The sequence below is a fragment of the Apodemus sylvaticus genome, chromosome 3, assembly GCF_947179515.1.
Source record: "Apodemus sylvaticus chromosome 3, mApoSyl1.1, whole genome shotgun sequence".
In the NCBI taxonomy this organism is placed as follows: Eukaryota; Metazoa; Chordata; class Mammalia; order Rodentia; family Muridae; genus Apodemus; species Apodemus sylvaticus.
Window position 1 is genome coordinate 158,745,306 of NC_067474.1, and position 72,089 is coordinate 158,817,394.

General features: G+C 40.5%; 2 protein-coding genes across 2 annotated transcripts; one reads left to right on the forward strand and one right to left on the reverse strand.

Moving 5' to 3' along the window:
• Window positions 1-3,799: 3,799 nt before the first annotated feature.
• On the forward strand, window positions 3,800-18,511 carry LOC127680177 (arylacetamide deacetylase-like 4 family member 1). The gene is made up of 4 exons (XM_052175741.1): window positions 3,800-3,967; window positions 11,770-11,986; window positions 13,321-13,384; window positions 17,737-18,511. The coding sequence occupies exons 1-4, from the start codon at window positions 3,800-3,802 to the stop codon at window positions 18,509-18,511; spliced, it is 1,224 nt and encodes a 407-aa protein (XP_052031701.1).
• Window positions 18,512-38,537: 20,026 nt separating this feature from the next.
• On the reverse strand, window positions 38,538-54,012 carry LOC127680178 (arylacetamide deacetylase-like 4 family member 1). The gene is made up of 4 exons (XM_052175742.1): window positions 53,848-54,012; window positions 44,741-44,957; window positions 42,258-42,321; window positions 38,538-39,312 (listed from the first exon to the last, which is right to left on the reverse strand). The coding sequence occupies exons 1-4, from the start codon at window positions 54,010-54,012 to the stop codon at window positions 38,538-38,540; spliced, it is 1,221 nt and encodes a 406-aa protein (XP_052031702.1).
• Window positions 54,013-72,089: the final 18,077 nt, after the last annotated feature.

The following is a 72,089-nucleotide window of genomic DNA, read 5'->3' on the forward strand; positions in this document are numbered from 1 at the left end:
AGCCACAAACAATATAAAGTATCTTGGTGTGACTCTAACCAAACAAGTGAAAGATCTACATGACAAGAACTTCAGGTCTCTAAAGAAGGAAATCAAAGAAGACCTCAGAAAATGGAAAAATCTGCAATGCTCGTGGATAGGCAGGATTAATATAGTTAAAATGGCCATCTTGCCAAAAGTGATCTACAGATTCAATGCAATCCCCATCAAAATCCCAACTCAGTTCTTCACAGAGTTAGAAAAAGCAATTCTCAAATTCATGTGGAAAAACAAAAAACCCAGGATGGCTAAAACTATTCTCAACAACAAAAGAAATTCTGGGGGAATCAGTATCCCTGACTTCAAGCAATACTACAGAGCAATAGTGTTAAAAACTGCATGGTATTGGCAAAGTGAGAGACAAGTGGACCAATGGAATAGAATTGAAGATCCAGAAATAAATTCTCACACCTATTGTCACTTGATCTTCGACAAAGGAGCCAAAAACATCCAGTGGAAAAAAGATGGCCTTTTCAACAAATGGTGCTGGTTCAATTGGAGGTCAGCATGCAAAAGAATGAGAATTGATCCATTCTTATCTCCATGTACTAAACTTCACTCCAAGCAGATCAAGGACCTCCATGTAAAACCAGACACACTGAAACTAATAGAAAAGAAACTGGGGAAGACCCTTGAGGACATGGGCACAGGGCAAAAGTTCCTGAACAGATCACCAATAGCTTATGCTCTAAGATCAAGAATTGACAAATGGACCTCATAAAATTACAAAGTTTCTGTAAGGCAAAGGACACTGTTAAAAGGACAAAATGGCAACCATCAAATTGGGAAAGGATATTCACCAACCCTACATCTGATAGAGAGCTAATATCCAATATATACAAAGAACTCAAGAAGTTAGACCCCAGGGAACCAAATAACCCTATTAGAAATGGGGTACAGATGTAAACAAAGAATTTTCACGTGAAGAAATTGGGATGGCTGAGAGGCACCTTAAGAAGTGCTCCACAGAGAGAGCTGTGGAAGGAGAGAAGCCCCGCGGCCATACTCGCTGCCTGCCTGGACAGTAAGGGGGCACTAGGTACTGTATCACCCTGAGCTTTAGATCTCTGGTGGTGCAAACCACCAGGGGTCTGCCTGCACTCAGGAACTGAGCACATAGGAGGTTTGTCTGCCAGCCTGCCGGGAGTGGGGCCTGTGTCCTTCCCAGAGAGCTGTGGAAGGAGAGAAGCCCCGCGGCCTTACTCCCTGCCTGCCTGGACAGAAAAGGGGCACTAGGTACTGTATCACTCTGAGCTTTAGATCTCTGGTGGTGCAAACCTCCAGAGGTCTGCCTTCACTCAGGAACTGAGCACATAGGCGGTTCATCTGCAAGCCAGTCCATCACGGGACCTGTGTCCTATGTGAGAATCAACAGAGGGAGTGACCCCCACCACACCATCTTCGCTCCATAATAGAGTAGACAGAGAACACCTGGTTGACCTTGACAACATAAGTATAACATTGCTTGAGGCAAGACTGAGAAGGGCTCCAAAGGCACAAAAGAGGAAAGCAGCATATCAGTAATCTGTGCCAGAAGAAACCTAGTCATCCAGTGTTGCAGAGATAACCTTAAAGATCCACAGTAGGTTGAAGCACCAGCCAGTGACAATAAGACCATCTAACTCCTGGGAGAACTAGATGGCTAAAGGCAAATGTAGGAACGTTACTAATAGAAACCAAGGCATTATGGCAGCATCTGAACCCAATTCTCCAACAATAGCAAGTCCTGGATACCCCAACACACCAGAAAAACAAGATTTGGATTTAAAATCACTGGTCATGATGCTGGTACAGGAACACATAAAGGACATAATTAAAGAAATTCAGGAGAAAATGGATCAAAAATTAGAAGCCCTTACAAGGGAAACACAAAAATCATTGAAAGAAATTCAGGAGAATATAAAAGCCAATAAGGAGGAAACGCAAAAATCACTTAAAGAAATACAGGAGAACTTTGATGAACAGGCAGAAATCATGAAAGCGGAAACACAAAAATCTTAAACACAAACAAGCAAATGACTGAACTGAGCAAAAACTTCCAGGATCTAAAAACAGAAGTAGCAACAACTAAGAAAGCACAAAGGGAGACAACGTTGGAGATAGAAAACCTTGGGAAGAAATCAGGGACCATAGACACAAATATCAACAACAGAATACAAGAGATAGAAGAAAGAATCTCAGATGCCGAAGATACCATAGAAACCATGGACTCAACAGTTAAAGAAAATGCAAAATGCAAAAAGCTTGTAACCCAAAACATCCAGGAAATACAGGACACAATGAGAAAGCCAAGTCTAAGGATTATAGGCATTGATGAGAGTGAAGATTTACAACTTAAAGGGCCAGCAAACATCTTCAACAAAATTATGGAAGAAAACTTCCCTAACCTAAAGAGAGAGATGCCCATGAATATACAAGAAGCCTACAGAACTCCAAACAGACTGGACCAGAACAGAACTACCTCCTGTCACATAATAATCAAAACCCAAAATGTACTAAACAAAGAAAGAATACTTAGGGCAGTAAGAGAAAAAGGGCAAGTAACATATAAAGGAAGACCTATCAGAATTACACCAGATTTCGCACCAGAGACCATGAAAGCTAGAAGATCCTGGGCGGAGCTCATGCGGACTCTAAGTGAACACAAATGCCAGCCGAGACTACTATACCCAGCGAAACTCTCAATTACTATAGATGGAGAAACCAAGATATTCCATGACAAAACCAAATTTACACAATATCTTTCTACAAACCCAGCCCTACAAAGGATAAGAGGGAGAAAACACCATTACAACGAGGGAACCTATACTCTGGAAAAAGCAGGATATTAAGCTTCTTTCATCAAACCTAAAGAAGATAACCACACATGTATAAAATTAAAATAAAAAATGATAGGAAGCAATAACCACTACTCCTTAATATCTCTTAATGTCAATGGACTCAATTCCCCAATAAAAAGACATAGACTAACAGACTGGTTACGTAAACAGGACCCTACATTTTGCTACAGACAGGAAACACACCTCAGTGTCAAAGACAAAAACAACCTTAGAGTAAAAGGCTGGAAGACAATTCTACAAGCATCTCGCAAAATTAGCTTATCCAGTGTTTAGGATGACATGTTCAGATTAGCATGGGCTTAGACTTCCAAATATGTGAATGTGGGACATAAGGTTGGGGTGAGTCCAAGAAGAAATTGTGAAACTCATTTCTGTTATTAAGCAAATAAAGATACTGAGTAGAGAGGAAAGGTGAGGCTGGGGTAGAATGGGTTATTCTAGATACTGCACAATGCTCTTCCTCATTGTGGTTCACCACCTCTCTAATCTCTGATTTCATACCTGAGAGGAGAGTCTCAGAGTACCTTACACGACTTCTGCAATTTTCCTCCAGATCCAAGGGACTTATTTGACTGTCACTTGGCATCACTTTCCAGGCAACCCCTTCTCCAAAACCAGTCATCTCCTAACCAGGTTGGTGACTCCCTGGGGTGGTGTGATGACAGACTATTCTGCCCTGGGGGACATTGTACGAGGGCTCCACTGCTGCTAGCATGCCACGAGTCTCTCTGAGCTGGGGTTTGCTGCAATCAGTCCACATGGGGATGCTTCCAGTATTTGGATGGGTTTGAAAAGGGGTGTGGTTAGGCCATGTGCTTCTTTGCAGGTTAAAAGGCACCTGGATTTGTGTGAGAGAGGTCCCATGAAGCCATCCCAGCGTACAGGTTTTCCTCACCTCCCTCTGAAGGAATACGAAGGCCATGCTTTACCTGGTGGGGTTTCTCCTCACTATCATATGTCTCTTGGTCCTGGGAGTCAATGTGTGGGTTCTCATAGACCACCTCCTGACTACTGGTGTGCCTCCTTCCATCCAACACCCTGTGAAGTTTCGGATTCTACACTACTGCTTTCATCTGATAACCACATGGGTAAATTTTGTTTCTTAATAATCATGTCCTGCCAGTGTAGACTGAACTTCAGCCCAAGGAAAGCATTTTGCAAAGATTTACATAGACTAAAGGCCCATGTGTGCGGGTCAGTAGTGACATGCCAGGCGAGGTGCTGAGGGCATCTTAAGGACAACATGAGCTGTGTGTACCCTCTCGTTTCCTTTACTTCGTGCAAGAAGCAGTAGCAGGGAAGAAACTGGGAAGTTGGTTTCTAATGAGAAACAGTCGGAGTCCCTTACAAATGCCAGAAATTGGATGGGGAAAGTGAAATCTTTGGTGACTCTGGCTGGATTGAGTAAATCCTTACCAGGTTGGTTAAAATACTTTTGAATCCTCATTAGTAAAATAAGAACCTTCAGTTAGATTATGTGATCTCAGTCTTCTGAGGTGTGTGATAGTATTTGGTTGTTCATCAGTTTGGAATGGTTAGGGATAACCATTGTGAGTTAGAGTCCTGGGATTTTAATATCTCTCAGGCAAAGGTTGCTGCCAGTGAAAAAAGTTATAGAGTTGGACAGAAGAAAAATCTTATCCTGTCTTAAATTAAACTCTGGATTGCAAAAAACTAGACAAAAGAAAAATTAACTTGAAACCAATTTGATATATTAATAGCTTTATATGTACTGAGGTGGGGAGTAGGAGCTATATGCAAACTATTAAGAAGTGATTAACCTAAGTGCTTAGAAGATCTTTAAAATCAAACTATAGATGTGGCTCAGTATGTAATCCTCTTGAAGGAGACCTGAGTTCAGTTCCCAGCACCCACATAATGGCTAATGACAATCTTTAATTCAAATTCTGGGGAGATCTGATGCTCTCTCCTGGACTGCATGGGAACCAGGTACACACCTGGTGCAATAATCTCTGTAGGCAAATCTTCATTCACATAAAATAAAAATAAATATATTTTTAAAAGATTTATTTATTTATTATATGTAAGTACACAGTACCTGTCTCAGACACACCAGAAGAGGGCAGAAGATCTCATTACAGATGGTTGTGAGCCACAACGTGATTGCTGGGATTTGAACTCAGGACCTTTGGAAGAGCAGTCAGTGCTCTTAACCACTGAGCCATCTCTCCAGACCAAATAATTTTTAACTTAAAAAGACAGATGAAGAATGTTAATCTTAAAAAGGCAAAGGAGTTTAGGATTTAACAGTGGCAAAAAAAAAATCAATAGTTTATTGAGGGGTACTCTGGCAGGTTTTTTTTTTATTAGATATTTTCTTTATTTACATTTCAAATGTTATTCTCTTTCCTTGTTTCCCCTCCTGAAAACTTCCTATCCCATCTGCCCTCCTACTGCTCAACAGTCCTCCCACTCCAGCTTCCCTGTCCTGGCTTTCCCCTACACTGGGACATCAAGCATTCACAGGACCAAAGACATCTCCTCTCATTGATGTCCAACAAGGCCATCCTCTGCTACATATATGGCTAGAGCCATGGGTCCCTCCATGTGTACTCCTTGGTTTGTGGTTTACTCCCTGGGAGTTCTGGGTGTACTGGTTGGTTCATATTGCTGTTTCTCCTATGGGGCTGCAAACTTTTTCAGATCCTTGGGTCCCTTCTCTAGCTCCTCCATTGGGGATCCTGTGCTCAGTCCATTGGTTGACTGTGAGCATTCACTTCTGTATTTGTCAGGCACTGGCAAAGCCTCTCAGGAGATAGCTATATCAGGCTCCTGTCAGCAAGTACATGTTGGCATCCACATTAATGCCTGAGTTTGGTAACTGTATATGGGATGGATGCCCAGGGAGGCAGTCTCAAAATGGCCTTTTCTTCAGTCTCTGCTCCACACATTGTCTCTGTATCTCTGCCCATTAGTATTTTGATCCCCCCACTAAGAAGGACCAAAGTATCCACACTTTGGTTTTCCTTCTTCTTGAGCTTCATGTGGTTTGTGAATTATATCTTGTATATTTCGAGTGCATGCCATGTATGTTCTTTTGTGATTGTGTTACCTCACTCAGGATGGTATTTTCTAGTTCAATCCATTTACCAAAGAATTTCATGAATTCATTGCTTTTAATAGCTGAGTAGTGCTCCATTGTGTAAATGTACCACATTATCTGTATCCATTCCTCTGTTGAGGAACAACTGGGTTCTTTCAAGCTTCTATTATAAATAAGGCTGCTAATATGAACACAGTAGAGCATGTGTCCTTATTACATGCTATAGCATCTTCTGGGTATATGCCTAGGAATGGTATAGCTGGGTCCTCAGGTAGTACTATGTCCAAATCTCTAATGAATCACCAAACTGATTTCCAGAGTGTTTGTACCAGCTTGCAATCCCACCATCAATAGAGGAGTGTTGCTTTTTCTTCACATCATCACCAGCATCTGCTGTCTCCTGAGCTTTTGAGCTTAGCCATTCTTACTGGTGTGAGGTAGAATCTCAGGGTTGTTTTGATTTTCATTTACCTGATGATGAATGGTGTTGAACATTTCTTTAGGTGCTTCTCAGCCATTCATTATTTCGCAGTTGAGAATTCTTTCTTTAGATCCATACCCCATTTTTAATAGGGTTAGTTCATTCTCTGGAATCTAACTTTTTGAGTTCTTTGTATATATTGGATATTAGCCATCTATAAGGTATAGGATTGGTAAAGATCTTTTCCCAATTTGTTGGTTGCCATTTTCTCCTATAAACAGTGTCCTTTGCCTTACAGAAGCTTTGCAATTTTATGAGTTCCCATTACTGATCTTAGAGCATAAACTATTGGTTTTCTGTCCAGGAAATTTTCCCCTGTGCCCATGTGCTCATGGCCCTTCCCCCACTTTCTTTTCCACTAGTTTCAGTGTATCTGGTTTTATGTGGAGATCCTTGATTACTTGGATTTGAGCTTTGTACAAGGAGATAAGAATGCATACATTTGCATTATTCTACATCCTGACAGCTAGGTGAACCAGCACCATTTGTTGGCTGAAAATGCTGTCTTTTTTTCCACTGGATGGTTTTAGCTTCTTTGTCAAAGTTTAAGTGCCCATAGGTGTGTGGGTTCATTTCTGGCTTCTATTTCATTGATCTACCTGAATGTCACCATATCAACACCATGCAGTTTTTAGTCACAATTGCTCTGTAGTACATCTTGAGGTCAGGAATGGTGATTTTGCCAGAAGTTCTTTTATTGTTGAGAACAGTTTTCACTATCCTGGGTTTTTTGTTATTCCAAATGAATTTGGAAATTGCTCTTTCTAACTCCATGAAGAATTGAGTTGGAAATTTTATGGTGAATGCATTGAATCTGTAGATTGCTTTTGGCAAGATGGCCATATTTACTATATTAATCCTACCAATCCATAAGCATGGGAGATCTTTCCATCTTCTGAAGTGTTCTTCAATTTCTTTCTTCAGAGACTTGAATTTCTTGTTATACAGATCTTTCACTTGCTTAGTTAGAGACACTCCAATTTTCACTTGCTTACAGTTATAGCAAGGTACTTAATGTTATTTGTGACTACTGTGAAGTGTATTGTTTCCCTAATTTCATTCTCAGTTTGTTTATCTCTTGAATAGAGGAAGGCCACTGGTTTGTTTGAGTTAATTTTATATCCAGCCTCTTTGCTGAAGTTGTTTGTCTGGTTTAGGAGTTCTCTGGTAGAAATTTTGGGGTCACTTAAGTATAGTATCTTATCATCTGCAAATAGTGACATTATGCCTTCTTCCTTTCCAAGTTTTATCCATTTGAACTCCTTTTTGTTTCTAATTACTCTGGCTTGGACTTATAGTACTATATTGAACAGGTAGGAAGAGGGTGGATACCCTTGTCTAGCTCCTGGTTTTAATGGGATTGCTTCAAGTTTCTCTCCATTTAGTTTGATATTGGCTACTGGTTTGCTGTATATTGCTTTTACTATGTTATACTAGGTATGGGCCTTGAATTCCTGATCTTTCCAAGACTTTTATTATGAAGAGGTGTTAGATTTTGTCAAATGCTTTCTCAGTATCTAATGAAATGATCATTTGGGTTTTTTTCTTCGAGTTTTTTTTTTTATTTAGTGAATTACATTGATGGATTTCTGTATATTGAACCATCCCTGCATACCTAGGATGAAGCCTACTTGATCATGATGGATGATCATTTTGATGTGTTCTTGGATTCAGTTTGTGAGAATTTTGTTGAGTGTTTTTGCATTGATATTTATAAGGGAAATGGGTCTGAAGTTCTTTTTCTTTGTTGAGTCTTTGTGTGGTTTAGGTATGAGAGTAATTGTGGATTCATAGGATGAATTGGGTAGTGTTCCTTCCATTTTTAATTTGTGGAATAGTATTGGTATTAGGTCTTTGAAGGTCTGATAGAACTCTGTACTAAATCATCTGGTGTTGGGCATTTTTTGGTTGGAAGACTATTAATGACTGCTTCTATTTCTTTAGGGGTTATAGGACTGTCTAAATCATTTATCTAATCCTGATTTAACTTTGGTCCCTGGTATCTGTCTAGAAACTTATCCATTTCACCCATATTTTCCAGTTTTGTTGAGTGTAGAATATTGTAATTGGATCTGATATTTTTTGTATTTCCTCAGTTTCTGTTGTTATGTCTCTCTTTTCATTTCTGATTTTGTTGGTTTGAATACTGTCTCTGTGACCTCTCGTTAGTCTGGCTAAGGATTTATCAATCTTGTTGATTTTCTCAAAGAACCAGCTGCTGTTTTGGTTCATTCTTTGTGTAGTTCTTTTTGTTTCTGCTTGGTTGATTTCAGCCCCGAGTTTGATTATTTCCTGCTATCTACTCGTCTTGGGTGTATTTGCTTCTTTTTGTTCTAGAGCCTTCAGTTGTGCTGTCAAGCTGCTAGTGTATTCTCTTTCCAGTTTCTTTTTGGAGGTACTCAGAGCTATGAGTTGTGTGGTTTTGGTATCAGTGTAACTGTGGCTTCTTAGAACGAGGTGGGTAATGTTCCTTCCGTTTCTATTTGGTGGAATAGTTTGAAGAGTATGGGTGTTAAGTTTTCTTTGAAGGTCTAATAGAATTCCACACTAAAACCATCTGGTCCTGTGCTTTTTTTTTTTTTTTTTTTGGTTGGAAGGCTTTCTATGACCCTTTCTATTTCTTTAGGGGTTATGGGTCTGTTTAGATGATCTATTTGATCCTGATTTAATTTTGGTGTTTGGTATATGTCTAAGAAATTGTCCATTTCCTCCAGATTCTCCAGTTGTGTTGAGTACAGGCTTTTGTAGTAGGATCTGATGATTTTTTTTGAATTTCCTCAGTTTCTGTTGTTATATGTCCTTTTTCATTTCTAATTTTGTCAATTTGGATACTGTCTCGGTGCCCTTTGGTTAGTCTGGCTAAGGGTTTATCTATCTTGTTGATTTTTTCAAAGAACCAGCTCCTGGTTTTGTTGCTTTTTTGTATGGTTCTCTTAGTTTCTACTTGATTGATTTCAGACGAGTTTGATGATTTCCTGTCTTCTCCTCCTCCTGGGTGAATTAGCTTCTTTTTGTTCCAGGGCTTTCAGTTGTGCTGTTAAGCTTCTAGTGTATGCTCTCTCCAATTTCTTTTTGGAGGCACTCAAAGCTCTGAGTTTTCCTTTTAGTGCTTTCATTGTGTCCCATAAATTTGGGTATGTTGTATCTTTATTTTCCTTAAATTCTAAAACGTCTTTGATTTCTTTCTTTATTTCTTCCTTGACCAAGGTATCATTGAGTAGAGTATTGTTCAGTTTCCATTTGTATGTGAGCTTTCTGTTGTTTTTGTTGTTTTGAAGACCACTTTTACTCCATAGTGATCTGACAGGAGGCATGGGATTATTTCAATCTTCTTATATTTGTTGAGGTCTGTCATGTGGTCGATTTAGGAGAAGGTACTATGAGGTGCTGAGAAAAAGGTATATTCTTTTGCTTTAGGATAGAATGTTCTATATATATCTGTTAAATCTAATTGGTCCAAAGCTTCAATTAGTTTCATTGTGTCCCTGTTTAGTTTCTGTTTTCCTGATCGGTCCATTGAGGAGAGTGGGGTGTTGAAGTCACCCAAAATTATTGTGTTAGGTGCAATGTGTGCTTTGAGCTTTAGTAAAGTTTCTTTTATGAATGAGGGTGCCCTTGCATTTGGCGCATAGATGTTCAGAATTGAAAGTTCTTCTTGGTGGATTTTTCCTTTGACCAGCAAGAAGTGTCATTCCGTGTCTCTTTTGATGACTTTAGGTTGAAAGTCAATTTTATCTGATATTAGAATGGCTACTCCAGCTTGTTTCCTGAGACCATTGACTTGTAAAATTGTCTTCCAGACTTTTACTCTAAGGTAGTTTTTGTCTTTGACACTGATGTATGTTTCCTGTATGTAGCAAAATCTAGGGTCCTGTTTTCTTATCCAGTCTGGTTTGCCCCTTCAGGGAGTGATGAGGGTGGGTTCTGCCAGGACCTTTTCCAAGTACTGAACACTCTGCTGGGCAGGCGATCCCCCAACTGGGTTGGTGCACACATGGCCAGCTTAGACCCAAGTGATGTTTGCCTCAGGCTAAGTCTGCTAGCTGGCTTTGTCTGTTAGAGCACTCTGGAGTCCTGTAGCCAAGATGGTGGCACATGTGCCCTCTGCAAGTGTCGGGACAGTCTGCTGGGTAAACAACATCCTGACTGGGTTGGCACACAGATGGCCCATGGAGCAGCCCAGGGCCTGGGTGCAGGCCAATGCCTGTCAGGCTTAGACCCCTGCAATGTTAGCCTCGGGCTATGTCTTTTAACTGGCTTTGTCTGTTAGAGCTCTCTGGCATCCTGTAGTCAAAATGGCGGTGCACGCCCCCTGCCAGTGCCAGACAGTCTGCTGGATAAACAATGTCCTGGCTGGGTTGGCACACAGATGGCCCACCGAGCTGCCCAGGGCCTGGGTACAGGTCAACTACTGTCAGTCTTAGACCCAAGCGATGTTAACTTTGGACTATGTCTGCATACCTGGTGCTGTCAGATCTCTCTGGCATCCGGGAGCCAAGATGGTGGAGAGCCTCTCCAAACTGGCTGGCAGGAGGCAGAGGTTTAATGTAACCTCAGGTTTATTGATGACATCTTCCCCATTAGCTGCCTTCTTCACATTTGGAGAGTATCATGTTGTCACTCTCCAAGGACATGGTTGATGCTCAAGAAACAAATGAAAGTCAGCCAGCTTTTGAAGAGTTTATTTTGTGCTTATTTCTAAAATGTACTCCTTTAATTCCATTTAGGCAAGCCTGAAACAGGTGACAGTGGCTCCCTGTTTCATGGTTGAGGGAACTGCAAGAAAGGGTATAACCAATTTCCCTTAAGTGCAAAGTTTGGGTAAGTGGTGTGGGCTGGAAGTAAATATTATAACTGAAAGTCTGTGCAGAGAGAGCTCAAGTCCATGGCATGTTCTACAATAAGCTTTAACTTTGCTGTCAACTCTGAAGAGGAGACTATTCAGAGTCTTGTGGACCTAGGGCCAGAAAGATTGGCTTCCCTCACATTCTTTGAAGGAATGGGTAAAGGATAAATAAAGGCTCCACTGTTCTTTGCAAATTGGATACAGCATGGTGAAGATGAGCTAAGACTGACATATAACCAAGTTCTTGGGCAATAGGTCTTTTCTACAAAGACTGCCAGAAAATGGCTCTTCTTTCTTTACTGTTCAAAGCTCCCATGCCCTAGATCTTCATGAACAGATCTGGATATCCAAGCACCTTGGAAGCAACCAGTTGTACTGCATTCAAGTGAAAGCTTTGTGCAGAGCCCACAGTTCAGAAGGGCAGCTACAAGGGCAGCATGTGAAGAGTAAAAAGGATAGAGGCATCTTGAAATTCTCCAATGTTCTCTCTTTTCTACAGGGAAATATACTTGAGAAGATGAACATTTGCTCCATGCCCCAATTTTTCCGCTTTGTACAAGACAGCTTTGTGTCAAAGGAGAACCTCGGTGTGTTTGTGAAGGACATGCATTTTGGCACAATCCCTGTAAGGCTCTTTCATCCCAAGGCACCCTCCTCCAAACCCCGAAAAGGCATCATCTTCCTCCATGGAGGAGGAGCAGTGATTGGTAGCTTGGGTAAGAAACATCCCTGTACAGAGGAGGACCTTACAACCTCCACAACTCAACCCACTTTCCATGATGGTATCTTGGGAGGGAGTCAAAGCAAGCAACCATTGGAGTCATAGGCAGGTGTATCACTGTGAGTTTGAAGCCAGCCAGGTCTACAAAGGCAGTGCAGACATGACTCTGTTACACAGAGGAACACTATCAAAAAAAATGTATCCACAAACAAACAAACAGAACAGATAAAAGAGTGCAGGAGAAACCTGTGTGCTGTATTTATCTATCTGTGGATTCCTAGAGTCCAGATAACTAGACTCAGTTCCTGTCCTCATTGGCCTGCCAGTGAAAGTAGGAGGCTGGACCTTACAGAACACAAATGGGAGGGTATATGGTTTCAGATTAGACAATGTGGGCATAGAATAGGGAGTGACTCAGAGTCACAGCACCTCAGTGTTTCTAATCAGTTAGTCTCTTCAATTAAATGAGATTTGAGGACCAAGGAATGGGAGGAGTCAATGCTACATAGCTGGAGATCTGGGTGAAGTCAGTAAGGCCTGGACTACAAAACAAGGGACTCGAGAAAGTCAGCCTCTAGGATAAAGAATATTATACTTCAAAACAAGACTAAGGAAGAGAGGGTTCACAGCTCAGGAGTGTTCACTTCTCTTACAGAGGACCATAGTTTAGTTCCCAGTGAGTACATCCAGAACCTCACAGCTGCTTGTAACTCCAGCTTCAGGAGACCTGAAATCCTCTACTGACCTCCACACTCCTGAGGTCCACATATACTCTGTATACACACATACACATAATTAAAAAATAAACTCCTTAAAATAGACTAGGGCAAAAATTCCACAAGGAACAAAGAATTCATATGAAAACAGGAAATAACTGGGCTGAGTCCCTTGTACAAACACAATGTAGGAGCTTATCTAAATATTTTTAGTGTTTATATAATTATAATGGTTTGCATATGGTAATTTTTACACAACTATATGATGTACTTTGAGCATACCCCCTCTGTATACCACTATATTCTGTCTTCTCGCCTCCCGTTAGGCAATTTTTCTTCTAATTTTATATATACATATATGATTTTACAAATCTGTATAAAACCTGGCTCCACAAAAGGGAGAAAATGGATAACATCTACTTTTCTGAGACTGACTTAATGGAGGTAGATATCTGACTTTCCCCTGGTGTGATTACCTGGGTGTTGTCAGGAAAGGTAAGATGAGGAACAGAGACATCAGTCCATGTTCACCTTATCAGCTACTTTCCTGATACTGGCTGGGGATTTCTAGGCCCTCCTCATGCAGAACACTAAGCCTGGCCTTCTCTTTCAGACTGTTACCACAACGTGTGTACCTTCCTGGCTCGAGAGACAGACTCAGTGTTGGTGTCAGTGGGGTGAGTAGTTTCAGATGGTGGGTGGCTTATCCACAGATCAGGGGAAAATACAAGACCTATTTTCTTACTAGAAATACGTCCTAGATGTCTTTGTCCCTAGAGGAACTCTCACATATGGACTTATCAACATGCAAATGAAAAAAGGGCTTCATCATTCGGTGAGTGAGTGGCCTATCCATGGTGAAAATTAGTTACCCTCATTCACTGTTTAAAATGCTATTACAAATACCAAAGAAGTAGCCTAAAGGAGGAAAAAGTTACTTTGATTCCAAGTTCCAGAATCTTCATTCAGTCTATGGTCAATTTGCTCCACTGCTATTGTATAGGGTGGAATGTTCTCAAAGTAAAGGGGCTTTAATACATCAAATGTGGCTATCATTGTAGCCAGAAAGCAATGAGAAAAGGGGCCAGAGACAAGGTGCCATTCAAAGACACACCCTGAGATGTCTATATCTTACAATGAGTCCCACATTCTAATAATGCTATCAAATTATAAATCAATGAATGAATTATCCCACCAGTGATGTCGGACTTCTACATTCCAGTTATATCTTAATTATTTGGACCATATCCAGGGAACAAGTTACTAACATAGACCTTTTGAGAGAGACTTTATATCTACACAACATCCCATCCCTGTATATCCAAGACTGATGGTCAACTCAAAATGTAAAATACATCTATTGCAAACGTCTCCAAGTTCAATAGTCCCAGTCTTTTTTTTTTCTTTTTATTAGATAAATTCTTTATTTACAATTCAAATGTTGTCCCCTTTCCTGGTCCGCCCCCCTCCTCCCTTAAATCCCCTAATCCATCCCCGTTCCTCCTGCTCACCAATCCACCCACTCCCACTTCCCTGTCCTGGCATTCCCCTATACTGAGACATTTAGCTTTCTCATGTCCATGGGCTCCTCCTCCCTTTGATGTCTCAGTCTTGTTCAGAGATTCAATTCCAGTCTTCTTCAACTTCGCCAATTCTCAGCTGTGAATTGCCGCATAAATTAAAACAGCAAATTCCATTCTTCCAGTATACAATGGCACAGGGCAAACAGCCTCACTTACAGAAAAAGACTTGGTGTTATAGAGGGAAAAGCTAGGTTCAAGAAAGACAAACACATACAAGGGCAAATTGTGTCTTATAGTTCCCTGCCCTTATCAGGGTACATGGTAGAATGGTTTAACTTTCAAAAAATTGGGCTGTCATACTTCTATATCTCTGATCACTAAAGTCTGCTTGGCCCCCATTTTAGCCTTCCTCAGATCTTTGCCTGTGCTGTTCTTCATTATATTATTCAAATTCTCAGCATCTTCTGTTTCCTCAGGTCTCTATTGGAGCATAGCCTTTACCTCACAGGTTTACACATTCCTTCTCATGGGCATGGTGCATGACCCCAACTGTCTTATACTTTACTTGGTCTTCAATGCTCACCTTTGGGCCTGGATGGAAGTTTCCACAACTAAGTGACTTCATTTCACATGCTTACATGTTCAGCATCATGTGGATAATGCCTACCTTGCCACCAGCTGTAATGCGAGCTGGGCTCCATTATACCATGTCCATGTTGGACTTTGAGTCTGGGCAACTACCCATGGAAATAAGTCCCAAGAAGGCAATTTTCTAGGTAGACTATTGCAAATCGAGTACCCTGGGAGTACTATATTTCAAGCAAAAGTTCTACCAAGTTTGCAGTTTTATCCTGGAGTCTGTCATGGATGAGGTCTGTCCAATAGCTAAGATTTCCTGACGGATTCTTTCCTTCTATCCCAGTACAAAGCATTTAATATTTATATTAGTTTATGTATTTATTTATCTAAAGATTTTAATTTATGTGTCTGTCTGTGAGTACATGCACACCTGCAATTGGGGGTGTGCAAAAAGTTCAGAAGAGGCCATCAGATCCCTTGGGACTATAGGCATTTCAAGATACCCACTGTTGGTGTTGGGGTCCTCATGATTGAGCAGCAAGTACTCTTACTAAGCTAGCTCTCTAGTCATTCGATTTGTTTTTAAAGGTGCTAAACTCTTTATCAACTGTATCTTCTGTTTCTACAAATTTTCTGGCAAACTATAGATTTTCTTTTTGTTCTATTTTTTGCTTAGGTATCATCAGCTAAGTGGGCTGGCAAGATGGCCCAGTGAGTAAAAGTGCTTACTTCCAAACAAGAACCTGTTTTGATAATTATTACAAACTGAAATCAAATTATGAAGCCACCAGTAATTGAACCATTAATAATACTGGGAACTTTATGGTATTGAAATCTCTCAATAACTGGATAAACCACCTGGGCACTATGATTTGAACAAAGAAGTCTTTTAAAGGGATCCTGTGATATTGGGAAATATTACATAATCATAGAACCACAAGGATATGCCAAGATAAGGAGATCTTAACAGGATAAGATTAAGGAAAATATGTTCAAAATTAACAGCTTAATAACTTCTATGTGAAGTCAAATTAGTCAAAATGAATAGAATTTCTTCCAGGTCTATAGAGATGTCTCAGTGGTTAAGAGCATGTACCACTTTTTCAGCTATCCCAGTTCATTTCCTAGCACTCTCAACTATCTGTATTTTAGATCTAGGGTATCTGGAATACAATGCATTATCTGTCCCCCTGAGTCTTATGTGTACATGTACACAAACATGTAATTACTGTTCCAAGTAAAAAGTAAAGATTTTATAAATAAACAGACTCAATGACATAATGTAAACAAGACTAATGTGATACATTCTTTCGACCACTTCTTTCTGAGGAGGCATGGAGGATTATGAGAGGGCAGTAAAGGGTGGATGGAAATCTTAATAAAGGCTATGGGCATTGCTGGACAGTGATTCTGCAGGTACTCATTACAGTGCTAAATAATTACTGTCCTAGCTTGCTTTCTGTCTCTGTGATAAAGCATTCTGATCAAGAGCAACGTAGGCAGGGTTGTCAGGAGTGGGATTCGAACCCACGCCTCCAGGGGAGACTGGAACCTGAATGCAGTGCCTTAGACTGCTCGGTGATTAACTCCTATATTTTGACTCCCCTTTTACCTGTATTCAAAACATCCCTTTTATAATTTTGGATTTAACTTCACTCTTATAATATGATTTTAAGTTTGCTAAAACAAAACAAACACAGTGGTTCAAATTCTATTTTATTTAAGATTGGAGAGTAGAAAGACAAAATAATCTGAATGTGGTAATTAACATACACCCTGTAGGAAAATAAAAATGACTAGCATTCCTAGTCAAAGATTATAGCTAAATGTCAACTGTGATATTACTGAAATATTTCAAAGACTATCCAAAATACATTAGGAGTATTTTTATATCTTATATAAATCAACTTTAGAAAATGTGTCTTTTCCAAAAATGGCTACTATTAGTGACATTTAGATAATTAATTGTTTCTTATTTCTGTGGTTTGTTTGGTTGCTTGGTTGTTCGGTTGGTTTGGTTTGGGATTTTTGTTTGTGTTGCTGTCCTACATGCTAAATTGGCCTTTGGAATAAAGGATTTTACTCACTATAAAAAAAAAGAGCAACTTAAGGAGAAAAGGGTTTGTTTGGCTTTCACTTTCAGGTCACAGGCAGGGCAGGAATTCTAGCAAAAACTTGGAACAAAACCATAGGGGAATACTACTTACAGGCTTGCTCATGGCCTCATACTTAGCAGTCTTTATGGTACAGGCAAGAACCAGGAGCTTTGATCTCTCAAGGGCCTTCAGTGAGCAGTGCCTGAGAGAGATGCTTGAGATATGCTGGGCATAAGGAGAGCTTTCTCTCCTCCTCCCTCCCCCTCTCCTTTCTATTCCTTCTTTCTACTCCTCCCTTTTTTCACTTTACCTTCCGGTCCCTCTCTCATCCTTTCCTCCCCCTCTCTTTTCCTCCACTCCCTTCCCACTCATCCCTTCCCATCCCCTCTCTTCTCATTTTCCCCTCTATGGATTAAAGCAAATACACCTTTATTTCACTGTGCTTCCCTCCACCTCTGCTTACGGGAACAGTGGGACCCGACAAACTTCCTGTTGCCTCTTTTCTGTCATGACAGTTTTTCTACCTTCATGATTTTGGTTGTGAACCTAACAGTCCTTGTTCTATTCCAATGCAAACAGTTTCCAACTTGTATGGTACACCCACAATATCTGATCAAAACATGGCCTTGAATAGAGAATTTCCACCACTCAGATTTTTGGCAGCTTCTTCGAAGTCAAGTAGGGGAAAATAGGAATGACCGTCTTCAATTGCTAGGGTCATGCAGAAAATTAAATCAAGTAGACTCTCAAATGAGTAGAGGATGCAATCCAAAAAGCCTCTGTAATTCCTGCCCACACACTGATGTGCTGTCCTCTGTCTTCCTCCTGTAGGTACCGAAAGCTTCCTTATTACCACCATCCTTCTCTTTACTATGATTGCCTGAATGCCTCCATTCACTTCCTGAAGTCCTCGAAAGCCTATGGGGTAGACCCCTCCCGTGTCGTGATCTGTGGAGACAGCGTTGGAGGTGCGGCTGCACTTGTTGTTACTCAGACCTTGTTGGGTAGAACAGATATCCCCAAGATCCGGGCTCAGGTCCTGATTTATCCAATTCTCCAGGCATTTTATTTCCAGTCTCCATCACATCTGACAAACATAAATTTCCCATTACTCACCAAAGATTTCTTGATGACCTGTGTTTGTAAATGTCTGGCCATTGATTGCTCCTGGAAAGATGCCATGTTGTCTGGTGCCTCTATATCCCCAAGTGACTGGAAGAAGTATGAGAAATGGCTAAGCCCTGACAACATCCCTAAAAGGTTCAGGACTGAATACCAGCCACCGAAGTTACCTGTACCTTTTAATGAGGCTGCTTATCTAGAAACCAAACATGCAATGAATGTAAACATTTCTCCCCTCTTAGCGGATGACAAAATCATTGCTCAGCTTCCTGAGGCATTCATAGTGAGCCTTCATTGGGACATTATCCGTGATGATGCCTTGCTCTATAAGAAGCGCTTGGAAGACCAGGGGGTTCCTGTGACCTGGCACCATGTGGAAGATGGTTTTCATGGATGCATATTGTTCTTTAATAACACATTTTTCTCATTCCCCTGTTCCTTGAACATATTGAATGCTGTAGCCAGTTATATAAAGGACTTATGAATGACTATGACTCAGTAGCAGAGCAACAGGGACTCACTCTAATTCATAAGCAGGAAAGAAAGATGAAACTTAAAATAAAGAAATAAAATATAGGAGATATGACCGCATCCTTGGTGCCTTGAATGAGAATGGCCAAAAATAATTCTAGCCTGAGGGCATGGGTGAGTCTTAATTTTTAACCCTTTCTTTTATTATTTTAATATACAAAATAGTGGATTTTGTTACATGTTTTATACACAACTATTCCAAACGTTGCTCTTCTTTGATGCACATACCATATCTTATCTAATGCCCCTAAGTCCCCTAAATTCATCCTCAGATTTTCTCTTATTTTCAACACACACACACACACACACACACACACACACACACACACACACACACCAGAGATTGGCCTGGTATTTGCTCTGTAGACCAGGCTGGCCTCAAACTTACAGAATTCTGTCTTTCTCTGCCTTCAGGTGTGTGTCACCATGCCCAGTAAATCATTAATTCCCTAATGGTTTTTACTAAGGTAGGATAGACTCCCCATGTAGTTTTGATTTGTACTTTCCTGATAACCAAAAATATTGATTTGTTTTCTAATATTTATTAGACACTTAAGATTTTTGCAAAAATATTGTTTGATTTATTTTCCCATTTGTTGATTGGGTGATTTGGATTTTTGCAATTAATCTTTGGATTTCTATGTATTCTTGCTTTTAATCCCCTGTTGAGTATATAGTGGATAATGCTATGTTGTCTGTGATTGTGCACACTGCCTAGTGACTGTTGATTGGTTCCTGTGCTGCTTGAAGTTTTCAAGTTTGTGCAATCCCACTTGGCAGATCTTGCTGTTGCTCCCCCATGATACTGGAGTCCTTCTCAAAGGCTGTAGCTGTGCCTATATCTTGTGTTTTCTCTATGTTTGCTCAAGCAGTTTTGAAGCTGCAGGTATGAAAGCCTTTGACCCATACTGAACAGATAATTGTTTAGGAAGAGAAAAGTTTGGAGGAAGGAAGTTTCTTTCTTTGACATGTGACTGTCCAACTTCCCAACTTCCATTCACTGAAGTGGCTGGGTGTTTTGCACCTTAGTGGAAAATCAAGTGGGTTGATTTGGGATTCTCTATGGTGATTTTTTTTTGTTTGTTTGCTTGCTTGCTTGTTTACTTGGTTTGTTCAGACAAGAAGCTTTATCTGTAGCCCTCTCTGGCTTGTCACTATGTAGTCAAGACTGACTTCAAACTTACAGTAGTTCTGCCTCAGTTCCCTGGTACTAAGATTGCATACAGATCTGCATCTCTACACTCAGCTTGGTTTTTCAAGTAGGAATGATTTAACTTCTTTTCAATTTATCTGTTTTCCCTCTCTTCCTTTTAGTGCTCTCATTAAGACTTCAAGCAGCACATTGAACAGAATGGAGGGAGTGGGCATACTTCCACCATCCCTGGTTTAAAAAGAAATGCATTCAGTTTTTCCCAAGGAAGTATAGTACTAGCTGTAGCTTTACCACATGTAGACTTTATTGTGTTGAAGCCTACTCTTGGAGTTTATAATTTTGTTTTAGGGATTTAATCATGAGTGAATGAATGGTAGACATTGTCAAAGACCTTCTTTGTATCTATTGAGGGGATCATGTGATTTCTGCCCTCACTCTTTTAAAAATGTATTTCTGAAATATTTATTCTTAATGTGCTAGGATCTCCATGTCTACTTATGTGCTGTGATACTTTAGTTGAATGACATGTGTTTAACCATCCTTGCACTTCTGGGATGAAACCAACTTGATCCTTATCGGGTCACTTTTTATTTGTTAACTCAGTTTGCAAATATTTTGTGAAGTTTTACAAACATGGTCACTGGGGAAATTTTTCTATTGTATTCTGGTTTTGTTTTGTGTTTATCTAGTTTGCACATGAGGAGAATATTATAGAGAATGTTTGACACTGATCCTTTTCTTTCTGTTTAATAGAGCAGTTTGAGGAACACTAGTTTTTGATCTGCTCCAAAACACCATTGTTTGTTAACTGGAGGAATGCTGGTGATCTGTATGTAGAAGAATGTAAATATATCCATATTTATCACCCTGCATAAAGCTCAAGTCAAAGTGGATCAAGAACCTCAACATAAAACCAGGCAAACTGAATCTAGTAGAGGAGAAAGTGGGTAATAGCCTTGAATGCAATGGCAAAGGAGAAAATTTCTTGAACAGAACACCAAATGGCTCAGGCTCTAATATCAACAATAGATAATTGGGACCTCTTGAAACTGAAAAGGCTTCTGTAAAGCAAAGAACACTGTCAATAGGACAACACAGCAGCCTACATATTGGGAAAAGATCATTACTAACCCTACATCTGACAGAGGGCTAATATATCCAAAATATATAAAGAACTCAAGAAGATAGACTTCAACAAACAAAATAACCCAAATAAACACTGGGGTACAGAGGTAAACAGAGAAATCTCAATAGAGGAATCTAGAATGGCCAAGAAGCAGATGCAGATACTTATATCCAACCATTCCCCTGAAGTTGGGGAAGACTTCGGGGAAGGATTGAAGGAGCTGAAGGGGATAGCAACCTTAGGAAGAATAATAGCATTAACTAAGCCAGACCTTCAGCACTCCCAGAGACTAACCACTAAACAGAGGGCATACATGGGCTGGTCCATGGCCCACAGCACATATGAAGTAGAAGACTGCTGTGTCTGGCCTCAGTGGTAGATGATGTGTCTTATCCTATAAAGACTTGATGCCCCAGGGAAGGGGGATGGTTAGGATGGATGAGGAGTGAGGGAGTGAGGGGGTGGATGTGTGGGTGGGGGAGCAATCTCTCAGAGCCAAAGTGGAGAAGGATTGGGTGAAGAAATCTTGAGAGGAGGGACTAGTAAATGGAGCCAACATTTGGAATGTAAATAAATAAAATAATTTAATAATAATAAAAAAGAAATGTTCAATATCCTTAGCTATCAGGGAAATGCAAGTCAAAACAATCCTGCAGGGGGGCTGGAGAGATGGCTCAGCAGGTAAGAGCACCGACTGCTCTTCCAAAGGTCATGAGTTCAAATCCCAGCACCCATATGGTGGCTCACAACCATCCGTAAGGAGATCTGGCGCCCTCTTCCGGTGTCTGAAAACAGCTACAGTGTACTTACATATAATAAATAAATAAATCTTAAAAAAAAAAAACAAAAAACAATCCTGAAATTCCACCTTACACCAATCAGAATGGCTAAGATCAATAACTCAAGTGGCAGCACATACTGGCAAGAATGTGGAGAAAGGGGAATGCATCTCCATTGCCGGTGGGATTGCAAACTGGTACAACCACTTGGAAATCAATTTTCTGATTCCTCAGAAAATTAGAAATAGTTCTACTTAAAGACCCAGCTATACTGCTCCTGGGCATATACCCAAAAGATTCTCTACCATACCACAAGGACATGTGTTCCACTATATTCACATCAGCTTTATTTGTAATAGAACTGTAAACAACTGTACACAACCCAAATATTTCTTTGATTTATTCTTTATCTTCCCTTCCCTTCACATCAAATCTCCTAGGATTTTGATTTTTTATTTCCATCTAGTTGTTTTGGTTTTTCCCATTCTTATTTTTCTAAGAACCTTTCTTCCTTTTATGAAATGTGTTGTTTTATGTATTTTTGTGATTATTACTACCATTTTCTTCCTGTATGTGTGATATTCTTTTAAGTATATTTTGGTAATGTTGACTTAGCAGTGGTGAGTGGTTAATTTGTGTTTGTGTTTCGTACTCTTCTATTACTAATGTGACCATATGGAGACAGTGTTTGTGGTTGGCAGTTGAGTTTTTTAATTAGAGCTTAAAATGCGCCATGCCAGGGTTTGCTGACTTTTAGGGCTTCTGATGAGACGTCTCTTATTATCCTGATGATTTTGGTTTCCTAACCCAGGTGGCAGCTTTTCTCTCAGCCGCAATACTGTTTCTGTAGTGAATATTTTAAAGACATTTTAAAGATAATATGAGATGTTCTCTGTTCATCATGTCTTCTTGGAATTTTAATTGCCTCTTGTGCTGGAATAACTACTACTTTCCCTAGCTTTGAGGTGTTTCTGTTAAATTTTTATCAGATGGGCATTTATGCCTTTGATTTTTATCTCAGCTTCTTCTACCTATAAATTGTCAGGCTTTATCTCTTGATAACATCCCAGGGTTCTTGAAGTTTGTGGTTATGCTTGTTTAAATTTTCTAGATGAATGCCATGTTTTATTGGCCTTAACTTCTTTCCTTGCTGTTCTTCCCTCTGTGTGATCTGGTTTCTAGAGGGCAGTTATCACTGTTTGTAGTTTGATTTGCTGAGGTTTTCACTCCCAACATACATTTTTCCAACCTCAACTTTCTTGCTGAAGTTCTCAGACAGAGGGTTGAAATTCTCAGAGAAATTGATGACTTCCTTATCTAGATCTTGAATTCACTTCCTCATGCTATCGGTCTGTTTATATAATCACTGGCATCCTTGATCTTTCTTACAGTTAGATTTCTGTTTACTTCTATACTGTGTCAACCACTTATATACATTAGGAATTGTTCTTCGGAGATTTGCTGTGCTTTGGGAAATTGTGTTACTACTTTCCCACTTTTCTTGATTCTTTGAAGCAATTTTTTAAAATCTGTTGGAGGAGCTAAATCTTCCAGTTTGGTCTGATCAGCAGCATTCTCTTGAAGCCTCAATTCTAAGTCAACCACTCAAGAGTACAGAAAAAAAGTCACTGTAATACCACCACCATCAAATTAGACATAGAAATAGACTTAAAACTAATTAAATCCAACTACTATGACACAAATGACTGTAGACATGTAAATAGGATCTTATTAACTGTGGAATTTAAGAAATTAATTGCAATTAAAAAGTAATAAATGAATTAAAGGCAAGGAGAAGGGACAGAGGGAACACCAAGAGAATAGAGAAAAAGCATAAATCAGCAAAAATTTTAAAATGGAAAGAAAAAGAAGAAAGAATAAGGATGGTAGGAATAAGGAGAGGCAAAAAAATCAAGAGATTAAACAGTTGATTGCACAATAAAGAAGAATGCAGCTGGGTGTGATGGCACTTGCCTTTAGCCCCAGTGCTTGGGAGCTAGAGGCAAGTGGATCTCTGTGAGTTCAAGGCCAGCCTGTTACACAGAGAAATCCTATCTCAAAGAAGAAAGAAAAGAGAAAAATGTATAAGTATACCTAAATGCAATGAGAATAAAATATTTTAGAGGGTTTTTAAAAAGTAAAATACTAAAATTATAGTAAAAAGCTAAAAGTACAAACATCAAGGGCAAAAGAAAGGAAAAAAAAAGGATGTCAGAAGGTAGTGGAGTAACTTATTTCTGGGTCCTTTAATATCTGAGCCTGCCAGGGGAAGAAATCTTTTGGTTTTTTGTATTTTTCTGGCTAGTACTCAGAGCCTCAGTTCATCAATAATTGCCTGGAGCTCCCCTTTTGTGATCAAGGAATCAATATTATTCACATATAGGCTAGGAACTTGGGACCTAGCATATTCTTACTCATTCCAAATATTCCTATTTGTGCATCCTACAATGGTCAAGGGTGGCCCATGTCAAGGTCAAGGGTGGTTCTTGCATGTATTGAGAGTAGGATAAGCATATCAAACAACACAGTGTATAATAGAGGACACATCTCAGTCATTTTAGATCCTTCCCAGAAGTGAATCCTACAGGAAGGAGAGGGTTGATACTGCCCTGATTAACCTGAACTTCAGAGTTCTTAAATTTGTTGGTTATAAACTCTTTGTCACAGAGAGGTATTAATAGACTGAATGAGCAGCCTATTGATCACATACTTGTATATCAGTCCCTGAAGTTATTCTAAATGACAGAATTTGTGCCTCAATATAGAGGGTAAAGTCACCCACTGCACCACCATAGCCTAAGCCTCTAGCTGCTGAATTTTCTCAGCATCTTCAGCCTTCTTTTTCTTCAAGACTGTATCATGTGGTGATCCCACACCCAGAGAATCCACAGCCTTCCTCATTTGTAATTATCTTGTTTTTTAAGCCACCAAAGTAAAAGTTTCAAATAGGCCCCATTTCAAGATGTTGTAAGTATGTATCCCTGAGAGATATGGGGAATGTCAAAATGGACTTTTCTAATGTCATGTGGGAGGCAGTGTCATGTGGCACTATTTCTGAAAAGACTACTTACCCCAGATAAAGAGCAAATATCAAAGCAAGAATATCACCGAAGTCCAACTTGGTGATTCAATACATATATTACAGTAATATGGCTAAGGAGTCATTTTTAGGAATAGAAATGACTTAAGGACAGCTGTACCATAGAGATCATAGCCCAGCATGGGAGAAAGCTCACAAAAATTGTAATTTTGGAGTACATTGCATAACTTGAAGGTAGTTTAGCAGGTTGTATGTATGCTCTTGTGACCCCAGTTCTCTGCAGTTCCTACTGGCCTGCCAACCCTCTAGCCCCCACAGGCCATCTCTCTGGCAGAGGTCCCGAATAACTCTCACTTCCAAGATATGCCCCACACACCCCACAATCTGCCACCTCAGCACCTATTACCTGGTAGAATCAAGACTCTTAAGGCTTAATTAATCAATCAGAATTATATATCAATAAAATCACAATTTGCAAGATGCCAATTGATACTGATAAAAACTTTATCCCAACATTTTTAACCTTGTAAAAACATAGCTACTTGTGGCTGGTAAATACCACATAAATACACGTCTGAAGCCATCTTGGTTCTTCCTCCTTATTCATTCTCTCTCTCTCTCTCTCTCTCTCTCTCTCTCTCTCTCTCTCTCTCTCTCTCTCTCTCTCCCTCTGCCTCTCTTAGCTCTGTCCCTCTTTTCTTTGTCCAGTCATAGACCTCTTCTACACTAATGTTCAGAGAAAATCCTGTGACACATATGGACACAGGGGAAATTTTCCTGAACAGAACACCAATGGCTTATGATCTAAGATCAACAACAATAGACAAATGGGGCCTCATAAAATTGCAAAGCTTCTGTAAGGCAAAGAACATTACCAATAGGACAAAACACCAACCAACAGATTGGAAAAAGATCTTTACCATCTCTACATTCAATAGAGGGCTGATATCCAATATATATAAAAAACTCAAGAAGTTAGACTCCAAAGAACCCAAATTACCCTATTCAAAAATGGGGAACAGAGTTAAACAGAATTATCAACTAAAGAAATTCAAATGGCAGAGAAGCACCTAAAGAAATGTTCAACATCCATAGTCATCAAGTAAATGCAAATCAAAATGACCCTGAGATTCCACCTCACTTCAGTCAGAATGGCTAAGATCAAAAACTCAGGTGACACTAGATTCTGGGAAGGATGTGGAGAAAGGGGAACTCTCCTCCATTACTGGTGGGATTGCAAGCTGGTACAACCACTGGAAATCAGTCTGGCAGTTCCTCCGAAAACTGGACACAGTACTACCTGAGCACCCAGCTATACCATTCCTGGGCATATACACAGAAGATGCTCCAACATGTAATCAGGACACCTGCTCCACTATGTTCATAGCAGCCATATTTATAATAGAAACCTAGATGGTTTCCAGAAGCTGGAAACCTAGATGTCCCTCAACAGAGGAATGGATACAGAAAATGTGGTACTTTACATAATGAAATACTACTCAGCTCTTATAAACAATGACTTCATGAAATTTTCAGACAAATGGATGTATCTAGAAAATACCATCCTGAGTGAGGTAATTCAGCCATAGAAGAACACACATGGTGTGTACTCACTGATAAGTGGATATTAGGCAAATATCATGGATTACCCATAATACAACTCATGAACTACATGAAACTCAAGAAGAAAGAAGACCAAAGAGTGGATGCTTCAATCCTACTAAGAAAGGTGAACAAAATAATCAAGGGAAATAGAAGGTAGGAAGGACTTTGGAGGAAGAGAAGAGTGAGAGGGGGAAGGAGGAGCAGAATCGGGTATGGGAGGAGATGGAGGAGATGTACAGGTCAGGAAACTGGACATGTGTAGCAATGGGTGGGGGGCATGGTGAATTGCGGGTAGCAACCAGAAATTCCCAAATGCCAGGAAAGCAAGAGCCTGCCAGGACCCCACAGGGACGGCATTTGTTAAAATGCCCCACAAAGGGGAGGGAGAACCTGTCGTGACCATATCTAGAGGTTAGGCATGGTCCCCCAGTTGATGGATGGGGCCACCCACCCATCTCCAAACTTCTAACCCAGAATTGCTCCTGTCTAAAGGAAATACAGAAACAAATAGTGGAACAGAAACAGAAGGAAAGGCCATCCAGAGACTGCCCCACCTGGGGATCCATCCCACATGCAGACACCAAACCCAAACATTATTGAGGATGCCAAGAAGTACTTGCTGACAGGAGCTTGATACAGCTGTCTCCTGAGAAGCTCTTCTGGATCCTAACCAATACATATATTCATGTACACAGCCAAACCTTGGACTGGGCATGGTGACTCCAATGGGGGAAGTTAGGGCAAGTCTGTAGCAGCTGAAGGGGTTTGCAACCTCATAAGAAGAACAACAATATCAACCAACTGGACCCCCCCCAAGCTCCCAGGGTACTAAACCACCACCAAAGAGTACACAGAGTGCCCATGCCTCCATCTGGATATGCAGCAGAGAATTGCCTTATTTGGCATCTCTGGGAGGGGAGCCCCTTGGTCCAGTGGAAGCTTGATGATCCAGGATATGGGAATGATAGGCAGCTGAGGCAGGAGTGGGTGAGTGGGTGGGTGGGAAGCACCCTTATGGAGGCAGGGGAGGGAGGAAGGGATAGGTGGCTTGTGGAGGGAAAACATTTGAAATGTAAATAAATAAAATAACCAATAAAAGAATGAAAGAAATGCTATCAATCTAGCTCTACTACAGGAAAGTTTTGGTTAACGGAGTTTACAGGCATGCAGTTCTGTGGATCCATGAACCTTTTCTGATCTCAAGACTTGATCTCAAGTTCCTAAGGCAGACTGCTGTCTACCAAAAGGCAAGTCATCAGACCCAAGGCTTTTTTAAGTGCTCTGATGAGCATCTGGTACACGGAAACGTATTCCCTGAGGTTTGAAATGCTGAGCTTGTGTATTATTTCTCTTGTTAGAAATCACTTAGCTACTGCTAACCCAACACAACTCTCCATGAGTCTGACTGTCTCAACTGCCAACATAAGGGAGCAAGGAGTTATTAAAGTCACATAGGAAATTGTGTAAATATCTCCTAGAAGCTGAGGATAGTGGCTAGCAGGAAGCAAAAACCTGGGGTCTAAAACCTCTAAAGACTGCACTCTGCCTGACTCTAGCATTAAATGTGACTCTTTCCTAGTTGAGCCTCTATTGACACAGACATGCTATCTGGTCAAAACTCAAGAACCTGTTAATTTTTCCCAAGACACCAATCTTTACATGTTCTCTGATTGTGAACCTTGGTCTGCTGTAAAGACTTTCCTGTTTTCCCACATAATACATGGAGTCTGTCTGTTTTAAGATCCTTAACTCAGGCAAGAGAAATGTTACAATGGTTAAGAGCATTTGCTTCTCTTGTAGAGGACCTGGATTTAGTTCTCAGCACCTATGCAACAGTTCACAACTACCTCTTACTCTAGTTTCAGGGGATCTGACAATCTTCTACCCTCCCTGGATATTACACTCATGTGGTACACATATGTATGTGTGCAAAACCTCATACTATAACAGGGATCTATACCTTAGTCAGTTCCAAGACCTTAGAACAACTAGCTCCACGAAGGGAGGACCATTCAGGCTGTAAAACTCAGCATATAGACAGCACTACCTGTCAAAACTAAAACAAAAGTCTAATCCAACAACATCCAAACACCTTTTAGGGAAAAAAAACTCAAAATGTGCTACCCTTGCTTTTGAGATTCTGACATTCTGCTTCTTGTTAACTGTTCTTGTTAATTGAAGTATGGCAAAGCATAATATTGTTTTTGTGTTTAAAACCTTATCCTGATGCTTCAGTGCTTTTTATAAGGGTAAACAAAATACTCACAGGAGGAAATATGGAGACAAAGTATTGAGCAGAGACTAAAGGCGAGGCCATCTAGAGACTGCCCCACCTGGAGATCCATCCCATATACAGTCACCCAAACCAGACACTATTGTGGATGCAGGGAAGTGCTTGCTGGCAGGAGCCTGATATGGCTGTATCCTGAGAGGCTCTGGACAAATTCAGAGGCAGATGTTCATAGCCAACTATTGGACTGAGTGAGGGGTCCTCAATGGAGGAGTTGGAGAAAGGATTGAAGGAGCTGAGGGGGTTTGCATCTCCATGGAGGGAGCAACAGTGTCAACATCCTGACCCCCCAGGAGCTCCCAGGGACTGGACCACCAACTAAAGAGGGACCCATGGCTCCAGCCACATATGTGGCAGAGAATGGCCTTGTTGGACATAAATGGGAGGAGCGGCCCTTGGGCCTGAGGGGGTTCGATGCCCCAGTGTAGGGGAATGCCAGTGCAGGAAGAAGAAAGTGGGTGGGTAGGTGGGTGGGGGCACACCCTCACAGAGGCAGGGGGAAGGAGGTATGTGATAGGGGATTTCTGAAAGGGAGACCTGGAAAGGGGGAAACATTTGAAATGTAACTAAAGCAAGCAAACAAGCAAACAAACAAAACTTCATCCTGAGAAAGGCTTGGTGCTACATTGGGATCCCGAGCACCCAGTGTCGTTGCTGGCTCGCTATTAAAGACTTTCTGTTGGCTTAAACTCATGTCTGAGCAGTGAATACCCCACAACAATACCTATAAGTAAAATAATAAATGAAACATTTTCTTTCAAAATCCTTATTCAATCAATTTTTTTCCAGTTGAAGTAGTGGCCAGTATCTGGAGACCAGACATCTTTCAGAGACCATTCTTTAGCGTGCCCTCTTTGACACCATAACCACTTAGTTCCAGGCTCCTGGATTAGCAATGGGGAGGGGCACACGACTTGACTTACCTCCACAGATTATGCTGTTACATAATGGGTTGTACATGTTTTCATCGACCGATGCACTTGGGTGGACTTTTAAATGGGACAGGCTATTCCCATTTTGAGGAAAAGGACAAAGCAAACCAAGTTTCACAATCTGCAAAAGATGTCATAGCCTTTGAGGGAAACCTGAACATTCACAGGTTGATGTGAATAAAGGTTTCACAAGCTAAACCTTCCAAAAATCCCAGCTGCACAGATTCCTAGTTATGGCAAGCTTCTGTTACATGTGAATTCAAATATTTTAATTAATTGCCAATCCATTTTGTAAGATGCTACAAGGACAGGAGATGGATCTAACTGAATCAAACCTTTAAGAAACTCAAGAGGTTATGTATAATGGCCCTTGTGTTACACCTGCTAAACATAAATAAGCCATATGATCGATATCTTTATGCATAAAAGGCCAGGGATTATAGCAGGTGTTTTGATGCTGGAACCCTCAAGAAGAGCAACTACCTTGTTTTAAATTATGTACAATGATTCAGGTGTGGCCACCAAACTCAAGGACACAACTGCCATTTGCCTGTTAATGAAACAGGCCAAAACACTGAGTGGCAGGTACTGACTGACAATTTGTATCCTATATCAGGTTTCTTATGCTCTAGAAATGAAAGCCATCCTATTCAACCAGCAACTCAAACTCACAGCCCTGGACTACATCTTTAGAAACCCCATCGGACTTTAAAAGCTTACCAGAGACTTAAAGCACCAGCTCTATGGCTTGCCTCACAACCACTTCTGATACAGGCAGAGGAGCAATGAAGGTTCATCAACAAAAGCTCCTGCTCAAGCTAATAGACTTTTTGACCTGGGTGGAGACCTAACATTTCCACCAGTCGGGCAGATCAATCATCTTGCCAAAAGACCACCTCTTTTTTTTTTTAAGCCATCCTGAAAAGACAAGAGGAATAATTGCTCTTTAATGAGACACTGTTCTTGTCCTGCCCAGAATTCCTGCTTCTCTGTGCAATCCCCTCAAGCCACAGTGCGGTTCAATTGAGTTTGTCCACATTACTGAAGCCTGAGTCAGGAAGGTATTTTTCCTTTTTCTGACTTTCTGGTGCTGACACGCGGTGCTTCTTTTTCTTACTCTAAAGCCTCCTTCCTACCATGTGGCTGTTTTGTCTGCCAGGTGTCTGCCATGTTTTTCTCCCTCTCTCCATTACTTTCCTCCAGGCAGCTGCTGAGTTTCATTGCTTGACTGTACTGGGTACTTTTTTTTCTATTAAACTTTAATAATATTGACTTTGAGCCTTCATGTGAGTCCATTACTAAATGTATTTATTTACTCTGTGTGTGTGTGTGTGTGTGTGTGTGTGTGTGTGTAGTTCTGGTAGTTTGTTTTGTTTGGTTTTTTTGAGAAAGGGTTTCCCCCTGTAGTGCTGGCTGTTCTGGAACTCATTATGTAGATTAGGCTGGCCTCAATCTCATAAAATTCCACTTGCCCCAACCTCCAAAGTACTGGAATTACAGGTGTGCATCACCACATCCAGCTTTAAATTCTTTCATTAATGTGACTAAGAACTCCAAGGAAAGAACTCAACTTTTCTGGTACCATCTGATGACCATAAAGAGACTCCCTGAAATTCTTGCAACAATATATAGTGTCTCAGAATGTAGATCTCTGTTATTGCTCTGGTGTCGTGCCTGCCTGCCTATCACTATGATGCTCATAAACTCACCATCTGAAACTAAGTCCCAATAAACTCTTTCTTCTACAAATTGCCTTGGTCATGGTGTCTTATCACAGCAATATAAAATTAACCAAGACATCCATCCTCAGTTTGGCATGGAAAGAGAACCTCATAGTCAGAATTTCCCAAACCCTGACTGAGTCAGAAAGCATCACAGATTATAGAAACACTTGAACCATAGTTCCTTTTGATGCATGACCCACTAACCCCTTATCTTTGCAACTGATTAACTTTTCCATTGCATAGCCTTGTTATCTGGCTTGATAAGAGGTAATTTATCTTATCTCTGATGTAATTTGCTAAATAAGCAAGTAATCACCTGGGATCTTGTGCTTTCTGTCCTTGTTTTATCATGATTCCTTTATAAAAGAGCATGCTTTACTAGGTCTTCTAAGGTTATTAACTATCAAGAGACTCGTTTTTAAAAAATTTTTACTCAACATTATAAAGAACTTGAAAAACCACACAGCAAAACGAACCAGATCCAAAATCTATACATTTCAATGAACTTCTATACAATTGCAATAGCTATTCTGAAGCTGTGGAGCTTCACAATGGAATTTACACTTTCACTATCATATATATATATATATATATATATATATATATATATATACATATATATATATGTATATATATATATATATATATAATTTTTTACCCACTACCCAAGAGGGGTGGGAATCCACAACAGAGTTGAACTTAAAAAGAAATTAGCTTTATATCCTTTTCTAGCTCAAGTGTCCTTGAGAACTGAACTCAGTTCTTCTTCACTACCTAATATTTTTCCCTTCTTGCTCTCTTTTCTGTATACTATATTGTACTTGCATGTACATTTGTCTACATATATACATGAATGTATGTATGCATGTATGTATATCACACACATATGATTAGTTAACTTTCCATGGGATTGTGGGCCCATGATTAATATTGTACATTCTAAGTCCTTCCCTTTTTCTACATATTTGATGTTTTACAGCTAAAGAGTATTCCCAGAGCCTCTTGATGATACTAGACTTGACAAACTATTTGGCTCACCACTTGCCACAAGGAACAATTCCCCTGGGCTCTATATAGAGGAAGAGCAACACTATAAGACTCCTGCCTCCTGGGAATACATGGATCAAGTTTGTCAGGGGAATAACTTCAATTTAAATTTGACTTTGACTTATGTAAACCTCAATCTTTGGGATATACAGTTCATGCTTTCTTCCATATAAATCTCAAAATCTTTCTAAAGTAATTCCTGATCCTTTATAACACAGACCAAAAATTCAGACTCTATTGGTTATTGACTGCATGTTTGATCCATCCAGGGTGCTTTGCTTCAAGATCAGACCTCAAACTACATAATTTTAGGGGTCTCAGGAGGTCTTGGGGATCTTGTGTGTTCTACAAAGATATTTCTTTGCTTTGTTTGTTTACTCATTTATTTATGCTTGTTTTTTTGTTTTTATTTTTAAAGGGAAGAACCTTGAAAGATCCACTCCAGGCCTTTTGCATGCTTAGAAAGATGAAGAACTGAGGAAATTGGTCTTTTGCAGAACTTGGCTATTATTCTTCTCTATCCACGGGTTCATAAAAACTAACAAACAGCCCATCTCATTAAAATAACTCTCAAGAGTTAAAGGTAAGAGACTCCCCAGAAGGTGGGGGCGGATACGCCTCTGTCAGGTCATCTCTACCATGTCAGGGAACATGAACCTGACATACAATTAAAAATCTGTCCATCATGGCCTGTCATAATAGCTAATGAAACTTCCTGGGACACTTCTGCTCAACAGAGAGGGATGTCTTCCTTATCTAAAATGTTTATTTCTTCTTCTTCTTCTTCTTCTTCTTCTTCTTCTTCTTCTTCTTCTTCTTCTTCTTCTTCTTCTTCTTCTTCTTCTTCTTCTTCTTTTTCTTCTTCTTCTCTCCCTCTCTCTCTCTCTCTCTCTCTCTCTCTCCCTCCCTCTCTCAATTGTTCTTGATAATTTCACTGCCATAGACTATTCTTGATAAAAAGGGAAAATTTTAAGTTACTTCAAATGCCTTATGCTTCATTTATATTAATTCTAAAAATGTTGAAATCTACCTTGAAAAGACATAAGGACAGGCGGCATGGCTCCAGTAGTTACCCTGTAGCCCTTGGAGTAAGTGATTGGTTTTAAGAAATGTTCTGGATTCCCCTGAACATTAAGTCTGTATTTATTTTCTCAACTACTAAAATAAGTGATGCCAATTTTACTGTCTGTATTCATTGCTTAATTTATAGTAGATGTGTCTTAAAGATTTGCAACAAAATAATCATCAAGGGAACTCCAAAGGTGATGCCACACACTGGGTTGTTTGCATGACTCATATCACCCAAGGAGAGAGAATTTCATTGCTCTGAACAGTGAGAGATAGACTCCTTCTACTTTAATCTACCTCAAAAGAGTTTCAAAAGGATCATTTATAATCACAAATTTCCCCAGGAATGGGGAATAAAATATCTTACAGACAATTTGTTAGCAAGTGGTTTAACATAGGTACGGGGGGATAGTTGCTTTATTTTAACTCAGACTCAAGAGTCTGAAAGTTGTCCTTTTTTTTTTTTTTTTTTACTACAAATAAGTTTCTCTAGGAGGGAAAGCCTTTATGACTGCAGGAAGGGCTCCAAAGAAAAGAGGGCAACTACAGCATCTGTTGAGGTGTCAATAGCTTAATGCAAGATATCCTGGAAGAAATAACAAAGGTCAGTTCTGTGTCAAGCTAGAGTCATTCAGGAAGTAAAACACTCAACTGAAAAAAAAAAACAATGCCTTCATCAGAATGTCCTGTTAGTAAGTCTCTGGTGCCTTCTCTTGGTTAATTATTGATGTAGAAGAGCACAGCTTACAATTGGTGGTGCTGACCCTAGGCTGGTGGTCATGGGTGCAGAAAGAAAGCAGGCTGAGCAAGCTGTCTGGAAGGAAATGCTACTTACTGGAGGAAAGCTTGTTCTCTGCTTCCACCATATGTGTCTCGGGGATTGAACTCGGATTCCCAGTCTTGACAGGTCTTGCTTTTACCCTCTGAGTCATCACACTGGCCTCAGATAAAGAGAATTTGCTGGACTTCATACCACTGTCCACAGACTTTGATAATAATCCTTCATGGTGTTTATTTTTCTATTAACTAGTAATTTCAGGGAGGGTATATCAATGCCATTGCATATGTGTGGAGGTCAGAGGACAACTTTGTGGCGACTACTTTTCTCCTCCCACCATGGAGGCTCAGGGGATTGATCTGAGGTCCTTAGTCTTGGCAGCTAGTATCTTTACCAACTGAAGTATCTCACTAGGCCTTCTTAATTTTTAGAGTAACATAGTCTGTGCTCATTGGTCACAGTACTTATGTCCCATGAGATCCCTCCAACCCTGAAGGAGTGAATCTTAAACCACTACTTCCCTTAAGATTGTGTCATTGTTTTTTTTTCTAATTTAGTTTACTTGTGTGTGTGTGTGTGTGTGTGTGAGTGCTTTTCCTGTATGTATGTCTATGCACTATGTGAGTACCTGGAATTTAGGATTATTGGGTTCACAAAAGCCTTTTTGCTCACAGATAACTAGAGAAACTAGGAATGTTAGTCATGAAGGGATGTTTCCTTAAAGAAGGATACACTTGTTTTCTACCCAGAAGACTGGGAGTGGATGCCATTAAGTGATATGGTGACATTTTTACTATGTATGGAGGCAAGTCTCAGCCATAATGTCTATCCAAGACTCTTTCCTCCATAGATATTTTCTTTAGCTCCCAGTTAATAGAATCCATCCTTACGGGGGATGTCACATGTACTTCTGACCTCTATGTTATCTAAGCTGAACACCACATTAGATTTGAGACCTTTTAGCTACTGAGCCCACTCCTAGTGGTTACAAATACTTTGTAAAGGAGTTTCCAAGTAGTCACACTTTAAGCCTTATTTGCACCTGAAATTGCAATGATTTTACCCAGAAGCCCTTTTTATAAATCCTATTGTGTTTATATATACCTACAATAAACTGCCAAGCTTCATATGCTAGAAGTTTTGATCCAGGCTAAAAAAGTCAATTTGAAACAGGTTTTTATTCTCACGTGTTCTGAGTTCATTTCCCTAACTGACATACACAGAGTGCCCCTTCACAGGGGATGTTAGATCCTCTGGAACTAGAATTACAAATGGTTGTGACCTACCATGTGAGTGCTTGGTACTGAACCATCCTCCATAAGAACAGCCACTTTAGCCACTTAACCATCTCTCCAGCCCCCATACTTTAGTTTTGTATGTGCTTCTATTTACTCTTTTTTTGAGTTTCAGAGTTTAAAAAATGCTTTTTTCTGAGATTATAATATAATTACATCATCTTCCCCCTCCTTTTCCTTCATCTATCCCTTCCAATGCACCCCCTCCTTTCTCTCATTCAACTTCATGCCATCTTTATTTAATTATTATTACATATCTCTGTATATGTTTTTGTAAATATATAAATACAACTTGATCCGTGCATATGTTACTTATATGTATATGTTTTCAAGGCTGACCATTTGGTATTGAATAGCTAGTTGGCATGATCTTCCCTGGGGAAGTGTATTTCTCCTCCTCCCAGCATTCTTTAGTTCCCTATAGCTTCTTGTATAGGTTTGAGGCTTCTTGAGACTTCTTCTTTCCATACTACCATCTCTATTAATTTCATTCTTGTTCAACTTCTGTTTATTAATTTACTCTGACTTAGCTATATTGTTGTGAAGAAATATGACCATTGCAATTCTTATAAAGGAAAACATTTAATTGGGGCTGGCTTATAGTTTCAGAGGTTTAGTCCATTATTATCATGGTGTGGGACATGGCAGTATGCAGGTAGACATGATGCTGCAGAAGGAACTGGGAGTTTTACATTTTCATTTGAAGGCAACAGAAGGAGACTGTGTGCCACACTGTGTATGTGGGTAGGTAGGTAAGAGGACATTTATCGGGATTTACTTCTCTTTTCCCCCCATACTGTTTCAGAGGTACCTCTCTCTTGCAACTATTGTCACGGAGATGAATGGGGTTCTATAGGTTCAAAGTGGAGCTTCTAGTGGGCAGAGTGGATGGTAAGAAACTTAAAGGAAACAAGAATAATGTATTTTGACATTTAGACAACTATTTCAAAAGAAAGTTAAATGTGGTGACAATTATATCCCATTGACAGTTCATCTGCTGAAGAAAACTCCAGGATGTTAGTGATGCTAGGACCTGGGATGTCTGCCAAGAAGTGCTGCAGACAGGAGTGAAGGCAAACTAGGAAAGAGCCTATGTGTACTGTAAGCAACAGAGATGAAGGCTCTTTCACTTCTTTTGCTATCGTGAAATGGCCTAACAAAAAGTAACAAGGTAAAATCTGGTTTATTTCAGCTAGAATTCTAGGTTACAGTTTTTCATTGTGGAAAGTCAAGAACTAAAATAGCAAGTCACATCACATCCATAGTCAAGAGCAGAGAGAAATAAATGCATGCATGCTTGTTTGTTTACCTGTGTCCTGCTCATTTAGAGAATCTCTACCTAATGAATGATGCTACCCACAGTAGACTTGGTCTTTCCAGATCAACTGACCCAGGATAATCTCCAATAGACATCCCCATAGGGCAGCCCAATGTAGGCAATATCTCTCTGAGACTTTCTTCATATATAATTCTAGGTTATGTCAAGCTGGTAACTAAAGCTAACTATCATACTTTACTCTTTGACAAAGTGACACACAAATAATTACTTTTAACGTCTACCTTCTACTCATTGTTCTCAAAGTTTTCCCCCACAATATAAAATATGGCCCAAGTTTAAAGATCCAAATTATCTTTAAAATTCCAAAGTATCTTAATCGTGAGCTCCCATAAAATTAAAAACCTTTAATTTTTTACATTAAATATTCTTTATTATACAATAGCATGCAATATTTTTACTCCAAAATGGAAGAAGAGGCTATAGCAATGAAGTGATCATACCAAAGGAAAATCAAAATCCAGCTGAAATAATATGAAATTTTGAGGCTCCAATGTCCAGTATTTGGGACTCATAATGTAATCTTGATTAGTATCTTGATTAGAAGTGGATTAGTAGCTCCACTTCTCCATCTATCCCACCTATACCACATTCAGCTTCTTCCTTAGACTTTCTACTCCACAACTGAAGCTATCCTTGGTAGACATCTCATAGTCCTTGCATTTCCAATATCATGGAATTGAAACTTCATCTTTGCAGCTTAATTCAGTGGGCCTCTCTGCAAGAACTCTGACCTTGCCACATTGTACTAAGGTACAGGTTGTCACAAGAATACCCCACTTCCAGCACCAATTTGTCTTAGTCAGGGTTTCTATTCCTGCACAAACATCATGACCAAGTAACAAGTTGAGGAGGAAAGGGTTTATTCAGCTTGCATTTCCACATTGCTCTTCATCACTAAAGGAAATCAGGACTGGAACTCAAGCAGGCCAGGAAGCCGGAGCTGTTACAAAGGTCATGGAGGGATGTTTCTTACTGGCTTGCTTCCCCTGGCTTACTCAGCTTGCTTTCTTATAGAACCCAAGACTACCAGCCCAGAGATGGTAGCACCGACAAGAGGCCTTGCCCCTTTGTTCACTAATTGAGAACATGCCTTACAGCTGTATCTCATGGAGGCATTTCCTCACCTGAATCTCCTTTCTCTGTGATAACTCCAGCTTGTGTCAAATTGACACAAACACAGCCAGTATATCCATCCTAAGGGTAGATGGGCTTACAGAATTCCTCTGCAAAGATTTTCAGGACAGAAAGAGAAATGTGAATCACACAATAACCAGTGAGTTTGACTTCATCCATCAGGAGTGTGGCCCCTGTAATGCTTTATCACAACAGATGTTGATTCTTCCATCAGTGATCATTTGACAGGTTGTTGGGCTCAATTTGGCTCAGAGCTATAGAATAATGCCTCTAGGAAATCCCATGATAGTCATTCTCTAAGGATAGTGGTAGAGTTGTGCTAGTGCATCCCTGAACATTGCCATTGAAGAGAGAAAACAAGCATGATGACAATCCATGCACCCAGCAGGTCCTCAACTCTGTCTTATGTCTGTCCCTTACGACATTATGAGATATTCAGCAAAGCCCTTTGCTGATGTCAGAGGTCATCCTTGACTTATCCTACTTATGTAATTACTACCATATACATTTTTCTTTCTTTTCCTTTATGGGTTTTGTTTTTCTTTTTTTCCATTCTTGTTTTCAGTCTGCTTGTTTACTTATTTTTTAAGGGTTGTCCACTTGCAGTGCTAAAGCATTTAATTGTGCAGGTTGAGCAATTATTTAACTACTAGCTTCATGCTTGAGATCTTATATACCCTTTATGAAACTGACAGTAGAACTCATAGCCTTTTGTGAACAAGGAAAAGATAAAGCATTCTTATCAAATAAAACTAGGCATCCATGAAACCCATCTTCCAAATGGCACCAGGTCACAGGAACCCCCTGGTCCTCCAATCGCTTCTTGTAGAGTAAAGTGTCATCACGGAGCACATCATACTCACTGCTCACCAGGAAGGTTTCAGGAAGCCGTGCAATGATCTTGTCATCTGCCAGGAGGGGTGAAGTTTCTAAACTGAAAACATGGTTGATTTCCAAATAGGCAGAATCATTAAAAGGCCCAGGAAACTCAGGTTGTGGGCCTTGGCTCTTGAATCTTTGAGGGATGTTGTCAGAGCTGAGCCATTTTTCATACTTTTTCCAGTTGTCTGGGGGTATAAAAGTACCTTTCAACATGGCATCTATCCAGGACAGGTCAATGGCCAGATATTTACATGCACAAGTCATCAAAAATTTCCTAGATAGAAATGGGGCATCTGAATACTGCTGGTAAGATGGTAACTGAAAATTGACCCCCTGGACGACTGGATTAATCAGGACTTGAGCCCGAAACTGGGGAAGATCTTTTCTGTCCAATAACACCTGAGCAATAACGGCTGCAGCCCCAGCTCCAATGCTTTCTCCACTAACCACTACCCGTGCAGGGTCTACCCCGTAGGTTTTAAGTTCTTTCAAGAAGTGGATTGTGGCATTCAGGCAATCCTGGTAAGCAGTAGGGTGATGATGGTCAGGAAGTTTGCGGTACCTAAAGAAAACCAACAACAACAACAAACAACAAGAAAACATAGCATACTAGCACAGATAGGGTGTTTAGCGAAAGGTATTCAAATAGTAATCTCTATACTAAGAGAAGGCAGACCCTGATTAAACCATAAGAATGACCCAAACAAATCAAGATGACATTCTGGTTAGCTTTAACTGTCAATTCAGTAAAGCCTGTAGTTATCTGAGAGAGGGCCTCAAATGAAGAATTTCCTAGTTCAAATAAGCCTGTGGGCATGTCTGTGTATAGGGTGATTACCTTGATTATTAATTCAAGGTGCAGGAGGGTCAATACCACCATGGGAGCACCATTCCTTAGGTATGTGGCCCAGAGCTATTAAGCATGAGGTTACAAGACAGCAAGCAAGGAGCACCTTCTATGGTTCCTGTCATACTTGGCTGTGAAGGGAGTTCCTTGGATAGAGATAATGTTTTGTGTATTAGTAAGCAGGCCTGCCTTCAAATTCCTTGACATTCCTTAATATGGAGTATGACTCAGAGTTATAAACTAAAATGGACCTTTCCTCTCCTGCTTTTAGTTTGGGGATTTTATCACGTGGAAGAAAAAAAAGGCATAAGTGAAGAGTTACTTCCATTGTTTTGTACTTGACTTTGAAGAACCTACCCAGAGTCAGAGTGGCAGAGATTCTCCATTCAAATCCATATGGAATTAAAAACCCTACACATGATTATGCACGTTGAAAGCTAATTGTGCTGGTATTTGGAAAACAAGCAATGACAGGGACAAGGCAATGACTTTTCTTACTTCTGTCAGTCAAGATGAGGAGGCAAAGATTAAAGTCAAGATGAAGTTGGTTCAGCTGGACCTAACAGGGAAGAAGTGAGATGACAAGAGGGCAATGCAGGGCAGCAGGGGGGAATAGAAGAGTGAGTGAGGGTCTCCTTGTGTTTCAGCCTCTCTCAGGCATTCATTCCAAGCACTACTCATTGTAGTTCTTTGGCATCTCAGAGTCTCTTCCTTGGCTGAACAACATCAGCCACTGTCTTACAATACTCAACTAGATCTTTGTAATTCCCCACAAAATATCACTATGGGTAGTAAGGAAGCTTGCTGAATACATCTAAATTACAAAGAGGAAGTATAGCACAAATGGCATACAGAGACCAGTGGAGGTATGTCTATTTCTGTGCTCTACACGCAAGAGATCTTTAGAGTCTGCAAGGCCTTCTGAGATTTGGGTTCCAAAAATGAAAGTTCAGATACCATAGCAGCCAAGTAAGAGGTGGTCCCTGGAGATTCTAAAGATGATGCCTTTCTCCGGCCATCGGAGAGAACCATACGTGCTTAAGTGCTTAATGTGATGGCTAATTATGATGATTAACTAGATCACATCTGAACTCAACAAAAATCCAAGCAACATCTGTGAGGGGGTTTCTTGATTGGATCAGTTGATGTTGGAAGACTTACCTTAAATCTGGGCCACATCTTCTGGTGGCAGACATCACACATAAAACAATACAGAACAAGGAACTTTTGCATTTTGCCTGATTTCCATCAGTCTTACTGGCAAGCTTATCTATCCTGTTTCTGAAGATAGAACTCCTGCTGGTGTTAGAACCTATATTGTAGTTCTAACATATACTCAAAGGACAGGAGTTTTATAGCAATCCTTTGAGACTTGTGCACCAGATTGGGACTATTGGGATATCCAGTCTTATAGACAAACAGCTATTGAATTCTTGGTCTCCATTAGGACACAGCAGGATCACAGGCTGCAATGCACTCAAATAAATCTCCATTTTCAATATATATTATGTAAGTCATGTTGCTCTAGAAAATCCTGACTTAGTAGCTTTCTCCAGTCACAATATCTGTACTATCTACCCAGCCTGAAGTGTGCCAAAGTGTGAGAGAGCCACTATGGAGGCAGTCTAACAGAGAAGCTTTGACTTTCTCATTAATTTATTTTAAAATTACTATGTTCTGTTACTTCATGTTCTCTTAGAACAACAGACCAAATTGTAATAAACAGCCCCTTCTGCTCCCCTATCCACTCAAAAAAAAACCCTTTTGTTTGCAGAAGACTAGAGTTTGGTCTTAAGTCACTCTCCACATTGCTCCCTGGGTGTCTGACATTTGGGTCTGTGAAGTTTTAACAGCACACTCTCACTAAAACCATAACCTTGACCTCAATCTGAGGCATCTTTCACTCCATCATCTTTCCATGCCAATGACAGCCTGCTGAGAGGAAGATTACTCCATGTGGTGGTTTGAATGAGGACTGTCTCTCATAGGCTCAGATATTTGAATATTTGATTTCTAGTTGGTAGTACTGTTTAGCAACGGTTAGCAAGCCTTTTGGGGTAGGGGCTTGCTAGAAGAAGGACGCCATTGTGAGTGGGACTTGGGTGTTTATAGCCTTATCTTTTTTCTTATTCACTCTCTGCTTTGTGCTTATGGTTGAGGATGTATGCTCTCTGTTTGCTACTTCTACTGTCCCTCATGATGCTAGCTGCTATGCCGCCTAGTCGGGATGGACTCTCATCCTCCTGGAACCTGGAACCTCCTGGAACCATGGACTGAAGTAAATTTTATTTTTCTTAAGTTTCCTTTGGTTGTGGTGTTTTGTGCCACCAACAGGAAAGTAACTAAGACACTCTCATTCCTGGATCCATCACTTATTTTCTTCTAACATCAATTAATTTGGTCTCTAGGTATCCACAGACTATATCCCACTGATTTTAATTCTTTTAAGCTATGATAAAAAGGTATTGAGTTTGGAGTGAGTTATTGAAAGCTTTATTTATTTTTTCCCTGCCTAGATTCCATTACATTATGGTATGCCTTTCTGTTTCACTTAATGAATGGTCATGGAGTGGTCCAGAGCATAGTAGGGCCTTCTAATCTTGTATTCCCTCTACCACAGCTCAATCAGGAACTGGATGAAGCTATTATAAGCTACTTACCCCACTGCCACAACAACTGAATCTGTCTCCCGGGCCAGGTAACTGCACGTGTTGTGGTAAGAATCTGTAAGTCAAGAGAAGGGGTAATGAATCTCAAGAGGAGGATCTAAAACTTCTACCACAATACTAGGAGAGAAGCTTCTGCTATGAGTAAGAAGATGATATCTTCCCTGTGTTCTGACTCTACCTCTGAAGTGACTCTAGTCATATCTTCTTGGTAAAGCCGGTCATCACTCTAAATGTCAATGTCAGGATTCAAAGGGACTTTTTGGCTTATCTTTTGTGTTATTTTACTTTATAGTAAGGAAACTGAGTACTAGAAAGCTTGGGGGATCTGAAATGTACAAGACTGTGGAGTTTGGAATGACTTCCAAGGAATAGCAATAATTTTATATATTTCATATTAAATAAAAATACACAAATGCTGGATGGATCATTTCAGGTAGGGGGTTGGATAATCTGAAGTTACAGAAGCTAGAACCTTTACAATGATTAGGCTGCATATTCAGGTACAATGGCAGGCAGAGAACCTGAGAGATGCATCTTCAACTCAGCTGTGTCCAGCTGTTGTCTCTAGCTGTTGTCATACAGAGGCACTGGGTAGTCTGTGCACATGTTCTGCCCAGGATACCCAAACCCAACAGATCAACAACTCTGAAATGGGAACTCAGGAACCAGGACTTTGTAAACGTCACCAAATAATGTAGTAATAGCAGGCAATTGCTAGGTGGAAAGAAGGACCTTCAATGATATGATAAGAAGTGAAAACAGGTGCTGAGGCCAATGCACTAAAGAATCTCAAGTGAGGCAGGATGCTATCTCCTCTATTCAAGGTTCTTAACAATCATGCTGCAGCCATTAGCATCATTCATGCTTTCTTAAGTACAAATGTCTGGGACTCTCTTAAACAAGGAATGAATTGGGACTTGGGAGTGGGTATGACACTAATGGACAGCCAACATGGAGTCCCTCTTAACCACAACTTTGGCCCTTCCACCTGTTCTACCTCTATCCACTGTGTCACACTCACATCCTTCCTTACCTTATGATCCTCAAGTTGCTCCAGTTTCAGAGTTTTGTACCTACCACTCACCCTACTGGGAGTGAATCGATCAGGGTTGTGAGAGGTAATGTATCTCAGGATACTGAACCTAAAAGGCACCAAGACTTCAGCAACTCACATAAGTAGCATTTCTATGGGTGTTTTACACCACTGAAGAGCTTGGCAATCTAGGCTTCCAAAGGTTTCTGGGATGGAAAAATGCTCCTGGACAGGGGTAGAAACCATACTTTAATTTGTGAGCATTATAGCCACACCTTCAGATGTAAAATAGCCATGGATATTTCTACCACCAGGTGGCAGCAAGGAACCGCTATCTCATCCTGTTCTAGCTAAGGAGAACATCCATCTATCCTCTCTACATCTATGCTTCCTGCTCATTGAGCCATTATTCTTTTGTAAGTTTATCCTTTCATTTAACAATCAACAGATAATTATATCTATATGTTTATGCAGTCAGTCAAAAAAATGCAAATAAGAAGGCCAAGCGCAGGGATCCAGCAACACAGCACACAGGTCTTCTCTCCCTGTTAGCATTCCCATTCTTACTAGGGGCAGAAAGACAGCAAACAAGGAAACACAGGGCTTGGTGAACCATAGCAAGCTCAGATGGTGGCAAATGCCATAAATATATTCAACATAAGTAAAGATGTCATGAGTTGAGTCAGAGTGTGGGAGTTTAACCTCAGAATGACAGAAAATTTCCTGTAGGTAGATATTGGGGGAGGCCACACTAGAAAGGCCATTTGTACAAAGGTCCAAGATAAAGTGGGTATTCACCTATTCCAAGCCAGTCGTGTGGAGAAGCATGTTTTGAGAACAAAGCAGCATGCACAGAAGACCGAGAGTGATGAGCTCAGCATATCTATACTGTGTATAACGGCAGTCTGTGCTGCAGCATAGCAAGGGCAGAACAGGACAAAAGGGATTGTATGGTGAATAATATCAAAGGGCCAAAGGAGAGGCTAAACTGCCTGCTCTGAGGTAGGTTTTAAAACCCCTGTTGTTCAGAAAGAACAGCCTACAAATTAAGAAATTGAGAAGAGGGTTGCCATCACCATGCTCAACTGAGGGGGTTGGGTGGTTGCAGATTTTACACTATGGTAGTCCAGCAGAGCTGAGGGATATGTGTTATTTGGGGATCTTGGATGAGCCAATGTCTTTGAGAACGAATGGAAGGGAAGAATCACACCAAGCATTTGTGACACTGTGTCTCCTCCTGGACTAAGACTTATAAATCACATTTCTGTAGACATGTCAACCTTATTGATTGACACAACCTGAAGCCTCCAGATTTGTCAGTTTGGACCTCCCAGGAGGATTTCTGACTGTTGTTTTTTTCTCCCTGCTATACAATTCCCAATAGGAATGTAGATGTGAATGAGAAGCCCCTCCTTTCCAATGCTTCAGAAATGCTTCTTACCCAGGCTACCAAACACACCACCTCCTCCATGGTAGTAGATGATGCCTTTTCGGGGGCCAGAGGAGGTTGATTTGGGCTGAAACAGCCTCACAGGGATTGTACCAAAATGGAGGTTCTTCACCAACACACCGAAGTTATTCTTTGGCACCAAGAGGTCTTGTATAAAGCAGAAAAAGTGGGGCATGGAGCAAATTTTCATCTTCTCCAGTACATTCCCCTGGGGAGAGAAAGAACAAAAGATCAGTTGGCTATCTTCCAAATCCACTTTACAGCTATTGCCCAATATTCTGTGTGGCTCAACTCAGGGCTTAACTAAAGCTCCTAATTTGGTGGAATTGTTTCCTGTAAGCAAGTGCATGCCTGGTTGTGAAGCTTTAAAAAATGAGGAACATGGGCGGCGGCGGCGGCGGTAGCAGTGGCTGCTCCAGCTGAAGGGCCATCAGCAGTGGAACCAAGGCGACACAGGGTCCAGTTAGGCCCTGCGCCCACGACCACTGACCTTCGCTGACCAGCCGGGCGGCAAGCAACTGCGGTTCTGCGGAGCCTTTCGCTGCACGGAAGCCACTTCAGAACTCGGCTGCCCGCCAGTCAGGAGAGACTCACCGCCATCTTGATCCCGGGCTCCAGAGATCAGTCAGACTGAGGTACACAAACATAATCCTAGGCCCAACACCGCAGGGGTCTGAGCCAGACGGGCGTTGGCCTGCACCCAGGCCCTGGGCTGTTCGAGTGGCCATCGGGGCGCCAACCCAGCCAGGAGTTTTTTTTTGCCCCGGCCGGTGCACGCGCCGCCATTTTGCCTACAGGAGCCAGAGTGCTCGGGAGGGCAGAGACTGCTAACAAGCGTAGCCTGAGGCTAACAAAACGGGGGTCTAGGCCCCAAAAGGCACAGGACTGACCCCAAGAACTGGGCGGCTTGGTGGGCCATCTGTGTGTCAACCAGCCCAGGAGGTTATTAGCACAACAGACTCTCCCGGTGCTTTCGCGGAGCGCGGACGCGCACGCCCGCCATCCGGGTCACCTGGCGGACCCAAATAACAGACATAGCCCTAGGGGAACTTTGCTCGGACCTTGGCCTCCCAGGCGTTTGCCTGGACTCAGGGCCCAGGCGACAAGGCTAACCTAGTGTGCGCCAGCCCGGTTGGGGAAATCGGCTGCCCAGCGGAGTGAGCGGAGCACAGGGGAGGTCACAGCAACATTCACCTTCGGAGCTCCCTGGGGGTGCACACGGGTTCCACCTGGTCCACAGACACAATCTGGGGCAAGGCCTCAGGCAGAAGCCCCCAGCTCAAATCTCTCCGCTTCAGATCAGCCTGGGTGGCCGCCACATCTCCAGGTCCCTCAAGAGGCTAGTGGGGGCTTCCGGGCGGCCAGCTGGGAAAAGTCGGTGTGCTCCGATAAATCCTGCGGGCCCCAGCGGGAGCCTTCAGGTGCCTGCTTTGGGATCTGAACAGCCTGGAAAACAGCACCCTGTCTATAGGCAGTGCAGAGTGTAAGCTGTGCACCAGAGGCCAACGGGGAAGGGGCAGCTTGCACTGGTGAGTCCAGCACTGACAAGACCAAGTAACACCAGTGAGAGCTAGATGGCAAAAGGCAAACGCAGAAACGTCACTAACAGAAATCAAGGCAATATGGCAACATCTGAACCAAATTCTCCTCTACCAGCAAGTCCTGGATACCCCATCACACCAGTAAAACAAGATTTGGATTTAAAATCACTGGTCATGATGCTGGTACAGGAACACATGAAGGTCATTGAGGAGAAAATGGATCAAAAGTTAGAAGCCCTTGCAAGGGAAACACAAAAATCATTGAAAGAAATCCAGGAGAATACAAAAGCCAACAAGGAGGAAATGCAAAAAACACTTAAAGAAATACAGGAGAACTTTGCTCAACAGGCTGAGGTCATGAAAGACGAAACACAAAAATCTCTTAAAGAAATACAGGAGAACTTTGGTCAACAGGCTGAGCTCATGAAAGAGGAAACACAAAAATCTCTTAAAGAATTACAGGAAAACACAAACATGCAAGGGAAGGAGCTAAGCAAAACCATCCAGGATCTAAAATCAGAAGTAGAAACAACTAAGAAAACTCAAAGGGAGACAACTTTGGAGATAGAAAGCCTTGGGAAGAAATCAGGGGACAGAGATGCAAATATCAACAACAGAATACAAGAGATAGAAGAAAGAATCTCAGATGCTGAAGATTCCATAGAAACCATGGACTCAACAGTTAAAGAAAATGCAAAGTGCAAAAAGCTTGTAACCCAAAATATCCAGGAAATCCAGGACACAATGAGAAGACCAAACCTAAGGATTATAGGCATAGATGAGAGTGAAGATTTACAACTTAAAGGGCCAGCAAATATCTTCAATAAAATTATGGAAGAAAACTTCCCTAACCTAAAGAGAGAGATGCCCATGAATATACAAGAAGCCTACAGAACTCCAAACAGACTGGACCAGAACAGAAATACTTCCCGTCACATAATAATCAAAACACCAAATGTTCTAAACAAAGAAAGAATACTAAAGGCAGTAAGAGAAAAAGGCCAAGTAACATATAAAGGAAGACCTATCAGAATCACAGCAGACTTTTCACCTGAGACTATGAAGGCTAGAAGGTCCTGGGCAGATCTCATGCAGACTCTAAGAGAACACAAATGCCAACCAAAACTACTATATCCAGCAAAACTCTCAATCACCATAGATGGAGAAACTAAGATATTTCACGACAAAACCAAGTTCACCCAATATCTATCCACAAACCCAGCCCTAAAAAGGATAATAGGAGGACAACACCAATACAAGGAGGGAAACTCCACCCTGAAAAAAGCAAGATAGTAACCTTTCATCAAACCCAAATAAGTTAAGCAATCAAATTTAAAAAATAACGTCAAAAATGATAGGAAGTAACAATCACTATTCCTTAATATCTCTTAACATCAATGGACTCAATGCCCCAATAAAAAGACACAGACTAACTGACTGGATACGTAAACAGGACCCTACATTTTGCTGCTTACAGGAAACACACCTAAGGGTCAAAGACAAACACTACCTTAGAGTAAAAGGCTGGAAGACAATTTTACAAGCAAATGGTCTCAGGAAACAAGCTGGAGTAGCCATTTTAATATCAGATAAAATTGACTTTCAACCCAAAGTCATCAAAAGAGACTCTGAGGGACACTTCTTGCTGGTCAAAGGAAAAATACAACAAGAAGAACTCTCAATCCTGAACATCTATGCTCCAAATGCAAGGGCACCCTCTTTCATAAAAGAAACTTTATTAAAACTCAAAGCACACATTGCACCTAACACAATAATTGTTGGTGACTTCAACACTGCACTTTCCTCAATGGACCGATCAGGAAAACAGAAACTAAACAAGGACACAATGAAACTAATTGAAGCTTTGGACCAATTAGATTTAACTGATATATATAGAACATTCTATCCTAAAACAAAAGAATATACCTTTTTTTCAGCACCTCATGGTACCTTCTCCAAAATCGACCATATAATTGGTCACAAGACAGACCTCAACAAATATAAAAAGATAGAACTAATCCCATGCCTCCTATCTGATCACTATGGAATAAAAGTGGTCTTCAATAGCAACAGAAACAACAGAAAACCCACAAACACGTGGAGATTGAACAATACTCTACTCAATGACACCTTGGTCAAGGAAGAAATAAAGAAAGAAATTAAAGACTTTTTAGAACACAATGAAAATGAAAACACAACATACCCAAATCTATGGGACACAATGAAAGCAGTGCTAAGAGGAAAACTCATAGCCCTGAGTGCCTCCAAAAAGAAAATGGAGAGAGCATACATTACCAACTTAATGACACACCTGAAAGCCCTAGAACAAAAAGAAGCTATTTCACCCAGGAGGAGTAGAAGGCAGGAAATCATCAAACTCAGGGCCGAAATCAATCAAGTAGAAACAAAGAGAACCATACAAAAAATCAACAAAACTAGGAGCTGGTTCTTTGAGAAAATCAACAAGATAGATAAACCCTTAGCCAGACTGACCAAAGGGCACAGAGAAAGTATCCAAATTAACAAACTTAGAAATGAAAAGGGAGACATAACAACGGAAACTGAGGAAATCCAAAAAATCATCAGATCCTACTACAAGAGCCTGTACTCAACACAACTGGAGAATCTGGAGGAAATGGACAATTTCCTTGACAGATACCAAATACCAAAATTAAATCAGGACCAACTAGACCATCTAAACAGTCCCATAAAGCCTAAAGAAATAGAAGGAGTCATAGAAAGTCTTCCAACCAAAAAAAGCACAGGACCAGATGGTTTCAGTGCAGAATTCTACCAGACCTTCAAAGAAGAGTTAACACCAATACTCTTCAAACTATTCCACAAAATAGAAACAGAAGGAACACTACCCAATTCCTTCTACGAAGCCACAATTACGCTGATACCAAAGCCACACAAAGATCCAACAAAGAAAGAGAACTTCAGACCAATTTCCCTTATGAACATCGATGCAAAAATACTCAACAAAATTCTTGCCAACCGAATCCAAGAACACATCAAAACGATCATCCACCATGATCAAGTAGGCTTTATCCCGGGAATGCAGGGTTGGTTCAATATACGGAAATCCATCAATACAATCCACTACATAAACAAACTCAAAGAACAAAATCATATGGTCATTTCATTGGATGCTGAAAAAGCATTTGACAAAATTCAGCATCCTTTCATGCTTAAAGTCTTGGAGAGAACAGGAATTCAAGGCCCATACCTAAACATAGTAAAAGCAATATACAGCAAACCGGTAGCCAGCATCAAACTAAACGGAGAGAAACTTGAAGCAATCCCACTGAAATCAGGGACCAGACAAGGCTGCCCCCTTTCTCCTTATCTTTTCAATATTGTACTTGAGGTACTAGCTCGGGCAATTCGACAACATAAGGAGGTCAAAGGGATACAAATTGGAAAGGAGGAAGTCAAACTATCATTATTTGCAGACGACATGATCGTCTACCTAAGTGACCCAAAGAACTCCACTAGAGAGCTCCTACAGCTGATAAACAACTTCAGCAAAGTGGCAGGTTACAAAATCAACTCAAGCAAATCAGTGGCCTTCCTATACTCAAAGGATAAGCAGGCTGAGAAAGAAATTAGGGAAATGACCCCCTTCACAATAGCCACAAACAGTATAAAGTATCTTGGGGTGACTCTTACCAAACATGCGAAAGATCTGTATGGCAAGAACTTCAAGACTCTGAAGAAGGAAATGGAAGAAGACCTCAAAAAATGGGAAAACCTCCCATGCTCATGGATCGGTAGAATCAATATAGTTAAAATGGCCATTTTGCCTAAAGCACTATACAGATTCAATGCAATACCCATCAAAATCCCAACTCAATTCTTCACAGAGTTAGAAAGAGCAATTATCAAATTCATCTGGAACAACAAAAAACCCAGGATAGCTAAAACTATTCTCAGCAACAAAAGAAAATCTGGGGGAATCAGTATCCCTGACCTCAAGCAATACTACAGAGCAATAGTGTTAAAAACTGCATGGTATTGGTACAGTGACAGGCAGGAGGATCAATGGAACAGGATTGAAGATCCAGAAATGAACCCACACACCTATGGCCACTTGATCCTCGACAAAGAGGCTGAAAACATCCAATGGAAAAAAGATAGCCTTTTCAACAAATGGTGCTGGTTCAACTGGAGGTCAGCATGCAGAAGAATGCGAATTGATCCATCCTTGTCTCCTTGTACTAAGCTCAAATCCAAATGGATCAAGGACCTCCACATAAAGCCAGACACTCTGAAGCTAATAGAAAAGAAACTGGGGAAGACCCTTGAGGACATCGGTACAGGGAGAAAGTTTCTGAACAGAACACCAATAGCGTATGCTCTAAGAGCAAGAATTGACAAATGGGACCTCATAAGGTTACAGAGTTTCTGTAAGGCAAAGGACACCGTCAGGAGGACAGATCGGCAACCAACAAATTGGGAAAAGATCTTCACCAATCCTACATCAGATAGAGGGCTAATATCCAATATATATAAAGAACTCAAGAAGTTAGACTCCAGAAAACCGAACAACCCTATTAAAAAATGGGGTACAGAGTTAAACAAAGAATTCTCACCTGAAGAACTTCGGATGGCGGAGAAGCATCTTAAAAAATGCTCCACTTCATTAGTCATTAGGGAAATGCAAATCAAAACAACCCTAAGATTTCATCTTACACCAGTCAGAATGGCTAAGATTAAAAATTCAGGAGACAGCAGGTGTTGGAGAGGGTGCGGAGAAAGAGGAACACTTCTCCACTGCTGGTGGGGTTGCAAATTGGTACAACCACTCTGGAAAGCAGTCTGGCGGTTCCTCCGAAAACTGGGCACCTCACTTCCAGAAGATCCTGCTATACCACTCCTGGGCATATACCCAGAGGATTCCCCACCATGTAATAAGGATACATGCTCTACTATGTTCATAGCAGCCCTATTTATAATTGCCAGATGCTGGAAAGAACCCAGGTATCCCTCAACAGAAGAGTGGATACAAAAAATGTGGTATATCTACACAATGGAGTACTATTCAGCCATTAGAAACAATGAATTCATGAAATTCTTAGGCAAATGGATGGAGCTAGAGAACATCATACTAAGTGAGGTAACCCAGACTCAAAAGGTGAATCATGGTATGCACTCACTAATAAGTGGTTATTAACCTAGAAAACTGGAATACCCAAAACATAATCCACACATCAAATGAGATACAAGAAGAAAGCAGGAGTGGTCCCTGGTTCTGGAAAGACTCAGTGAAACAGTATTTGGCAAAACCAGAACGGGGAACTGGGAAGGGGTGGGAGGGAGGACAGGGGAAGAGAAGGGGGCTTACGGGACTTTCGGGGAGTGGGGGGGGGGGCTAGAAAAGGGGAAATCATTTGAAACGTAAATAAATTATATCAAATAAAAAAAAAAAAAAAAAAAATGAGGAACATGAACTAGGAGAGAAAGGCTATTTCTCCTTGACATCAGGATTTCACAGTTAACAAATACCAGCAACCCCACGGTTTTTGTTCTCTGCTAACTCTCAACTCCTTTCTTCCATCTGATCGCTCATTTCCTAGGTACATACATGCCTTCTCACATTGCTTCACCAATTCCTTAAAAATACATCATGAGGCCTGGTGGTCATTGCACACACTTCTAATCTGAGCACTTGGGAGGCTAAGGCAGGCATAGCTTTGTGAGTCTGAGACCATTCTGGACTACATAGTGAGTTTCAGTACAGCTGTAGATACCCAGTAAAACCCTGTCTTAAAGAAATAAGAACAAATGCAAACACAAACATATAAACAAAAATGGGAGGAAAGCCACTGTTTCTAATCCTATGCTCACATAATGACTCACACCACACCCTCTGTCACACACAGCCCAAAGTAAAGGTGAGTGCTGGCCCAAAGCTTATCACAGACTTGAAGTTCCTTTGTACAGTCTTCTCAGCTATGTGCCTCATGCCTAGTTCAACTTCTGCCCTAAACTATGTGTCCTAAACTAGATGATTCAGTGACTTTTTCTTATAATTCCCTTATCTACAAAACAGGATTAATTTTCATGCACTTTAGAGCTTTCTGGGTGCCATAAAGTGGGTGGGTTATGAAAATTACCAAACAATAATGTTTGCCAATGGTGACCCTCTTTTCCATGACACCTTGAGTATCAAACATATACTTATTAGAAAGTATATGGCACTCTTTCCCAAGTGTGAGTGACAGGGATGCAATCTACTGGTAAGTCTGAAGTCAAGGACACTTTAGAATTTTGAAGTATCAAAGGGTGGGACGACACCCTGGTAACCTCAAGGTTCTTGTAACAGGTCAGCTTTGGACTTTAACTACTGTGTTATCTGAAGTGGAGACTGGATTGGTGAGTTCTGCTTTTTACTCTTAGCATGTTGATAGACACCAGGACATGCTATAATAGTGGACTTCACCTAGAAGATTAGATGTATGTAGACTTGATTGTCGTGTGGCTTCTCATCTTGTAGGGGAAAGAACATAAGAACACCTTTAGAAGTTTACACAGTCCACAACTACATCCCCTCATGCCATTCTCTTCCCTTCTCCTCCTCTCTTCTTCTACTACACTGAACTCTGTGATGGTTCTCCAAAGTCCAGACCCTTGGATCTCTCAGGCAACAAGATATTCATGTGCCTGATCTCTCATCTTCTGTTAGTTACTAGCTTAGGTGGCACCTGTCAGCAAGACAGGAATCCTCTGCCTCTCCCTAGCAGAAATGGTGGTTTCTGTCTTCCTTTTCTTCCTCCTAGTCAGAGGTATTCCTGAGTGTGTATTACTTGCTACTACAGGGAATCTATGATGGATGTTTGTCTTATGCATTCACCTCCTTGTTCTTAGAGCCTGGTTGGCACATGTCTAGGTGATGTAGTCAAAGCCCAGTGTGCTAAAGCGTAGTCCCAATGGACACACAGAGAGACTGATGGTCATAGGGGATAAACATAGCACAGCACTAGCTCCATGCATGAGCCTTTTTGTGTTTGCTAGGAAATAAGAAAGGAGAAGTTTTCTCTCTTCTTTTCTGAGTTCACTGACAATGGAAGGTTCTAAGAGACTTTTCCTAAAGTGAGCTGACAAGGACTGGGTCTGTCTCCAAATGCTCATCTCCAGGTCCTCCCCCAACTTTGTAACTATACTTTCCACCAATCTTGGCACGTCACAGAGGTCCTACCCATGCTTATGCAATAAAATACCAATAGAGTGGCTAAACTAGCCTAGTTCACCAAGGCTTCCAAAAGGAAACAGTCATAAACCAAAAGAGGATCTTCAAACAACTAAGAAAATCAACTGTATACAACTTTTTGCTGCTGAGAGTAGTCAGTGACAATAACACTCTACAGGGGCTACAGTATCTAAGAAGTCCTTATCACAATGTCTGTCATCATCACTGACTGGTATCTATTATCAGGTGCTCTTAACTTATATGGATCTTTGCCAACTTTTTCCCAGGGCTGGCATTCTCTCTACCCCAGAAAGGACTGAGTCATAAAAACAAAAACAAAAACAAAACAACGACAAAAAACTTACCAATGTTATTGTCAGATGGAAGAAGTAGTGGAGAATGTGAAATTTCATTCGCTGGGGGATGGGAGGAGGAACATGTACAGTGAAGATCTCTTTTATGAGAACCCATATACTGACCCCAAGGACCAGGAAGATTGCAGTAGCGAAGAGTATTATCACCAAGATCATGGTGGTCTTGTTCCTTCAGAATAAGTTGAAGAAGACCTATCTCCTGGAAAGAGCTTATACAACTCTCTTCTCTACAGATCTCGATGCCTTATAGCATACAGAGTGACTTCAGAACCTGCCTCTTCCCACTACAGGCAGCTATGGCATTCTGAAAACATCTTTTTTGTAATGCTCAAGAGATTGCATCAGATCCCCACCTGGAGATAGATCCCTGGTGCCTTGTCCCCAGGGCAGGTTGGGCTTTATCACAAGACCTGGAACATCAACAGCTGGTTGGAAGTGTGACTCAGTGTGAGGAAGCACTTGCTGCGGACTAATGCCAGAGTATGGTGACATTTGTGGGAGATTTGGAAAACTTGTGGAAGTCATGTCAAGTGCTCTCTGTGTCTTCCTTCTCTATAGAGCAAAATCAGAGATTTGTGAGATGGCCTTGTGTGTCAAGTAATGTTTGAGGAAAGCCACAGAGGAGAACATGGAAAAATAACACATATTCTGTTCTCTCTTCTTGCTATCCTGATATGCCTAGTATCAGAAATTAGCTTCCCAGTTGCTCTTTGTCTTAGCCCCATCTTTTTTTTTTGTCTCATACATCAACATTTATGGTATAGCTGATATCCCTAGGGATTAGCTAATTTGGAGGGAAAAAACCCTCACCTATGAGCACACTATTCTTATATAAACCAGGACATGTAGGATAAACACCATCTCCATTATTAGGTTCTCAATGACAAGCAAGTATAGTGATTTTACCAAATAGCTGTGAGACTAGAGAGTATACTGCTGTCTCTAAAAGTAACATGCATGAGACAGAACCATAAGCAGGATATGGGATCTGTTGCTGTGAGCAGTAAGGCATACAACTGAGACTGGACTCTCTACCCAGAAAGAATTTACCATGCCATGAAAGACAATTGCAACAAGGAAAAGAGATGTAGACATTCTCCCCAGTTTAAGATTGGACAAATCAATAATTCAGTATGAAGGCAAGGACCTTATAACAGAGTTATAACAAGGACCTAAATACAGAAAAGTGTGATCATCAGGAATACTCAGCATCTAAACTGCTAGAATTAAGTGTCAGATATGGGATGAAAGAGCCTCTCACAGGTTGCATTGTGAGTGTATGGAACGTGGTGGCTCGGGGATCTTTGGAAGCAAAAACACTGGGCAATATAACAATTCATTTCTTCATGAGACCAAGGTTGCATGATCTGAGACAACACACAGGAATCAGTCTCTGATAGATGGCATCAAAGAAACCATTGGGGACAAGTGACTATTGCTGGCTGAGTCCCCTCATGAATGTCAAGGACTTGAGGACAATAGAGGATGGATAGTTATTATTGAAGAAACTGTGTATAAAAGAGGTGGTATTTCATACCCAGTCCACCAGACAAGATGGGATAGTTTTCAGGAGAGAGCAAGAAAGAATTGGTTATGCTCTAGCAGGCATGTGGACACCTCCCAAGTGACAGCTATATCCGGCTCCAGTCAGCAAGTCCTTGTGGGCATCAGTAATATGCCTGGGTTTTGTAACTATATATGGGATAGATCACTAGGTGGGGTAGTCTCTGGCTGGTCCTCAGAGACTGCTCATACATTATGCCTTTATATCTCCTCCCAGAGACAAAACCATCAACCAGAGAGTGCACATGGAGTTACCCATGGCTCCAGACACATAGGCATCAGAGGAAGATCTTGTTAGACACCAAAGGGAGGAGAGGTCCTTGGTCCTGAAAAGGCTTGATGCTGCAGTGTGGGGGAATGCTGGGACAGGGAAGGGGGAGAGGATTGACTGGGGAACAGGGGGAGGGGAGATGGGTTATGAGACTTTCTAGGGGAGGGAACCAGGAAAGGGGACAACATTTGAAATGTAAATGAAGAATATATCTAATAAAAAATGAAAAAACAAACAAAAGAAAAGAAAAACAAGAAAACAACAAAAAAGAAAGAAATGGTTAGGGAGGTATCCTGGAGCTAATAATGGCCACCTTCTGTCTTTAAAAAAGTGAATGTGGGTGGCCAGCAAGATAGTTCAATGGGTAAGGATAATTAATGCCAATCCTTATTATCTGAGTTTGATTCCTAAAACACATAAGATGAAAGGAGAGAACTAAGTCGCAAAAGTCCTCTAGTCTATTCACATGTGCAGTAGCATGTGCTTGCTTGCATGAATACACATAAAACACACAAACAAATACACACACACACACAATTTACTCTCACTCTCTCTTGCTGTGTGTGTTTGTATGTAAATTAAATGGCCTTCCTGATTAACAAATTATAGAGAGATGATTTGTTGAAGATTGTGAATTAACATAAAGAAAAGACATTCCTGGGAACCAAGAGGTTGTTGGGTGAAATCTTTAATGCTTGGAATGAGTTATAACCCAAAATTTGTTGATCTGAAAGACCATTAAATCCAAATACACACACACACACACATACAATAACCACAACAATAATAATGGTTATTGCTAGTGCTGCTGGCTGCATAGCAGACCTAGGCAGTAAGATTATATTGATGAAGACAATGTATTTTGGTTACAGGCCACAGAGCTAGCAGGCTGGTCGTAAGCTATATGTTCTTTACCTACTGGCTGCCTTTTGCAGTACTGGACAAAGTGCAGATAATTGCTAAAGGATAGTCCTGTTCCAATATAGATCTTGCATGCTACCCACACTACCAAAGCCCCAGGCAGGATGTGCCTGCTGGCCCGAGAGTATCACAATACTTACAGATACACACACACACACACACACACACACACACACACACACACATCTATGGAGGTCATAATCACCTGTAGTGGATTAACTACGATTCTTTCATAAAACGAGTGTGATATGCTACTTAAATTACTTTCTAAAATTTTGTGTTTATATCTATAATAGAATATTGCTAATGTCAGTTTCAGTCATGGAAGGAAACTTTGTTTATTTGTTTCACAATGAGGGATTGTTACTATAAAGACTTATAAGTGGTTCCTAAGAAAAATTAACTATTGGTGTGTACTAGTAGATCAATACTCATCTATACATGGAAATCAGATGTAATAAGATATTCATCTTACTCCCTCTATCACTTAGGCAACATCATAGAAAGAGGAAACAAGGGAAAGGTGGAGTGCTGTGTGGTGATTTCCTCTTAATTGGAACATTCCTGAGAGGAGAAAGGAGAGAATCTCATACAACATCACAGACTCAGAAAGTTAGCACATTTGCAAGATTCTTCTCTGAGGAGTAACAATGGGTAGAAGAGCAGGTGCAGCAGTGTACCAAGATATCTGGGCTACTGCTTTCATTAGTCATCCATCACTCATGCAGGGGTGAGATTCCCAGCCTTTGAATCTCCCACACTTCAGTTAGTAACTCCAATAACCTGATTCGTTGTACTAACCTTAGGTGAAATTGCTTCTCTGGCCTACCCATCATTGTGCGACTCCAGGGATGAATAGACATTGGTTCTATTTCCCAAGAAAAGCAACACTATGGGACCGCTATTATTGTAGGCCTAGTTCGGAAGTTGTGTAATAAAACACTGACCAAACTCATGTGTGGAGGAAAAGGTTTACTGGGTGTACATATCTTTATCACAGTGCATCATTAATGGAAGCCAGAGCAGGAACTTGGAGACAGGAACTGAAGTAGTGACCATGGAGGAATGATACTTCTTTTATTATACAACCTGGGACCACATGCTTAGAAGTGGTACTCTCTATAGTGGGCTGACCCCTCCCACATCAATCTATCAACAAAATGCTTCACAGACCTACATGCAAGTTTAATGGGGTCAATTCCTCAATTGAATCTCCTCTTCTGGGTCAATGCAATCTGTGTCAAGTTGGCAAAAACTAACCAACACATCAACACAGAAATAGGAGAAATAACAAGACAAAGCACCCATTACTGTGAAAACTCAGATGACGACAAGTGCTTAATTCTACTCTAGAGTCTTCACAGACTCACCTCACTTGCATCTCCACTTTAGATTTCTGGCCTAGACCAGGGGAAGAAAATAATTCTGTCATTTGAGGCATCTAGTTTATAATAGTTTGCCATGTTTCTATAGTAAGTAGACTTATGAGTATTGGGATGATTTCTTTGTATATCAGTTTAATGCATTCTGCACAGACATATTTTTTTTAACCAACAGCTAGGGAAGTCCTAGTGCAAACAAAAACCACATTAGTGACCTGTAATACTAATCCTCTCTTAGTTGAGCTTCAATAACACACCTGTGTTAGTAGGCACCTGTGTCACTTGGGTCCAGGTTCAGGCACACAGAATCTACAAGATGCCCCAAACTGAGGACCACCATAATAGAAGCATAGAGATGTGATTAGTAGACTTAAGGTTGCACTCCGTCGTAACCTACATTTACATATGTTGACATGCTAGAATTTCCTCAGTCTTGTGCAAAGAATAGAACCTCAAGGCTACATCTCAGAGATGCAGGCATAGTTCAATATATGAACATTAATCAATGTAATTCACTATATAAACATACTGAAAAATCACATGTTCCATTTGATGCTAAAAAGTAATCCTTTGACAAGATTCAACACCCCTTCATGTTAAAAGTCTTGGAGAGAGCAGGAATAGGAGGCAAATAATTAAACATAATAAAGCCAATATAGAATAAGCTAATATTCAATGGCAAATTAAATTGAGAGAAACTTAAAGCAATCTAAATAAAATTAGGGACAAGGCAAAGCTTTCCATACACTTCCTATCTATTCAATACAGGAATTGAAGTTCTAGCTAGAGCAATAAGACAACAAAAGGAGATCAAGGGGTTATAAATTGAGAAGGAGGAAGGCAAGGTAACACTATTCATGGATAATATGGTAGTGTACATAACAAAACACAAAAATTTTGCCAGAGAACTCCTGCAGATAAGAAACAACTTCAGCAAAGTGGATGGATACAAAATTAACTCAAAGAAATTAGTAACTCTCTTTTACCCAAGCGATAAATTGGCCAAGAAAGAAGTTATAGAAACAACACCTTTCACAATAGCCACAAATAATATGAAATATCTTGGTATAACTCAAATCATGCAAGTGAAAGACCTATATGACAAGAATTTCATGTCCCCAAAGAAAGAAATTGAAGAATATATCAGAAGATGGAAAGATCTCCCATGCTCATGAATCAGTAGGATTAGCATACTGAAAACCCCATCTTACCAAAAGTTATCGACAGATTCAATGCAATTCTCATCAAAATTCCAACACAATTCTTAGCATAATTCCCAACTTCATATGGAAAAACAAAATGATCAATAAAAGAACTTCTGGATGGACCACTATGCCGGTTCTCAAGCTGTGTACTACAGGGCAATAGCGATTAAAAAAACTGGATGGTATTGATATAGAAATGGACAGGTTGATTAATGGAATTGTATCAAAGACACAGAAATAAACCCACACATTTATGGACACTTGATTTTTGACAAAAAAAAAAACAAACCCAAAACCATATAATGGAAAAGGAAGAATATTTTCAACTAATGATACTGGTAAAACTGGATGTGTGCATATAGAAAAATGTAAACAAATCCATATTTATCACTCTGCACAGAGCTCAAGCCCAAGTGGATCAAGACCTCAACATTAAATCAAATCTACTAGAAGAGAAAGTGGAGACCATTTCCTGAACAGAGCACCAATGGCTCAAGGCTCTAAGATCAACAATTGACAAGTGGGACTTCATAAATTTGCAAAGCATCTGTAAGGCAAAGAACATTGTCAGTAGGACAAATGGCAGCATACATATTGGGAAGAGAACTTCAAAAGGGCTAATATCCAAAATATACAAAGAACTCAAGAAGTTAGACTCCAACAAGTCAAGTAACTCAGTTTAAAAAATATGGTACAGGGCTGAACAGAGAATTCTAAACAGAGGAAACTCGAATAGCTGAGAAGCACTTAAAGAAATGCTCAACACCCTTAGTCATCAGGGAAGTGCAAATCAAAATGACCCAGAGATTCCACTTTACACCAATGAGAATGACCAAGATCAAAAACTCAAGTGACAGCACATGATAGTGAGTATGTGAAGAAAAAGAAAACTCCTCCATTGCTGGTTGGATTACAAATTTGTCTAATCACTCTGGAAATCAATTTGGCAGTTTTTTAGAAAATTGAAAATAGTTCTACCTGTACTGATCCTGAGCATATATCCAAAAGATGCTCCACCATACCATAAGCAAATGTGCTCCACCATGTTCATAGCAGCTTTATTCATAATAACAAGAAACTGGAAACAACCCAGATGCCCCTCAACTGCAGAAAGGACACAGAAAGTATGGTTCATTCATATAATAGAACTATTCCGCTATTAAAAAACAAGGGCATCATGAATTTTGCAGGTAAATGAATGGAACTAGAAAAAAATCACCCTGAGTGAGGTAACCTAGACCCAAAAGGACATGCATGGTATTTACTCACTGATAAGTGGATATTAGCCATAAAGTATAGAATACCCAGGATATACCTCATAGTCAAAAGAAGATAAACAAGAAGGCTCAGCAAGGATGCTAGAATTTCACTTAGAAAGAGCAGTAAAATAGTCATAAGAGACAGAGGGAGGGAGGAAACTGGGTGGGAGAAGGGAGAGAGGAGATGGGGAGAATGGGTGGGTCAGATCAGGGTGGGAAGAGACAGGAGAGAGGGTTGGAGGGCCAAGAGAATGAATCAAAATCTGTAGCTGCTGGGGGTTGGGTGGGTAGGGAATCTCTAGGAAGTCCCAGAGACCTGGGATGGGGAAGCTCCCAGGAGACCATGAGGGTGACCTCAGCCGAGATACCTAAGAGTGGATATGGAATCTGACTATCAAATACATTCCCCAACTGGGTTGCCTTGTCTGGTTTCAATGAGAGAGGATGAGCCTAACCCTGCAGAGACTTGATGCTCCAGGGTAGGGCGGGGGTGGGGGGATGGGATTCTCTTAGAGGAAATGGGAGTGGGGATAGGAGAGGGACTCTGTGAGGAGGTATTGGAAGGGAAGGCAGTGTTTGAGATGAAAAGAAGGAAGGAAGGAAGGAAGGAAGGAAGGAAGGAAGGAAGGAAAGAAAGAAAGAAAGGAAGGAAGGAAGGAAGGAAGGAAGAAAGAAAGAAAGAAAGAAAGAAAGAAAGAAAGAAAGAAAGAAAGAAAGAAAGAAAGAAAGAAAGAAAGAAAGGAAAGAAAGAAAGAAAGAAAGAAAGAGAGGGAAGGGAAGGAGGGAGGGAAGGGAAGGAGGGAAGGAAGGGGGGAGAGAAAGAGAAAGAGAGAAAAGAAAGAAAGAAGAAAGAAATTCTTGAAAGAGAAAGAAAGAAAAAAGGAAGGAAGGAAAGAAGAAAGAAAGAAAGAAAGAAAGAAAGAAAGAAAGAAGAGAAAGAAAGAAAGAAAGAAAGAAAGAAAGAAAGAAAAGAAAGAAAGAAAGAAAGAGAGGGAAGGGAAGGAGGGAGGGAAGGGAAGGAGGGAGGGAAGGGGGGAGAGAAAGAGAAAGAGAGAAAAGAAAGAAAGAAGAAAGAAATTCTTGAAAGAGAAAGAAAGAAAAAAGGAAGGAAGGAAAGAAGAAAGAAAGAAAGAAAGAAAGAAAGAAAGAAAGAAAGAAAGAAAGAAAGAAAGAAAGAAAGAAAGAAAGAAAGAGAGGGAAGGGAAGGAGGGAGGGAAGGAGGGGAGAGAGAGAAAGAGAAAGAGAGAAAAGAAAGAAAGAAGAAAGAAATTCTTGAAAGAGAAAGAAAGAGAAAATGAAGGAAGGAAAGAAGAAAGGAAGGAAGGAAGGAAGGAAGGAAGGAAGGAAGGAAGGAAGGAAGGAGAGAATCTCAAGGCTCATGGTCATGGAACAATTGCATTCATTTTTAGATATACAACCTGAAGGACCCCCTATATAACAACACTAAGGCATCACAAAACATACAGTTCATGATTGAGGTTGTGAGCAATACCTAAATATTTAATGAACCTCTGCTTTGGGTGTTATTCTTTATAAGGCAGGAGAGACCATGGAGAATCTGACAGTGACTCCTGGATCTTGCTTAGACAATGTAATATTGAAGCTATAGAGGACATATGACTGCATTTACTGATTCAAGTCAATATGGTTACATCGAATGTAGAAAGAAAAAAGATGTGCCAATGATTATCCTGCTTAGGCCATAGATTTCTATCAGTGATGAATGATCATGATTGAATAGGAATATATTTGGTTTCTAAGCCTATTACACGATTCTTTTATATACTAATATATAGAAGAAAAATGTTCTAGACCCTGAGCTATAAACCATTCAGAGGCAACCCAATGGAGTTATGATCCCTCACCCAATTCTCTAATCTGTTACTCACTGAGCTAAACCTATTGACTAAATCATCATATATGTATGTATGTATGTATGTATTTGTATATATATATATATATATATATATATATACATATATACACATATATGTATTTGTGTGTTCTCTCTCTCTCTCTCTCTCTCTCTCTCTCTCGTCTCTCTCTCTCTCTCTCTCTCTCTCTCTCTCTTGATTTTTTGAGACAGGGTTTCTCTGTATAGCCCTGGCTGTCCTAAAACTCACTCTGTAGACCAGGCTGGCCTCAAACTCAGAAATCCACCTGCCTCTGCCTCCCAAGTGCTGGGATTAAGACACACGTGTGCCACCACTGCCTGACGTGTGTCTTTTTTCATATATATATATATATATATATATATATATATATATATATATGAACCTCTTTGATGCCCAGGCCTTATATTAAAAATCTCCCTGGCATAAACTCATGACCAGCTGGATTATAGCTGTATCACCACACCCAAGTGCAAGCATGTGTTTTAGATCTTTTCCTGATCTCCCTGTAAGCTATTTATTTTATTTTACTTTTTTTAGTTTGGGTTTTTTTTCACCTTTTATTGAAAATAGATTGTTTTTTCACACAATGTATCCCAATTACAGTTTCCTTTCCCTTTCCTCCTCCATGTTCTTCTCCATCTCCCCATCCATCTCGATCTACTTCCTTTCTTTCTCACTAGAAAAGACTTTTAAATGATAACAACAAAATGTAACAAAATAAAATATAAAACAAGCCAACAACCATCACACTGAACTTTGACAAGGCAACTCAACAGAAGGACAAGAACCCCAAGAATAGGTGCAACGATCAGAGGCCTACTCCTTTGCACACTCAGGAATCCCATAAAAACACTAAATTAAAGTTATAATATATACACACACGGGTGCAACCCGAGTAAGTCCTGTGCTTGGGGATTTGGTCTCTGAGTTTATGTGAGCTTTGCTTGGTTCTTCTGGTGTAGCTTCATCTCTGGATGTTACACATTTTCTGCCTCCACTTTTGAGGGGATTCTCTGAGTTCTGAAGTAAGGAATTCGATGGAGACATACATCTAGAGCTGTGTGCTCTGAGATCTCTCTCTCTCTCTCTCTCTCTCTCTCTCTCTCTCTCTCTCTCTCTCTCTCTCTCCATGTCTGACTTTGGGTCTCTGCACTTGCTCCCATCTGCTGCAAGAGCAAGCCTCCCTGACAATGGCCGAAAGCAGTTATCTACACTGACTCTAGGCAGGAGAAAAAGCAATACTCACAGGTATCAGTTTTAAATGACTGTTAATTTTCAGGACTAGTATTGATGGCTTGGCCTGGGAAGTAAACATAGGCCCTTTCTGATATTACATGATAAAAGAAAACATGTCTCAGTCCTATTCATTGGCCTGCAGATCCTCTTGTTTGCTATGGCTCACATGCTGGATCATAACACAGAAGGTATAACAGGAACTGAGCAGAACCATGATGGACTTCTGGTACTTGAGTCAGGGTCACTTTGGTGGAAAGATCTATGCATAGAGACTACACATTCTGTCTCTTATAGGACAGTAAAACGGAAGCTGTTCTATATCCCAAGTGCCACTACAGAGACTAAAGCTGCCACAGACAAACTAAAGGAATACCTATCACACAGATTACCTTCACCTGACTAGAATATGCAGAAGTATGTTGGAGAATGACTGTGGATGATTCTGAAATTACTCAGGCAGTTACTCTGGATGAAGCTGCCCTACAGCTGTGGCATCTTACTGCAGCACGTAAACACAGCACTTGGCAAGTGCGTGCTGTTGGGGAGGTGTGCAAGGGGAACAGCAAATCAGCATTAGAATCCATGGGATGCAGCCCACCAGTTAACATAGTCATGATGCCTGTGCCTCAGAGAGGCAGAACCCCAAGGATTATGTGTCCTGAGAACTTCATGGTGGTGTGAAGTTTTGTTCTGCTTGTTGTACTTATAGTCATCATATCCCTCATAAACTATGAATTGTATGAAAACTCTAAGGGACTTCTAAGCCCCTTGCTGGGCATTATAATTGGCACTTAAAATAACAGTGATCTTTTTTAAGCATTGTCACCTGTAACAAAAATTTTCTCGATAGAGTGGACAGAAAGACTATTGAGAAAGGTGTTCTCTCACTGACTCTGGTGTTTTCTTTCTGCCAGACATCTTAAGTTCATAATTTCCTGGCACTGGATCAACATAATGTCCCACTACCTCATATTGTACTATGTCTAGTTTTCTGAGGAACTGCCAAACTGATTTCCAGAGTGCTTGTACCAGCTTGCAATCCCACCAACAATTGAGAAGTATTTCTCTTTATCCACATCCTCACCAGCAATTGCTGTCACCTTAGTTTTTGATCTTAGCCATTTTGACCAGAGGTGGAATCTCAGGGTTGTTTTGATTTATATTTCCCTGATGACTAAGGATGCTGAACATTTCTTTAGGTGCTTCTCAGCCATTCGGAATTCCTCAGTTGAGAATTCTCGGTTTAGCTCTGAATCTCATTTTTTATATTCTTTTTTTCTATATTCTTTGTTTACATTCCAAATGGTTTCCCCTTTCCCGGTTCCCCCTCCCCATAAATCCCATAAGCCCTCTTCCGTCTGTTCCCCAATCAAGGCCCTACCACTTCTCTGTCCTGGTAATCCCCTACAATGCTGCATCAAGCCTTTCCAGGACCAGGGCCCTCTCCTTCCCTTTTCTTCGGAATGATTTGATATGTGAGTTGTGTGCTGGGTATTCAGAGCTTCTGGGCTAATATCCACTTATCAGTGACTGAATTCCATGTGTATTCTTTTGTGAATGAGTTACCTCACTTATATTTTCCAGTTCCAACCATTTGCCTAAGAATTTCATGAATTCATTTTTTTAATTGCTGAGTAGTATTCCATTGTGCAAATATACCACATTTTCTATACTCATTCTGTATCCATCCTCCATTGAGGGACATCTGGGTTCTTTCCATATTCTGGATATTATAAATAAGGCTGCTGTGAACATAGTGGAGCATGTGTCCTTATTGTATGCCAGGGAATGCTCTGGGTATATGCCCAGAAGTGGTATATCAGGGTCTTCCGGAAGTGTCATGCCCAGTTTTCTGAGAAACCTCCAAACTGATTTCCAGAATGGTTGTATCATCTTGCAATCTCACCAACAGTGGAGGAGTGTTCCTCTTTCTCCTCATCCTTGCCAACACCTGATGTATCCTGAGTTTTTTTAATCTTAGCCATTCTGACTGATGTGAGGTGAAATCTCAGGGCAACTTCAGCAAAGTGGCTGGTTATAAAATCAACTCAAGCAAATTAGTAGCCTTCCTATACTCAAGGGATAAGAAGACTGAGAAAGAAATTAGGGAAATGACCCCATTTACAATAGCCACAAACAATATAAAGTATCTTGGTGTGACTCTAACCAAACAAGTGAAAGATCTGTATGATAAAACTTTAGGTCTCTGAAGAAAGAAATCTAAGAAGACCTCAGAAAATGGAAAAATCTTCCATGCTCGTAGATTGGCAGGATTAATATAGTAAAAATGGCCATCTTACCAAAAGTAATCTACAGATTCAATGGAATCTCCATCAAAATCCCAACTCAGTTCTTCATAGAGTTAGAAAGAGCAATTCTCAAATTCATCTGAAATAACAAAACCCCAGGATAGCTAAAACTATTCTCAACAGTAAAAGAACTTCTGGGGGAATCAGTATCCCAGACCTCAAGCAGTACTACAGAGCAATAGTGTTTAAAACTGCATGATATTGGTACAGTGACAGGCAGGTAGACCAATGGAATAGAATTGAAGACCCAGAAATGAACCCACACACCTATGATCACTTGATCTTTGAGAAAGGAACTAAAACCATCCACTGAAAAAAGATAGCCTTTTCAACAAATGGTGCTGGTTCAACTGTTCCTCGTTTTTAAGAGGGTAATTTGGTTCTCTAGAGTCTAACTTCTTGAGTTCTTAGTATATAATGGATATTAGCCTTCTATTGTATGTAGTGTGGTAAAGATATTTTCCCAATCTGCTGGTTGCCATTTTGTCCTATTGGCAGTGTTCTTTTCCTTACAGAAGCTTTGCAATTTTATGAGGTCCCATTTCTCAATTCTTGATCTTAGAGCATAGCTATTGGTGTTCTGTTCTGGAAAATTCCCCCTATGCCCATGTGTTCAAGACTCTTCCCCACTTTCTTTTCTATTAGTTTCAGTATTCATAGCAGCCTTATTTATAACAGCCAGAAGCTAGAAAGAAACCAGATGCCCCTCAACAGAGGAATACAGAAAATGTAGTACATTTACACAATGGAGTACTATTCAACTTTTAAAAGCAATGAATTCACAAAATTCTTAGGCAAATGGATGGAACTAGAAAATATCTTCCTGAGTGAGGTAACCCATTCACAAAAGAACACACATGCTATGCACTCACTGATAACTGGATATTAGCCCAGAAGCTCAGAATACCCAAGATACAATTCACAGACCACATGAAGCTCAAGAAGAAGGAAGACCAAAGTGTGGATACTTCAGTCCTTCTTAGAAGGGGGATCAAAATACCCATGGAAGGATATACAGAGACAAAGTTGGAGCAGATACTGAAGGAAAAGCCATTTAGTGACTGCCCCACTTGGGGATCATTTCTACATACAGTTACCAAACCCAGACACTATTGTGGATGTCAGGAGCCTGATATAGCTATCTCCTGAGAGGCTCTGCCAGTGCCTGACAAATACAGTGGTGGATGCTCACAGCCAACTACTGACTGAGCACAGAGTCCCCAATGGAGGAGCTAGAGAAAGGACCCAAGAAACTGAAGGGGTTTGCAGCCCCTAGGAGGAACAACAATATGAACCAACCAGTACCCCCAGAGCTCCCAGGGACTAAACCACCAACCAAAGTGTACACATGGAGGGACCCATGGCTCCAGCCACATATGTTGCAGAAGATGGCCTTGTTGGACATCAATGGGAGATGAGGCCCTTGATCCTGTGAAGGCTCGGTGCCCCACTCTAGGGGATTGCCAGGACAGGGAAGTCGGTGGGTTGGTGAGCAGGGGGAGTGGGGAGGAGGGAAGGGGTTTTCAGAGGGGAAACCAGGAAAAGGGATAACATATGAAATGTATATAAAGAAAATATCTAATTGAAAAAAGAATAATATACTATAAATAAATAAATAAATAAATATCCCCACTACCAAAGGTTTCTACAGTGTTTTCCTTCTACAGTACCCAAGAGACGCCATCACCATCCTTGGGTGTTATTAGCTTCTCTTGGCACCATTCATTCAGCTTTGAAGCAAAACAACAAGGTACTACTTCCCATTGTACATCTATTACTCAATGGCATGCTTTCAAGTTAGTTGTGGTCATGGACTCCCCCATAATGTTTGGATACAGAAATAATGTGACTGTTCCTCATATCCATGAATGTTTCTTTCTCACCATCTTCTTTTTATAAAAGTCCCTGACTACTGCAATATCAAAGTAATATCTACAGCCTTTGCCCATATGATTTAATCATCCAAGTGTCATCTATAGAACCAGAGTGAGGTTCAGAGGACTGTTATGACCACAGTGTCACCCTGATATTGTAACATACAAAGAACAGACATAACTCTGTTATAAGGCTGCAATAGTGTGTCACTGGCCCTCCCACACAGAAGCTGATGATCCTGTCTTTAAGCTGGACAAAAAGTCAGGTGAGTGTCTGCTTGCCAATGGCCCAACAATGTGTTTACTTTTTCCATTAAAGACATGTACCACATCTAGAGAGCAGTTGCAGTCATTGAGTAAGTAATTTCAGGATAATCCACAGTCATTCTGCAAGGTCCATCTGGCTTCTGAACAGTTAAATGTGGGAAATGAAATCAGGGTATGAAGTTCTTATGAGTCTTATACTGAGTACTGGGGATCTGCAGCACTCTATGTGTTATTTATTCTTCTTTACTCTGTTAACAGGAAGGAAGGTTCAGGGACTTGCACACGGCCTCTACTACAACAATAACACCCACTTCGTGGTCAGAGAGCAAGTGAATCTTTTCTAGCTGTTTCCCAGTACACCTGTGCTTTGTATTATTCCAGCACAGAAATAAGAGTCATTTATTTGTGTTCAAGTGGGTCTATTTGAGAAAAGATATCAACTGTCAATGAAACTGTAAGTTCACAAGGCAAGTGCTAAATCAGAATATGCTATAACCGCTTGGTGTGGGGTGTGAATATCTTCTTTTCTTCTGAAAATAATTGATCTGAAAAATCATTGCCAGTACCTTCTGTCAATAGTTCTAAGGAAGTCTGGAAAGACCATTCAGTAGGTAAAGGGTCTTGCTGTCAAATCTGATGACTTGAGTTTCATTCTCAGAACTCATATTGTAGAAGGAAAAAAAAAACAATTCCTGAAGGTTGTCTTCTGACCATCACACATAAAGTATGACACACGAGGTTCCCCTTACATAAGTAAAGGTGCACATATAATATAGCATATTATAATTATATTCTTAAAAATATTCAAGGTCCCTCCCAGGAAATATAGCTTCTACTTTAATTTAGAGGCTCCAGAGATATGAACAGAATTGAGCTTTGGAATTGGGTGAGAAGGCATGACTCTTGGCATCAATGGCTTAAATTACTCATCTGGATAAGACACCTTTCCTGTTATATGGATGAAGCAATTCTACAGTAAGCCACTCATCCATTTTAATCCTGTCACACCATGGTAGATAAACAATGGCCAAGCTTCTCATAACTGAACTATTCTCATTGAGAGACTAAGTCATGCTGCTTGTGGTTAACCATGCACCTTTGGCTCTGCTACACTGGGGTTTTATCAGCTTGATGGAATTTAGAATACCTACATATATATATATATATATATATATATATATATATATATATATATATATATATATATAGTTAGCCCTTACTTTCATAATTGTCCTTCCAGAAGAGTGTGTAAAGACTTTGGCATAGTCTTTGCTCATAGATTTCTCAATACTATAGTGGGCTAAATATCTACTGGTCATTCCAGTGAAAGAGGATGCTTGATGTGTTGGATGTGCAAATTGTATAATTTAAATGTAACCTAGCAGACCTATTTCTTCAAGCCTTTAACACCAGCACTTGGGAAGCAGAGACTGGTGGATCTCTAAAAGTCAAGGTCATCCTGCTCTACAATATGAGTTCCAGGGCAGTCAAAGCTACACAGAGAAATCCTGTTTTGAAAAGCCAAAAAAAGCACATCTAGGCTTCAAAAAACATGGACATCAATGAGTCCATGTTTTCACTTAAAAATCATCATATCTATTGGGACTACTTTTAACATGAACAAGCCAATACAATGTATTTGGGATCTCGAGAAGGGGCACCTGTAACTGTCTGCAATTACATCGAACGGGTTACCTGGAAGGGAAGCTGGGGATGTATGGGAAGGCAGCAAAAAGATATGGAGACCAAGACAGCACCTGCTATTCATTCAAGGTCTCATAGTTTAATGGAGAACTCCATTATATAGGCAGAGGAAAACCCTTCCCCAAAGGCTGGAAACTTCTCAGCAGAACTGGTTTGGTTGCTCCACAGGTGGCTAGTGTTTCTCAGGAAACTGCAAGTCCTTGAAGAACAATGAGCTTCACCTTTGTCTGAGCACTCCACCCTAGGTGGAGAAAATTATGGCTAACACAAGAGTTCCTCCACTCAAAGGCTGGGAGAACTTCACATTGGTCAATGTCAAGTTCCTGCCATGTGGCATGGCACCCCAATAAGGCTCTCTACAGGAACCATACAGATAAACTGTACATTATTCATCATTATGTTTAAGCCTTTTGGTAAACATATTTAAGACCCATTCTTGCATATACTTTTTAACCACTGAACTCTACACTTCAGTGTGTAAGATGTCAAGGAAAGTAATCTGTTTTTTATGCATATGCCTCATGTTTTCATTGATGTACATTAACCATTTCTTGCAGTTCTTTTGATGCATGAAGGAGTTTTTCCTGAGCATTAGAGAAACTTTCCTAATGGACTAGGATCAGAAGCCACCTAGGAAAGGCTATAGCAAGCAAGTAAGTTTTCTGATGATGGCCTGCCATTTTGCATGACTGTGATGAGTAAGCTCCAAGATGCAGGGTCCTCAGAACCTTCATTTCAGAATTGCTTCTTACTACTGATGTGTCTTTCCTGTCACCATTATACAGCCTGGGTGTAATGGTGATTCCTGGGTATTAACCCATCCTATCAGGTAGATTTCCTGCAAAACCTTTATGAAGATGTATTCTCACTTAGTAATAGTGTATAGATGAATTGATGATTCAATGATTTCTGATAATGATTTTATAGAACTTCTAAATTGATACAAGCAATTTCAACCCCTCTATAGAATAAAAGCTGGAAATAGAGCTCTGTAAACCTTTATGTGTCACAGGTTAATTGCACTAGGAAAAGAAAGCAGACTTGGAATGAATTTATGATCAAGGAAAAATGTTCGGTCTAGGTTAGGAAAAAGGCCACTATCTGATAACTAAATATTATAAGCTTAGAATGAACAATTTGTTGTAGATGCAAGGACAGAAGATAATTGATGGAATAATCCAACTATACCAGGTTTCAAAATAAGGACACACAAGCCAGATGATTTGTCTTTTGACAAAACTTTGCTAATTTATGACTTTTTCATTAGATATTTTCTTTATTTACATTTCAAATGTTAGCCCCTTTCCATGTTTCCCCTCCAAAGCCCCCCATCCCCTCCCCTCCCCCTGCTCACTAACCCACCCACTCCTGCTTCCCTGACCTGGAATTCCCCTACACTGGGGCAGTGAGCCTTCACAGGTCCAAGGGCCTCTCCTCTCATTGGTGTCTGACCAGGCCATTCTCTGTTATCCATGTGGCTGGAGCCATGAGTTCTTCCATGTGTACTCTTTGGTTGGTGGTTAAGTCCCTGGGAGCTCCAGGGGTATTGGATGGTTCATATTGTTGTTCCTTCTATGGGGCTGCAAGCCCCTTCAGTTCCTTGGGTCCTTTCTCTAGCTCCTCCATTGTGGACCCTGTGTTCAGTCCAATAATTAGCTGAGATTGAGAGCATCCCCCTCTGTATTTGTCAGGCACTGGCAGAGACTCTCAGGAGACAGCTATATCAGACTCCTGTCTGCTAGCACTTGTTGGCATCCACAATAGTGTCTAGGTTTGGTAACTGTATACTGGATGGATCCCCTGGTGGGGCAGTCTCTAGATATCCTTTCCTTTAGTCTCTGTTCCACACTTTGTCTCTGTATTTCCTCCCATAGGTATTTTGTACCCCTTCTAAGGACCAAAGTATCCATACTTTGGTCCACCTTCTTAGTGATCCCCAAAATTCTACCAGAGAACTCCTAAACCTGATAAACAGCTTTAGCAATGTGGCTGAATATAAAATTAACTCAAACAAATGAGTGGCCTTCCTCTACTCAAAGGATAAAAAAGACTGAGAAAGAAATTAGAGAAACAATTTCCTTCACAATAGTCACTAATAATATAAAATACCTTGGTATGACTCTAGCTAATTTATGACTTAAAATAATTGCTTTAAACTTACAATGAACTTATGGAACTAGTAACAGATAATGAATGTTTAGTTAGGTACTAGTCTTAATGGAAAGACATGTAAATAATTTTTCTGTAATTCCATGTGATCAGTTATCCTGAGAAAGTATAAATACTAAGAATGACAATAAAGATGTGATTTTAGCCTTTTTCTGTTGAATCCATTATGTGTGTCTGT

Bases quoted from the DNA above. Each gene is read 5' to 3' on its own strand.
- LOC127680177 (XM_052175741.1), top strand. From the start codon at position 3,800: ATGCTTTACCTGGTGGGGTTTCTCCTCACTATCATATGTCTCTTGGTC. The intron at 3,968-11,769 runs GTAAATTTTGTT...TCTTTTCTACAG, and splicing joins TTCATCTGATAACCACATGG to GGAAATATACTTGAGAAGAT. The intron at 13,385-17,736 runs GTGAGTAGTTTC...TTCCTCCTGTAG, and splicing joins TCAGTGTTGGTGTCAGTGGG to GTACCGAAAGCTTCCTTATT.
- LOC127680178 (XM_052175742.1), bottom strand. From the start codon at position 54,012: ATGATCTTGGTGATAATACTCTTCGCTACTGCAATCTTCCTGGTCCTT. The intron at 42,322-44,740 runs GTAAGAAGCATT...CTTGACTTACAG, and splicing joins TGGTGTGTTTGGTAGCCTGG to ATTCTTACCACAACACGTGC. The intron at 39,313-42,257 runs GTAAGTAGCTTA...GGTTTTCTTTAG, and splicing joins TCAGTTGTTGTGGCAGTGGG to GTACCGCAAACTTCCTGACC.